General features: G+C 39.0%; 2 protein-coding genes across 2 annotated transcripts; both read right to left on the reverse strand.

The window, feature by feature from the left end:
- Positions 1-19125: 19125 nt before the first annotated feature.
- LOC113352642 lies at positions 19126-19908 on the reverse strand. The gene has a single exon (XM_026596441.1). It carries the CDS (start codon positions 19906-19908, stop codon positions 19126-19128), a length of 783 nt encoding a protein of 260 aa, XP_026452226.1.
- A 15418-nt stretch (positions 19909-35326) lies between these two features.
- On the reverse strand, positions 35327-37644 carry LOC113354430 (F-box/LRR-repeat protein At4g14096-like). The gene is made up of 4 exons (XM_026597765.1): positions 37509-37644; positions 36406-37088; positions 35989-36141; positions 35327-35834 (listed from the first exon to the last, which is right to left on the reverse strand). The coding sequence occupies exons 2-4, from the start codon at positions 36625-36627 to the stop codon at positions 35508-35510; spliced, it is 702 nt and encodes a 233-aa protein (XP_026453550.1). The 5' UTR covers positions 36628-37088; positions 37509-37644; the 3' UTR covers positions 35327-35507.
- Positions 37645-72089: the final 34445 nt, after the last annotated feature.

The following is a 72089-nucleotide window of genomic DNA, read 5'->3' on the forward strand; positions in this document are numbered from 1 at the left end:
GATACAATTGAACTTTGACGTTGTATAATGATACTATGACACTGTATAACAATGATTGAGAACTATTGTTTTCTTGTTGTTATAGTTACGTATTTTCAACAACGATGATGCTAAACTTACAACCTTTGGGATCATTGGAGTACTTGGAAGTGATGAAGATTTCGTGTAATTTTGAAGATTGGGCATGTGGAATAGGAGCTACAAAAGTTAATTTATTTATTTTTTGTATTCCATACGTATTAATAGTTTTGCTACTAAAATTTATAAAGGAGGAGATTGTTAGAGCATTGCTCGGTCGAACTCGCATGCGTTGTTATCTCAAGAATGTTTATCAATATTAGTGATCAAAAATATAAGTCTTGGTTTCTAGCCTACATAGCTAAAGGTCTCGGACTAGGATAGAAATTGTAGTTGAGCTGAAGACTCCATGGCAATCATCATACAAGACGAAGGACTACTCAAGGAACTGGTGGATCTTCATCGACTAAAAGGTATGTGGAGACTTGAACTTATCTGTCACTCAAAAGTATATCTATTTTATCTCCTACTCTTGAGACAAAAGTAGTTTTGATATATAGACTTGCATTATGCACATTTGCTATTTCGAGCCGAGTTTATCTCGCCTATCTATTTCTCGAAATATGTGTTGGTAAGCTTTCACTTTAGCTGAATTCATCTTTACCTAGTGACGAAAGTCATGTTATATTTCAATCACTTTGAAAATTGCTCTGATGAAAAATGGTCTGTGAATAACGGCTATATCCGTCCTCTGAGAATGTTTCAATGATTGAAATGAGAGTTTAGATTACATAACCATTGGTGGATATAAGCATTGTTGTGGAAACACATATATGCATAAGTCCTTATTCCTTGAACCAAAGTTTGCGAACTTTGTTGATCAAGAGAAATGGAAGTGGCGTTAGCCAAGTCCGCGAACTCAGTCCACGAACTTGCGGAACTTCTCGGCCCGAGATTTTCTGCCGGAGTTCGTGTACTCCTTCCATGAGCTTAAGTACGCGAACCCAGTCTGCGAACTTGAGAAGGTTATATCTAAAGTCGGTTGTTCTTGAACTAATGTTTAAATAAACTAAGGAATGCTTTTGCAAACCGTGTCTATAAAGTTCATGTACCGATTTGAGTGAATCAAACTGATTTTGCTTCAATTGTGTCTTGTGTAGTTACATAAGATTTCCTTGCAATTGAACAACTCTCTAACTAGTTCATTTGAGTCATTTGAACTAGTTATGGTGAAGAAAAGTAATCACAAACAAACTGTGTGATCTGATCTTGCATCTTCTATCGTACGAGTGCAATTGAAATAATTGGCTTGATATTTTATATCTCCGATAGGCAAGATAGAAAAGTAATCACAAACAAACTTTGTCTCATCGTTTGTGATTCCACAATATCTTTTTTCGCTACATCGATTAAGATTATTGTGAGGTGATTTATAATACTGTAGTTGCAAGAAATCCTACACTACACTCTTCATATGATTTCATCATTAATCAACTCATTTTAGGTTTATATTCTTAATTTTATTGAGTAATCTTCGTATGTTCTTACAAGAAAAGATAAAGAACTAAAAAATGATCTCTGCTCTAAACTTTCTCTCTCCTATTTACTTGTTTCTTCCTCAAAAAAGATCTCTCCCTCATCTTTACAACTTGAACGACTATTCATAGGGAAATACATAGTGGATGACAGCTAATCTATCCTTTATTTTCGGATAAGGCTTGTGACATTCTCGCAACCTTACAAATGTTAATTTCGCAAGCTCTCTAATTTTCGCAAGACTATCACATCTTTCTCATGATCCTAGCTGACGTCGTTTGTTATATTCTTCCTGAAATTGTTCTGCGACGCTATTGTGCTGTACCATTGATAATTTCGTTGAGAAATTATTTTTGCGATATTCTGATCCTACATATTTCCTCTTCTCATATCTTCTCTGCAAAGTAGAGAATGATGTGAGAAATGCCGCAGCTGTTCTCTTCTTTATATTCTGCATTTATCACACGTATTCTTTCTTCCATTTATTTCTCGACACGTCTTTTGTAACCGTTTCCTTTTAACCTCTTATATCTTTCCGTATTAATCGTGTTGATTTTCTCGAGGAGAAATTCCCTCTATATATATTCCTTCTCACTCTCTTTTTTCTTCTTTTTATTTTCTCTGAAACTTCATCGTTCTTCTTCAACCTTCTTAAGTTCTTCTTCATCTTAATACTATATCTTCATAGTTCGTAATTTTCTTCGAGACAATCTCCCTGCTATTATTTTTCATGGATTCATCAAGGTTAGTCTTCTCTTTTCTTCTTTATGAGTTTTGTTGAATTGATATATTTGAAATTGATCTTGTTTATTGCCTTATTTGATGTTGTTTATGTGATTCCCATACTCTTGTTATTTCAGCAAAAGCGGCTCCAACACTAAATTTACAGTTCAGAACCCTAACATTCCCAAATCACATCATAAGGTTATCGCACATAAAAGAAAGTTTGTGTATGAGAAGGTAGTAAGAAACACTATCTTTTTCTAATAACAATATTGTTGCCTCTGTTTCTTATCTGGATTGTAATTCGCAGGGTGATAAAGATCTTCATAAACCTCTCAAGAAATCTCGCCACCTTAAAACTTTTCCAACTTTTGTTCCTTTTCACCTACTCATTTCTTCCAAATCTCCTGCGACGTCTTCGCAAGACAAACCTTTATCTCCAATTCGCGAAAATGCTACCTCTGACTTCATTTCTTCAGCTGACCTTTCTATGATTGAAATTCCCCTTGTGGATCCTTCTGAGAATGAAACCTCTTCTCTTTCCATTGAGAATGTTTCTCAACCTTTTATCTCTACCAGTTCTCTACCCAAGTCTCTTCCTCTTTCGAAAGAAACCGTGGAAGGGATAGATATTGCTTTCAAAGTTTTATCTGAAATTCTGGATGATGGCAAAAATTCTTCTACTGATCCTATCAAGTCTAATGTTTGCGAAATTTTGAGCAAACATTTGGGTTCTGACAGAGCTGCTTCGCAGACAGCTTTAGAAAAAGAGTGTAATGCTTTTCGTCTTGAAAATCAGAAGCTTCAGAATGTTTTGCTGGATCGTGACAATCTTCGCAAGAAGAATGATGAATTGAGAGGTATGATTTTCTTATCTATGTCTTTAATTTGCATTTTCGATGGTTTTATCCTTCCCATGTTTAATTATCCTTGAAATCCCTCTTTCGCATGTTAAGCATTAAACCAGAAACAAATAATGGAGAGATATCAATCTGAATCTGCTGTTGAAGAAGCCCGTGTTGATAAAGAAATATTGATGGATCAATATAACCAATTAGATAACCTCTATTCATATTCTCTTGATCAGATAAATAATCTTACCAATGAAAATACCCAATTAGTTTAAAGAAAAGATCTATTAAGTAATGAAGTATCTCGTCTTTCTTATTATTTAACTAAAGCTAATTTAGGGATGGAAACTTTATCAGATGAGAATAAAACCTTATTTAAAGAGAAGCGAACTTATTTAAACAAGATGGCGATATCTTCGCAACAACTTAGTATTCTCCAAAAAGTATGTGCTGATCAAGAGCAATCTCTTCGCTCTTTGACAAATGAACTTAAAGAAGTAACATAGTCATCTATCGCTGAAAGAGATACAGTCATTCAAGGTAGAATAGCTTTAAGTGTAAAGGCGAAACAGCTTAAAGAAAAATATTCCAAATTAGAAGAATCTTATTCTTCTCTTGCGAAGAAAAAAGCCTTTCTTATTTCTAAAGAGAAAAATATTCAGTCTCGACTTAAAGGTTTAGTTGGAGATAAATTTGATGACGCAATGGACCGTTGGGAGAATAGTTGTCTCTGAACTCCTTATATTAATGAAATTTTGTATTCTATCTTTCGCAGAGTTTGAGAAGAATCTTCATTCTTCTATTTCTGTTTTGGAGGCTAAATATGCCAAAATTCGCAAAGAAAATGCATTGCTTGTCTCTACTCTTACTGGTTCTCGCAATCGAGCGGAAAGAAGACTTGATTATCTTGCTTATTTTAAGGATATTCAAGATAGGAATCATCAGAGAGCACTTCTTCGCCAAGTTCATCTCCGGGATGAAGTCCTTGTAAATGACATTTTATTATCCAACTTTCTTCCTCCTACATCAATTGATCCTTTAGAAGAAGATGACGATGAAGTTCCTCGTCCTGCTGATAGTGATTATGATTACGAAAGCGGTGCAGAGGATAATTTCTTAGAAGATGAAGAAGAGATTCCTTCTAAAGAAGCGTCTGCTGGTATTAATCAAAATGTGAAAGAAATTTCTCCTGAAGAAGTAATTGCTGGCGATAATCAAGATGCTAATCATGGCGAAGATCAAAACCGAAATGAAGGAGAGGCTTGCGAGAATATTGGCGAAGAAATTTTGTCATCTCCTGCTACTGAAATTAATATTGACTCTTGAGCTCTATATCTAGCTTTGTCTTCTTGAATTGTCTTATTTTTATCAGTTTTGCGAATTACATTTTTCTACCAACTTTGGAATCAACATTTCTTTTAATATTTTGTTGATGAGAAAGATAATACTTCTTGTGTATTGATTCCCATACTTGCCTCTCATTATCTTTCTTACAAAAAATAATCTTTTGCAAATACTTATAATTAATTTTTTTATCATATGGTCTTATTTTGCCTTCCTAATTAAAGGTCTTATTATGCCACCTTTTGTCATTGCGACAAAATCGCAGGACGTCCTTGCACTTTCATGCAAAAACCCATTGATCTTGCCTTAACTTTTTCTTTTGTATTATGGCCTCTTCAGGAATGTTGCGACAATATGACAGGCCTAAATATTCTTGTGAAAATAAATCCCCATGACATTCCGTCTTGCGACGAAATCGCAGGACGTCTTCGCACTTTCATGCGAAAACCCATTGATCTCGTCTTATCTTTTTCTTTTGTATTATTTCCTCTTCAGGATTGTTGCACAAATATGACAAGCCTTAATATCCTTGCGAATAAAAATCCTCATGACATTTGCGTCTTAAGACACTTATCAGCTCCCTAATGGAGGGTGCTGCACTTATCTCCCCCCTGGTTGCCCCTTCAAGGAGGCGTACTTCTACCATACAAGGTTAGCTCCTCCCATCCATCCTTAACAACAACCAGTTATTTTCGCATCCTCTTATCCCTTTTACCTATAGCGCTTATGGTTACGAGACCGTACCCTAAGTGGGGTTTTCTTCGGGCCGAGTGCAGTATAAGCCAAGACTTTTCAAGAATGGCAAGGACGCTTCAAACGCCCCCGGCACTCTTGACTCAACCGTGTACCTCGGCGCCTTGATCAGATATGCAATCCTTGGGAGAGTCCTTATTACCTTAGTCACCCAACCCAAGTCATATGCTTAAGCTGAGAATCCAAGGTTCCTCTCCCGGATGGGCTTTATTGACCCCAGATCTCCATGACTCATGTTCCGGGGGTGGTGTAGCCTTTACCTGAGCCATGCTACAGGTACCCCCTTATATGACGTAATTTAGGTCTTACATTTTCCTCTTGCGAAATTGTATTCGCGAACTAGGCTGTACGCCATAAAGGTTCGCCTCTTTCTCTGTTGTCATTGTTCTGTGATTATCTCTGCGAAAATTTCGCACATTATGATCTTATTTTGATATGAGTAATCTTGCAATTATTCTTTCAGATTCCATAACTTCTCAAAGCTTCTTACGGATAATATCTTTTTAAGTACAACTTGTTCCATGGTCTGTCCAGTCTATGACCAACATTTCTTCCTGCTGGATCCATTAATCTATAAGCTCCTGTTCCAACTATTTCCTTAATGATGTAAGGTCCATCCCATTTTTTCGCTAATTTTCCACCATTTTCTCGCTGATATATTGGTGTTTCTCGCATAACTAAATCTCCTGGTTGAAATTCGCGTACTTTGACACGTTTATTATATTCTCGAGCTAATGTTCGCTGATAATTCTCCATATGTTGTAAAGCTTTTTCTCTTCTTTCTTCTAATTCATCAAGTTTGTTTAAAATTAAGCCCGCACTAAGATTTTTCTCCCAAGCTTCTCTTTTTGTTGTCGGAATAACAACTTCTGTTGGTAATACCGCTTCAACTCTGTTTGTTAAACAAAAAGGTGACATTCCAGTAGCTTCTCTTCTAGTTGTATTATAAGCCCATACTGCATTATGTACTTGTTCGCACCATGCTCTGTGATGTCCTTCCAATTTCTTCTTTAATATATCTGCAATTGTTTTATTTGTTGCTTCTACTTGCCCATTAGCTTGTGGATACAAAGGAGTTGACTTTCCACATTTTATCTTGAATGCATTAAGTAACATTTCTATATTCTGCCCCTCAAACTGTTTCCCATTATCAGATAACAATTGTGCAGGAATTCCAAATTTGCAAATGATATTTTCGAATATGAATGCAAAGATATCTTTGTCGCGAATATGCTGTACTTCCTTCACTTTTGTCCATTTTGTGAAATAATCTGTTGCGACTATTAAGTATCTTCTTTGTCCAGTTCCTGGTAAAAATGGCCCCACAATATCTAAGCCCCATTTTCCAAAGGGCCAGACACTGGTTGAAGATGACAATGGTGCTCCTGGTGCATGTATTTTCTTTTCATGCCGCTGACAATCTTAGCAAAGTCTTGATATTTGTTTTGCATCTTCATGCATGTATGGACAGTAATAACCTTGCATTTTTGCTCTATGTGCCAAAGATCTTCCTCCACTATGATTGCCAGCATCTCCACTATGTAACATTTTCAGCATTTTTTCTCCTTCCTCCCGTGTCAAACATCTGAGTGATGGTCCACTAAAGGATTTTAGGTATAGCAACCCATCTCATAATTCATAATTCGTTGCTCGGCTTTTTAACTTGTGTGTTTCCAATCTATTTCTTGGTGTTTCTCCTTTCGCCAGATATGCATGAAGTTCCATTCTCCAGTCTGTGACATTGTTTATTTGTTCTTCTTTTTTATTATCTATTATCATCACATCCACATCTTCCTCTTCTTTATTGATTGATGGTGACAAAAGTTTTTGTATTTTTATGCATATCGCAGTTGGATCTGTCATCATGCTTGAGATGAAAGCAAAAGCGTCTGCGAGTCTATTACCTTTTCTTGAAATGTGCCTCCATTTATTTTTTGGATTTTCGCTGACAAATCTTCAACTAGCTTCTTGTATTTATTCAAGGATGGTTCATTTGTAGTATACTCTCCTTTTATTTGGCGAATAACTAGCTGTGAATCACTAGTGATCCTGGCATTTTCTAGTTTCATTTCTATTGCGAATTTTAAGGCATGTATCACAGCTTCATATTATGTTTCATTATTAGTGGATGCAAATTCCAATCTGAATGAAAAAGCCATCTTTATTCCTTATGGAGAAATTAAAACAATTCGAACTCCATTTCCTTCTCCATTTGATGATTCATCTACCAATATTTCCCATCTATTTCGTTCTGTTAATAAGTCTTTTGGATCTCCATGCTCTTCTTCTACATCCATAATTTCTTCTACTGCTTCATCTTCTTCTAAAGGAAATTCTGCCAAGAAATCCGCAACAACTTGTGATTTTGGTGAAGACAAAATTTCATATTTAATATCAAAGTGGCCTACTTCTGCATTCCATCTCTCCACCCTTCCTGATCTTTTAGAATTCTTCATCACTGATTCAATTGGTACTTTTGTTAATACCTTTATCTTGTGTGCTTGAAAGTATATGCGGAGCTTAAATGATGCATAAACTAATGCTAAGATTAACTTTTCAATCTTTGAGTAATTCTTCTCGGCAGTATTAAAAGTTTTGCTAATGTAATAAATGGGTTTCTCCACTCCTGCGTCTACTCGCAATAACACAACACTTAATGCATGCGACGTTGTCGCAAGGTAGATCAATAATGCTTCTCCTGGTTCTGCTTTTTGTAAAATAGTTGTATTCATAAGATGTTCTTTGATTCCTTTAAAATACTTTTCACATTCATCACTCCATTTAAATTTTGCACCCTTCTTGAGTATATCGAAAAAATATTTGCATTTTTCTGATGATCGCGAAATGAATCTCCCCAGCGAAGCTAGAAGCCCATTCAACTTCTGTACATCTTTTATTGTTTCTGGTGTTGGCATGTCACGAACTGCTTGCACTTTTTATTGATCAACCTATATTCTTTACTTTGATACACTGTAGCCTAAAAATTTTCCCGATGCAACTCCAATAGTACACTTCTCAGGATTCAATTTAATGTTATACTACCGTATTTGTTCCCTAAAATCTTGTACATGGTCTTTAGCTTATTTACTCTTTACTAACATGTCATCCACGTATACTTCTAACGTCTTGTGTATCCATTTTGCGAACACCTTCTCTACCATTCTTTGGTATGTCGCTCCCGCATTTCGCAAACCAAATGGCATTTTCATGTAACAATATAAACCTCTAGGGACAAAGAAATAAGTATGTTCTTGATCTTCTTCAGCGAGAGGGATTTGGTTATACCCTTTGTATCCATCTAAAGATGATACCCTATCGTTTCCCGCTGCGGATTCTACCATTTGAGGAATATCTGGTAACGGAAAACTGTCTCTGGGGAAAGCTTTGTTTAAATCAGTGAAATATATGCAAATCCTGATTCCTTTATTTTTCTTTGGGACAATGACCATATTCGCTATCCATTCTGGGTATTTAGCTTCTCTTATAATTCCTGCCTCAAGCATTTTCTGTAGTTCTTCTTCTATTTGGGAATGGTAAGTTGTTGCAATTTTTCTTATTCTTTGTTTAAATAGTCTCACATTTTTGTTAATATCCAATTTATGGCATGCAATTGATGGATCTATTTCTGGTATCTCATCCATGCTTCCTGCGAAAATATCTTTATATTCTCGCAACAAGTTAACAGTTCTTTCTTCTTCTTCTTCTTCTTCTTCTTCTTCTATATCCATTTTGGTTCCAATTCTCAACATTAGAGGCTCCTCTATAGTCCCAACGTTTATTTTTTTTGTTGGTTCTGCGGAAATGTAACTGGGTTTAGGTTCTCCTATTGGTGTTTGTTCTTTTATTTCTTTTATGGGTCCTTCTCCTTCTTCCGAAATTTCGCTAGGTATTCCTTTGCCTTCTTTTGCCCTTATCATATATACTCTAAATTCTTCTTCCTTCTTTGCTTCCTTTGCCAATTTTCTGCGAAATTGTTTCTTTTTTGCTTGTCCTTCATAACGTTTTACTTCAATTTGATGACATAATTTCGGATTGTCAACATCTCCTCTGATTTCACCTATTCCATTTGGAGTGGGGAATTTAATACATTGATGCAACGTTGATACCACAACTTTTATCGCATGTATCCATGGTCTTCCTAATAACATATTATATGGCGATTCCATATCCACCATGCACAATGTTACATGTGTTTCGATTTTTCCAAGTGGAATTCGTACCACTATCTCTCCTTTAGGTTTTGTTGTGGATTTTCCAAAGCCGGGAACAAAATATGTTGAACTCGACATTTCTTCATCTTTAAATCCCATTCCCCGGAATGCGTAATAAAATATTATATCAACTGAACTTCTTGTATCAATTAAAGTTCTGTTCAACATCCATTCTCCTATGGATTTTATTGTGGTTCAAATTTTCTTTTTGTATTTCTTCCGCTATGAATGCAATTTTTTGCTTTTCCCAATCTTTCAAGGATGATGTTTTTTCTACCGTCATAACTTTCCTTCCTTCAAAATTTCGTTTATGTATTCTTCCTTTGATGTTTTCATGGAATTCATTAATCATTGTTTTTGTTATCATATTACACTCCAATCTTTTGCCATTTTCATTAATTCTATTCATCTTTCTTCTAACTGATTCACTGATTTATTTAATCACTTTCTTGACTTCAATATTCTCAATCAACAATCTTCAACTTTCGATCTTCAATTCCCTGTTTCTAGCGCCATTATGTAGTTGCAGGAAATCCTACACTACACTCTTCATATGATTTCATCATTAATCAACTCATTTTAGGTTTATATTCTTAATTTTATTGAGTAATCTTCGGATGTTCTTACAAGAAAAGATAAAGAACTAAAAAATGATCTCTGCTCTAAACTTTCTCTCTCCTATTTACTTGTTTCTTCCTCAAAAAATATCTCTCCCTCATCTTTACAACTTGAACGACTATTTATAGGGAAATACATAGTGGATGACAGGTAATCTATCCTTTATTTTCAGATATGGCCTACGACATTCTCGCAACCTGACAAATGTTAATTTCGCAAGATCTCTAATTTTCGCAGGACTATCACATCTTTCTCATGATCCTAGCTGACGTCGTTTGTTATATTCTTCCTGAAATTGTTTTGCGACGCTATTGTGTTGTACCATTGATAATTTCGCTGAGACATTATTGTTGCAAGATTCTGATCCTACAAATACTAAGTTGTTCTTCGGGAATATAAGTCTGGTATTATTGATTGGTTCCTGTTCACCTTGATTTATCAAAAGACAGAACAAAACTCGTAGGTATATTCGTGGGAGACAGATGTATCTATTATCGTAGACTTTTCTGTGTGATACAGGTTTTTTTATTAAAGTCTTCGACTTTGGGTCGTAGCAACTCTTAGTTGTGGGTGAGATCAGTTAAGGGAATCATGTACGTAGCATCCTGCTGGGATCAGATGCGTAAGAGCATAACTGTACCTTGGATCAGTGTGAGATTGATTGGGGTTCAACTAAAGTCCAGGGCGAAGTTAATTTGTAGTAGGCTAGTGTCTGTAGCGGCTTAATACAGTGTGTGTTCAATGTGGACTAGGTCCCGGGGTTTTTCTGCATTGCAGTTTCATCTTTAACAAAATTCTGTGTCTATGTTATATATATTCCGCATTATATTTGTTTATATAATTTAAATAATACAAGTTGTGTGTTGTTAAATCAATTAGAATATCCGACCTTTTGGTTATTGATTTAAATTGATTGACACTTGGATATTGGTCTTTGGTACCATCCAATTTATCTCTCTTTGATAAGACTCGCAGATTTCTATTTGCTTGAGTATATATCAAATCGAGAGATTGAGATATAAAATCTTTGATATACTTTTCATTGATTGAGTCTAACTATCTAGTTGATTCTCATAAAAGTATATTGGGGTTTGTTCATACAGATTGCTAAGCGATATATTGGGTGTGGTTGTTAGACCCCCGCTTTTTCAGGAACCCTTAATGGGTTAAGGGGCCGCTCATTCTAAGATTGGTTATTTTCATGTATCAAAATTAGTCCCCTGACTGTTTGACCGGTCAGGGACCGTGTCAAAAGTCACCTGTTGATGCCACGGTTGCAATAGGCGGTTATAGGAAGATTTGATTCACGACTCTTGGTATGCTGCGGTTATCATTGGGGAGTTATGGGTGGTTTGGTGCTCATGACCATTAGGATACGACGGTTACTAATCTGCTCAGTAACCGCTCCTTATTTTATCCTCATATAAATAGAAGAGACCTCGCCCCAGGAATCCATCTTTTCACTGCCTTCTTTCCCCTCTCTCTGTCTCTTTGTTGCTTACCATGTCTAACGAATCACCTATCCGCGACTCGCCTCCCCGACTCGAATCTTATACACTCGACGAGTTCAGGAACAATCCCCGTCTCAAGGATGACATTCGACCGCCCTCTGCAGATGATGGTACTATTCCTCTCCCAGCTGATGATATTTGGGTTACTCGCATGATTAACCCTCATCCATTTCCTCCGTCCGGGTCAGAAGAATGGCTTATCCGCCCTCGGGCAGAATCGCCCCCTGCGCATTCCTTTGAGGACTCGCCCCGCTTGGCGGCACATAAAGGAGATTATGTATTTTCTACGATCCATTTATGCTCGTCCGCTGAATCTCATGCCGCTCGGGATCCTTGGATCGACTACTTCGCTCCAATCCTGAGAACGCAAGGGTCATCCGCTCTCTAGGTATAAGAGCAGCTTTAAATGCCTCCAAGATTAGATACGTCCGGCGGGACCACGATAGCATAAATCGCTTATGTGCACCCTGGGGGATCGATCCTCATACGTTCATATTTTCCTGGGGAGAAGAGACCCCTATCCTCGAGGACATGGTGGTGCTCACGGGTCTACCCGTCCATGGTGACGTAGTTTACGACAGTTGCTGCCTCCACAAATATTTAAATAAGGATGACAAAGACCTCCGTGACCGTTTGCTTCAAGCCAAGGCGAATTCTATAACCTATCACCTGCCTGAACATCTTAAGGTTGAAGCTGGGGACGAGGATGGAGTCCCAATGGATAAAGGGAAGGGTAAAGCCGACGCGTCAGATTTTATATCCGTCCTGGGTGGTTTGTACCACCATTTAGATTTGTTGGTAAGTGACATCCGTCGCGTGGACGGATCCCATGAGGTTGAAACTTTCGTTCCTGCTAACTTCATCCAGGCATGGGCTTGGGAACGTTTCCCCAAGTATAGGCTTTCTCAGCTGAATTCCCCCGCGCTTTCTCGTCAAGAAGAAGTTGCTCAAGAGGATTGTTCCAAGCGCCTAGTGACAATAGCCGAGACTCATCCTCGGATGGATTTTTACCACAAGAAGGATTATCTTTCGAAGGAAAAGCTCAAGGATTACATGGACAAGGGTGCGGATTTCAACCCTATCACTTATCAGGACGGTAGCACTAGCTCTCTTCACTATACTTTTGCTAGCCAGTCCCAGAGGAGGATATCTTCAACGGAGATACCTTCGGCTGAGGAGTTTGACATGATTGTTTCTATTTTACCGGGGCGTCTTCCCGGATTTTATGGTGGGAAGTTCTCTTTTGAGGATTACAATACCATCCGTGTGGCGCGACAGCTAGGGTTTGACTGAGGAGTTCCTTATGACCCTCCTCCTTCTTCAATAGAGGAGGATAAGGAGGTCTGGAAAAGCTTTGATCACTTTGTCTTCAAAAAGCGGTCTTCGGATGAGCGACCGCACATGCTTCTTTGATTTATGCCAACCTCAACTCCGCCGTCATGTGGGTGTTACCAACGAGTGGCTCAACTATCGTAATAATGTTAACCGGAGTGTGCTGAATCTACTCATCACAGATCCATTTGCCCCTCCGGATTTAACCAAGGAAGACCTCAAAGATATGCATGCATGAGGTCGCGTGAAGCTAAACGCTGAGGTTTCCAAGAAGTATAGGCTATTTTCCAGTAACAAAGGTCGTCCTCTTCGTCCGATAGTTACCATACGGGACCCTCCTTAGGGCCCCCGTCCTCTCAAGAAGATGGGAAGGGTACCGCTCTACCTCCATCCGGTTCTAAGAAAAGAAGGCGCGTTCCATCATTAAATCCTTTGCATATCCCTTCAGCTGCATCTCCTCCTTCTAAGGTATCTTCCTTCTCCTTTGGTTGTCATTTTAATATGGTTCCGCGTTTAGTTTCTTTATGCTAGTTTGCTATATTCTTTTAGAACTCTCCGCCTATCGGCTGCAAACCTAGAGGTCTCTTTTTTGAAGAGTACATCAACCTTCCTTTTAACGAATGGAGGGACGATCAGCTGGCTAAGAATATGAAGCGGGACGCCGGCGTGCTGCCTGTTCCGCGGTTGCCTTTAATCCGCACTGCTAATGTCTCTCCTCCGTTTTCCACGCAGGCTCCCAAAGTGGGGTCGTAATACGAGAGTACTTTCATCGAGAGTTTGGAGAGGAAGCTTGGTCGATCAGTTAGTCAAAGTGGTCCCGAGATACTCTCTACTCGGATGATTCTTCACTCTACTCGTCTCCTAATCATACATACAATTAAAGATCCCAATCATCCTCTTCACACTCCCTCCGATATATTAGATGCAGGGTATGAGTCTGAGTCGGATAATTCTGTGCGTGACTATTCCCAGAAGAGTCGTGGTCTTCAAGGTGGCGCCCAAAATCATAGCTCTTCCCCTTTTAAATCCCGTGAGTGTACTATATTCATAATTGTTAAGTTTCATATACCGACACGTGCCGGTAGTAATATTTATGTTATGATTATTAAATGCATTTGGTGATCTATATAAACATCTTCACTTCCAATACTTCTTGTCAAGATTATTTTATTTTCTTCCTTTCTCTTGCTTTTATCAGGTCACTCGGAGCCGGCTGCGTCGAGTTCTTCTTCTTCTTCTTCTCGCCAATCTGTTCATTCTCCAGCTAATCCTCCTCTTTCCCCCACTCTGGTATATATATTCTACTTGAATTTCATTTCCTTACCATATAAGGATGTTTTTCTTATGATTTCTTCCTCTATCTCTCCTTCCCCCCTTTTTTTTAGAACATGGGAAAACGAGATGGCGCTCATGGTAAAGGAAGCGGCTCGAACCAGCAGGTCAAAGGCAGCGAGTCCGGTAGTGCCAATGACAAGCGGCATAGGTATTCCAACCCAACCCCTATGGTTTCTCAAAGCGTGGATGCTGAGTTTATGGTTGTTCATGAGGATCCTCGGTTTAAATATACCCGTACCATTTCCGCGGCGGAGGCTGGTGTTGACAACCGCTATGCGCTGGTACACGGATTTTGGGTCCCTTCGTCCAAGGTAGCTACCTATCAGCGCATAGTGGAGAAGTTTGGCCACATGTGTGTTCATGAGGAGATTCCCATCAATTCTTTGATCGTAGCCAATGAAGATCTTCTCATCATAGCGGAGGGTCTTTCCCTGGCGGATGAAACTCCAATTGGTACGGATATCTTGAAGAAGTGGGACGCTACCATCCAGACTTATCTAGTTCTTCGATGCCCCATTCAATGGCTCAAGAATCTATTGGACCAGGCGAAGTCTAGCCATAGCGCGCGGACCACATTACCTCGTGAGATCGAGGAGTTGGAGCGGGAGCACAAGCAGCTACTCGATGTTGCAAATGCTAGGAAGGAATCTTATGATCAACTTATGGCGAACGTGGGTCAAGCTGCCAAGGATCTGAAGATCGCTCGGGATGCTGCCGAGGAGGTCAATGGGTGCCTAACTAGGAAGAGGGCCGAGCTGGTTGCTCTGGATATTTTCTGATGATGATTTCTTGGACAATTTATTTGTTTTGTTTTGTTTTGGTGGGACTGAGGATTTTATTGGTTCGTTTTTCTTTTGCAAGACATATTTTACTGTTTGGTTTAACTGCATTTATTATTATGGTTGGATGGTATTTAATGTGGTATAAATATGCATTTCTATAAGTAGGGATGAATGGAGTTGCTTTGACATCTTTCAAGTTTCTTTCTGTATTTCATTCACCATCTGGTTGCTAGCTATATATATATATTTATGTAGCTGATGGCTCATCATCTTCACGGGTATACTTTGCCTTAACCCCAGTGCCAATACTGGTTATCCCTTATGAAAAGGATCATGAGATGACTCGCTTGTTATTAGTAAAAGCTGAAGTGGAGGTACTTAGAGAGGTTAGAATGGTTAACAAAGTGGCTACGCGCGCGCGATTTAACGAGCAGTATGAGACTTATTCGATGGCTCGGGAATCACATGCGCCCTGACGCATAACTCTATCTGTACAACGTGCGTTGGGTGATGCTATAGCTTCCCGAGACAAAGCTGAGCGCCTATTTCAGGAAGCTCTAATTATGACGACTGATATTGAGAAAGCAATAGACGATTTCCGCGCTTTCATCACTCAACAGGCGGGTCGGAATCTCCGTGGGTGTGTTTTGACTTTGTGTGTCGTTTCTGCTCTTATTCTTCCTGCTGACATGAAAGCGGAGTTAGCGCGTCTGTTGATTTTGAAGGATGAAGTCGGGATGCTACAAACTCATCGTCTGATCGCTCTGGATAAGGCCCGCAAAGCTTATGACGAGCATAAAGAGACACTAGATATGGCTCAAAAAGCGAGTGCTTCTAGTGAAGTTATACGTAAGGTTCATCAAGTATTCAAGGAGGTGCGTAGTGCTTATACTGATTCCAATACCCAGTATGGGGAAGCACAATTAATGATGCAAGACTTGGATGAAGACATTTCCTACTATCGCTCGCTTATAGCTGGATCATCCTCATCTTGAAGAGTTACTCTCCCCGTTTTTTTTAATATATATTCGTCTCCTCGGATATTGTGTTATCTTGATTATATATATGAAAGTTTGTTTTGATTAATCACTGTAAATATTCCTTGAGTTTATTTCTCCTTTTCTTTTATTTGTTTTGGGTTTATGGCTAATCGTGTGAGATTAGTTCTTGAAATGGAATGTCTAAACTGTCTTTTCCGGGTGATGTGGCTTTCTCGAGATACTTTAGAGATCGAGAACTCAAGTTGGCATGAACGACTGTCTGTTGCGGATCATCCGGTGAGGAGGATTCATAGTGAAGGTGGTCTTCCTGATTTAACCCTTCTGGAGTATCGTGGTTATTGTCGTGAGCAACGTATGATTACCCACTTTCGATGTGTTGAGGCGGATCGCAGTGTTAGATCCATTGAGATGGACATTTCTGAGGTTCGCTTGGATCTTAATATGTTACCATGATTTATTTTTATTTTTCATTTTTTTTTAGTGGGAGTTATGACGATGGCTGCAGTTCCTATAAATAGACTATTTGTGTTAGTATGAAGTTTTCATTTTATACTATGTTCATTGTCTATGCTATTATTTGCTACATGGCTGAATATTTGCATGGTTATGTGCTATCTTTGGCTTCTGTGCCATCATTAGTATCCCCGTATAGGAGAGGATCCGAACTAGATCGTTTGCGGCTCGTAGGAGCCGAAATAGACTTGATTAGAGAGAGAAGGCTGGCGATTCGTACAAAAGCTCGCTCTCAGTTCGAAAAACAGTACAAGATATTTTTAACATCTCGGAAGACTCAAGTGTCCGGGCCAGTTTCTTTCAGGATTCAGAGTGCATTGGACGATGCTGTCTCCGCTCGCCATGAGGCTGATCGACTGTTGCGAGAGATAAATCTTATGATCATGGATCTTGATCAGGTAATCGCGGACTATGATGTTTCTTCCTCTCATCTACCAAGTCGTCGTATGTATGGTTATGGCTTGTCTTTGTGCATGATACGCGCATTGGTGCATCCTTCAGATAAACAGGTGGAATTGGCACGGTTACTAGTCCTGAAGAGTGAATTGAGAGTTTTGCGAATTCATAGGTTGGATGTGCAAGAAAATGCACGTAAAGCATTCGAGGAGCAGGATGATACCTCCAACATGGATCGCCAGAATAATGCGTCTGAGAGGATTTTGCATGAGGTAAATCAGGTGCTAGGATATTTGCGGGCAACTTTAACTATTACTACTATTCAATGTGAAGAAGCGCTTGTGATGATGCAAGATGTAGAACAAGAAATCACACGTTGTCGCATGCTCATAACTGAATCAACTTAAAAGTTCTCCCCGTTTTTTTCTTTTTTTGGTATATAGCCTAAGTATTCCAAGCAAAAGTTCTCCTCCCTTTTTTATCTTTAATGGAAGAACCAGTCAGTACTTTATGTTTGTCTCTTAGGGAACAAAAAATGGAATTGTTGCAAGCTACTATTGCTGGTAACACCCGACTCGTTCATGAATGTGAGGAATTATTTGGAGTTAGCCAAATGCAGTATTTCCATGCCATGGATCTTTATGTGGATCGCCTGAGTGCAAGTCGGATTGATCCTTCAATAGAAAATGTGATGGCTGCGGATGAGGCTTATGAAGCGTTTGTTAACGCTCGTGACCGGATGGAATGCAAATAAGGCGACTTGGATGTTGCTCGTGGTCGACTGAAGCGCGCGAACTCAGTTCTATCTTCCTTTCTTTGACTTAGTGGATTCTGCCACAGAGTATATTGTTTTATTTGTTCTGTATGTCGTGTCAGATGCTTATGAACATGTTATTTGTGTTATTTTCTGTGTATCGTATGCACGTGTGATTTCCTTTAAGAATATTACTTCTATAAAATATCTTATTAGTTGGATTAGTCAGTACCTACACTTGTGGCGTTTTTTCTTGACCATGCACGAAAACTATCATTCTCCGGAGCTACTGACGTGCTTCGTCTAGCTAAATACAGAATATTAGTCCTTTCTGGGACTATTGGTCCATTTTATTAAGCCATGCACAGAGCCTAGTCCTTTCTTGGACTATTGGTGCACTTCATTTAAGCCATGAACGGAGCCTAGCCCTTTCTTGGACTATTGATGCACTTCATCCAAGCCGTGCACGGAGCCTAGTCCTTTCTTAGACTATTGGTGCACTTCATTTAATCCACGCATGGAGCCTAGCCCTTTCTTGACTATTGGTGCACTTCATCTAAGCCAGGCACGGAGCCTATCCCTTTCTTGGGCTATTGGTGCATTTCATTTAAGCCATGGACGGAGCCTAGCCCTTTCTTGGACTATTGGTGCACTTCATCTAAGCTATGCACGGAGCCTAGTCCTTTCTTAGACTATTGGTGCACTTCATATAAGCCATGCACGAAGCGTAGTCCTTTCTTGGACTATTGGTGCACTTCATCTAAGCCATGCACAGAGCCTAGCCCTTTCTTGGGCTATTGGTGCACTTCATCTAAGCCATGCACGGATCTTAGTACTTTCTTGGACTATTGGCGCGTCCTATCGGGTCGTACGCGAGAATTTAACGTGACTCAAAGTATAATATAAGATAATTGCTTTATTATTTCTCAGCCATCCGACATACATTAGGTTACATAAGCGTAATAAGTTTTAAGCCATTTACCATTGATAGGAGTATTGATGCGTGAGCCATTCATTAGTTTCAGATAGGAATATCCTCTTTTTCCTGCTTTTTCATTACGCTGGACATGCGGTGCGATTTTCATCACTACATCATGTGGTGGCTTTGACATTGCTGGCACTTCTTCACATGCTCGGTTGTATCAAACTCCATCGTGGGCTAGTAATACCCTCCTTCGTGCAACTGTAGGAAGAGTTTTCTCATACCTTGGTGCTCGGCATCGTGATTCGTAGCCATAACTATCTCTGCCTCTTCTTGCGACAGACAAAGTAGTATTTTGTCCCCGAAACTCTTCCTATAGAGGATGCCTTCACTCATGAAGAATCGTCCGGTTGTCCTTTGAATTTTTAACGCTTCTTGTGTATTTGGCGGTAGGCGCTCGTACTGGATGAAGTCTATGTAAGGTTGTCTCCAGTCCTCTATCTCCGAACTACATATTTCCGTCTGTTATTGGGGTGCTTGAGAATCGTCACACTTATCTTTGATTACTGCTGCTTGGACTGCCATATTTGGCCAGTATACACCCATCCTCTGTAGTCGTCGGTACAGTTTTATCCTTCCTGTCTGTCCGGATGATTCTTCATGGACGCAATTCATTATTTCCTGCGCTTCTGACTTTCCCACACATCGTGATAAAGCACCTCCGGATGTTCGAAAGTACAACGCTCCTCGGATTACAACAAAATGTTTCAACAATTTAACGGGCAGTAACTGATCATCCGCCTCTCTAGTCAGATCTTCGATGTATGATGTTCTCCAATCATCCTTTAATTCGAATGCTGCATCTTTTTTCCATGTGCTGGGTAGTGCCCTTCTTTTTACCACTATGGTGCCTTCGTCGGCTTCATTTAACTGTAGCATGGCCGCTAAGGTAGTCAACGCATCTGCATGCTTGTTGGTGGATCTTCCAGTATGCTCGATGACGGTGCATCCTCTTATCGTTATTAGTTCTTGAGCTTCTGCTCCGTATGGTGCCAAATGCGCCACCTTTACCTGGAAATCACCCGATATTTGGTTTGTGACTAGATTCGAGTCTCTCTTGACGTCGATTTCTCCTAGATTGAGTTCCTCGGACATTCGTAACCCAAGAATCAATGCCTCATATTCTGCCACATTATTGCTACATTCAAAGTCTAGCTTAAAAGCGAATGATAACAATTTTTTCTTGGGCGTCTCAAATACTATCCCTGCTCCTCCATAAGAGTCGTATGACGATCCATCAAAAAACATTGTCCAGCGTTCTTCCTCCTGGACCTCCACAACTTCTCCGGGTATTCCATCACTTATTTACGTCATATCCATACCTGGGAACGCGGCTAATAAATCTGTGAATGCTTGCCCGCGTACTCCCTTCGACCACTGGTATTTTAGCTCAAATTCGGATAGCTATAGTAGCCAGCGGGCCATTCTGCCGGATAACACTGGTTTTGTCCCCAGGTAAGTGATCGTATTAGCTGTCGCCACCACTATGGTTTCATGAGGAAGCAGATACGATCGTAATTTTTGTGTGGCATAAATAAGCGCTAGACATGTTTGCTCCTCCTTCGAATATCGAAACTCTACGTCTCTAAACCCTCTATTGATGTAGTGAATTGGGCACAGTTGGTCGTTGCCGAGGTCTTGAGACAACAGTGCTCCGATCGCCACATTGGTAAATTCAGTGTACAAGTAGAGGGGCTCGCCTTTGACGGGAGGTCGCAGGACCCGCGCGCTGATTAAGCATTCTTTAATCTTCCGAAAGGCTTGCTCTTGATCATTTCTCCACCGGAACTTCTTGTTCTTCTTCAATAGCGGTGTGAATGCACATAACAGTTGTGCCATCCCTGGTATGAACCTTCGGACATAAGACACACTGCCAATAAAAGTCTGCAACTCTTTTACATTTGCGGGCGACCTCATAGTAGTTATCGCTTTGACCTTATCCGGATCGATTTGTAATCCTTTGTCGGTAACAACAAACCCTAAAAAATTTCCGGAGGTGACTCCAAAGGCGCGTTTGAGAGGATTCATCTTCAGGTGATACTTTCTACATCTGTTGAAAACATGCCTTAAGTGGCTGAGGTGATCTTTTCGCGCCCGAGATTTTACCACCACATTATCCATGTAAACTTCCATAATTTGATGCATCATGTCGTGGAAGATAGCCACCATTGCCTGTTGATAGGTCGCGCCCGCATTTTTCAACCCGAACGGCATTACAGTATAGTAGAAATTCCCGTATGTGGTCTGGAAAGCTGTTTTTTGCGCATCTTCTGCGGACATCTTAATTTGGTTGTATCCGCTAAATTCATCCATGAAAGAAAACATATCATACACGCATGTTTTATTCAACATTATATCGATGATTGGTACTGGGAAATCATCCTTAGGTCATGCCCGGTTCAGATCTCGGTAATCGACACAACACTGGACCTTTCCATTCTTCTTCTCTATCGGTACGATGTTAGCTAGCCACATAGGATGTTGGATCAGTTTAATGAAATTGGCTTTCAGCGGCTTCTCCACCTCTTCCTTGATCTCCAACTCTATCTTCTCCGGAAAGTTACGCCTCCGCTGCTTAACAGGCTGATACTCGGGCGAGACATTGAGGTTGTGCGCATTTAAATTGCTATCAAGACTCGGCATTTCATCATGTGTAAATGCAAACACATCACGGAGCAGGTTGACCAGTCGTGACCTTTCTTTTCCTTCTAGGTGCTTGCTAATGCATACACAACGAGGTTCATCTTCCGTGCTAAGGTTTACTTCTTCTCACCCGTAGAGGGTCGGATCGAGTATTGTCTTCTCTTCGGGTAAGACTTTTATTATTTCTTCTTCCGAGATCAAAGGCTCTGCCTCTTCCTGCAAATCTTCAATCACTGGGGTTGCTTCCATCATTTCCTCATCCGCTGATGACATAGCACAGTCATGTTGTCGATTGGAAGCTTCCCCGACTAATTGCTATAAGCGGTAAACATGTCTGCCCTCTGGTCGTGAGAAGCGTCTAAATTGACTATTCTTCATTTCGACTACAACCCCCTTATTCCACGCGGAAGGTCCCATCCGAGATGGACTAAAGACCGATTTAGCCTTTCCTTTTGTATGTGCTTCAGGTTGGAACTATTTCTACTTGGGAGGGTGGTGAAACGCTCTGACTGCTCTCCTTGGTCCGTGACCGGTTGTGTGTAGAAAACTACGTCTTCCATGTAAGCTTCCTCTAGACCGAACGGGATTACTTGTAGCTGGGATCCAGAATTGTTTTCCTCCACTATTAATCTTGACACACTGGTGATATGTAGACGATACTACCTTGTGGTTCAAAATCCATCCTCTCCCTAGAAGGACATGAAATGTGGTATCATTCTCAAGCACATAGAAGGGAGTGAGCTCTCTGATAGGTCTTATCTTCATCATCAGATGTACTATTCCCATTGTCGTCTGAGTCTGTCCTCCAAATCCTCTCACAGTCGTTGCGCGCATTTTGATCGAAGTTCTTGATACTCCTAAGGATTCCAATGTGTGTAGGGAGATCATATTGAGGGATGCTCCGGGGTCTATGAAAGCTCGCTTGAGGGGATGCTTGTTAATATGGGCCGTGAGGTATAACGGTCGGAGATGTTCTCCTGGATAGCATATATCTTCGTCAGTGAAGGTAATAGCTTCCCTAGGCATCGGATTGTACACCTTCCCGGATGCGATTGACGTGATAGCTTTGGATGCCTCGCGGACTTGGTCCTCCCTGAAACCAAGAGAGTCTAAGAATTGTTGGGCCAAAATAGTTTGGGAGAATTTTGCTAGCGATTCCATTTGTGTCTGAAAATATGGTTGTCTCTGACGCTTCACACGCTTCCTCCTCTTCCGCGTCTCCCCATGGTCTCCAGGTTTCTCCTTCTGTGGGTTCATGGGAAATCATCATAACTTGGTGCTGAGGGAGCGGATCCTTTTGGATGCTTTGTTCTCCTATCTCTAGCTCGCCTCTAGCTCGTTTTCTCTACACTATGTAGCGCAAAGAGAAACATTCCACAGTCGGATGATGGACCCTCCTATGATAATGACAGTATCGTTCGTGCATCTTATTTGTTGTGGTAGGTTCTGTAGATACGGGTGGCAGAGTTTCTTCTTTGTTGGCCACCCATTGCTCGAAAAGTCCTATTATCTACTCCATGCTGCATGACAGTGGTGGCGGCGGGTTTGATCTTCCTCCATCTGCTCTTCCCCCTCTCCTATCGGACTTTCCTCCTCGGTAAGGGACAAAAGCAGTAGATCCTCCCTTTCCTATGTTGCCTCCTTGGTCATTGGATGCAGAGTTAACAAAATGTAATTGCCAATTGTGTCCGCTTGTCCCCGAGTTCATAACATCCGTGCAGTCTGATATCCGGGCTGCAGCTTCTTCGACCTCCACAAAAGTTTGAAACTTGAAATTCGTCAAGTTTAGCCGAAAGATTGCATCCATGCCTCGAATACATATCTCCAACAAGCGCTCCTCCGGGATGTCCTCATGACATTCCAGTGTGAAATCTCGGAAGCGGGTGATATACTTTCCGATCTCTTCTCCGACCCGCTGGGTGCACCTTCCCAAATCTATTGCTATGACTCTTCTTTGTGCGGAGTTAAACTTCTTCAGGAAAAGTTGTACCATGGCGGACCACGAGCTGATACTTCCAGAGACTCTCATCCTGAGCGTACGCATTCATGGCTGATATGAAGCGGCTTACGTGTTCCCGCGCATTCCCTTTTCCTCCATATGTCTTGAATTTTGGTGATGTGTAATCCTCGGGATATAGGTAATCAGCGACCTCTGCGGAGTACGGGGGTTCCAGTGAATCGTAAATGTTGTGCTTCGTTACTCGGTAATTGTCCTCTAGATACTTGGCGATCGCGTCTTCTGTTATACCCGGAGTTGTGTTTTTTGTGCCGACTGTTTTAGTGGCCACCACGCTCTGTTCCCTCGCTGCTTCAAACGTCCGCGCAGCTCCTGTTGCCTTTTAATAGACGCGTCTAACTCCTCTTCTATTTCAGACATTTCTTGCTCGCTGGTCCCAGCTACAGCTTTCTCTTTAAGCATTTCTCCTTTCTTCTGGAGCGCTACTGCACCCTGGGATGCTCCTGCCCCTTGTACGATAGGTGTTGTGACTACCGCTCGGAAGTGTATCTCATCATCACTTTCCCCATGTACGTCTTCTACGGAAACGCCATCCTGGTTAGGTACTGCTCCGCCTGCTAGTACTTCCTGACTCGCACCTGGGAGTATCATGCTGGAAAAGAGGCTAAGAACCTCCCACTGTGGTCACAATGTTGATGGGTAGAATGTGGGAAGGAGGAACTAGCCCTAATCACAGAAAGTACTCCAAAGGAGTGGATATGTTTAGGGAAGTAGTGGGGAATTAATGATTCCTTAAGAAGTGTACATTATTTCCCTTTTATAATATCCCTCTTATGGATTAGTGCTCATAAGATTATCATATTACTAAACTACCATTTCCCTTTCCTTAAGTTAATATCAAACCCTAAAGGGCTTTCCCCTTTAGGCTAAAGCCCAACTTCCCATGTGTACTCTTGGATAGACTAGGACTTCCCTATCTTAATGGGTTTGTCCTAGTCCCCAAGCCTCTTTAATTATCCTAAAAGGGAACCCTTAATGGGTTAAGGGGTCGCTCATTCTAAGATTAGTTATTTTCATGTATCAACAGAAACCCACATGTCTTATCATGGAAGCCCAATACGGTTTATTGGGGAAACCAGTGGGTTTATTGAGGAATCCCACATGGCTTATCATGGAAGCCCAATACGGTTTATTGTGGAAACCGGTGGGTTTATTGAGGAAACCCACATGGCTTATCACGGAATCCCAATACGGTTTATTGTGGAAACCGTTGGGTTTATTGAGGAAACCCACATGGCTAATTACGGTTTATTGTGGAAACCGGTGGGTTTATTGAGGAAACCCACATGGATTATTATGGAAGCCTAATACGGTTTATTGTGGAAACCGGTGGGTTTATTGAGGAAACCCACATGGCTTTTTATGAAAGCCCAATACGGTTTATTGTGGAACCGATGGGATTGTTGAGGAAACCCACATGGCTTAACATTGAAGCCCAGTCTATCTTATTATAGAAGTCCAAATGATTATTGTAGAAGTCATTTTGAGATAGACATGAATCTTGGAAGATAGACAAGGATCTTCCAAGATTTGTGTAGGGATATACACAAATATTGAGAAGATAATATGGATCTTCCAAGATATACTCAAATCTTGTGAAGATAGGCAAGGATCTTCACAGATAGACTCAAATCTTGTCAAGATATACAAAGATCTTTCAAGATAAAGATGGATTTTCATGGAAAGATACAGATATTAAAGGATAAGGACAAATCCAGGTGGTTATTTTGGATAACTACGAACCTAGGTTATCATGGAACCAGATTAGGGTTTTTCCTATAAATAGAGGCCAAAATCCAACTCAAAAGGTACACCATTTATATTCCTTTTCTCCACAACTCACCTGCTTAATAACTCCCTCTGACTTTAGCATCAGAGTGTCTTTGCAGGTACCCCCACCTTTTCAGTGTCAATTACAGTTTTCATCAACAATTTTTGGAGGAAGTGGATCTACGGTGGAGATTCAATCCATCTACACACATCTCGAAGAGTGTTGGGGTAAATATTTTTGCACCAACACTTGGGATCAAGTATACTCGCCTATACATATATTGGTCCTGTACCTTATAAGCTCATTAAAGTAAGACATGAAAGGAACACCTAATTTAGCAAAAAATTAAATGTACTAACTTCATATTTGTACCAAAGAAATTTGATAAAAGAAATTACTTACGGGTATGGATGTCTGACGGATTTTCAAAGTTACATCCGGGGGCCCAATAATCCATTGGATTTCAAAAATCTCATCCGCGTCCAACCCATTAGAGAACGGTTCGAGTGCCCACCCACAAAAATACGAATGGTTCCGACTAAATCCGCGGATTGCGGGCCAAATGCTCACCCCAATCAATAACCCACTATTTTTTTTGAAAGCCTAATTTATTTTGAACGATTTTTTAGGGACCATGGTTTCTTTGGGGGGACCATGGTCCTATTAGGCCACCTACCCTACAATTTTAAGGGATGTCCTAAAATCATGGGATTACTAATTTGCCCTTACCCTAATTAAAATTAACCCTAATCTAATAACCACCCCTAATCTAATAACTACCCATGATTAAAATTAATCCTAACTTAATGTAAAACAAAAAAAAAAATACTCTAAACCTAAACCTAGCCGCTCAAAAAGAAAAACAGTTCTCCTCTTATTCTCTTCTTCCCCATTTCAACATCATCATCATCGATTAATCGTCGATTCATAAAATTTTCATCGTCGATTAATCAATCGACTATAAGAATGGTTCTTCGAAAGAAAACCAAAAGACTCGCAGGAACAGGTCCCCCATTAGGACATCTAGCAAATCAGCCAAGTGATTTTGAGATTCATAAAGAAGTGGAACAGCAAAGAGAAGTGGAAGAGCCAAGTGAATTCATAATCCAGTATAATAGACGCAGTTCGAAGCCTGATTCTTCCATGGGACCGATTCGCAGGTATTTCCCGATAAACCCATTTCTTTTAATTTGATTTTCATCGATTCAATTGATTAGAAATCATCAAAATAGGGTTCAAATTGAAGTTACAGTGTTTAGTTCGGCTAAAGCGTCTTTTATTGTTTCCCTAGTTTCTTAACCGAACTCCATGAAACGAAGAACACGAAGAACAGTTCGGTTCTATAGGATTGAAAACTAGGTTACCGAACTCGTGAGTTCGGTTGTTTCGCAAAAAAATTGTTGAACTGCCATGTAACCGAACTATAGCCATATTACCAAAAATAGGAAAAAATTCCATGTAACCGAACTGTTTGATTTTTCCCAAAATTTCTAGTACCCACACTACCGAACTCTAGCACCTTTGTTCGATTGTTTCGCATAAATGTTTAAAACTGCCATGTAACCGAATTGTACCCTTATTACAAAAAAATAAATAATTGGCCATGTACCTGAACTGTTCTTTTTTTCCCTATATGTTTAGTACCCATATAACCGAACTTGTTCCAATATGTTAGGTTTGTTCGCAAAAAACTTTGACAGACCGAACTCTTGGCTATTTACATATATATGTGGAGTTCGGTTTTCTCGAAAAAATAATTGAGTAACCGAACTCTACCCTGGAACACGAATTTTTTTTCTTGAGTTGGTTTTTTTTCGTGAATTATTCCTTATTTCGTTTGTTTTTTTGTTTAGTGGCAAAGGTAAGAAATCCAACCAACCATTACCGGAAGATTTGAGAACTCCCACGCCTAGAGGCCCAAAACACTTAGGTGTCGATAAGCATGGAACCAAAAATGCTAAGTATGGAGGTGGGTCATTACCGGGTGTTGTCATCCAAGATGGTGTCAATAGAAATAATGTTGACAACGTAATCCAACAAGTTAATGAGGAGATCGTGGAAGAGATGAGCAGTCAAGAACATAATCAAGGTGGAGAAGATGAACTAGCTCAAGGAGGAGGAAATGAGGGTGGCGATGACGATGGTGAAAAATATGAGGAAGACGGAGACAAGGATGGAGATAAGGATGATGATGAATCAGAGGAGGACTCGAATGAACAGGAAGAAGAAGAGGAACAAGAAGACATAGTGGTAAAGAGACCTAGAAAGACGCCTAAAAATCCTTGTGCTAGATATTCATACATTCCTCATAATGATTTGTGTTTGCCGCCAAAGAATCCAACATATGGTACTCCAAGAGATGGCGGGGAGGTATTGATGGGCTAAAAAACTCATGGGCTGCCAAGATCTTTGCGACAAAGGTATGGTTCAATCTTAACCATCAAGATTTAGATTTCTCAGTCATTTTATTATATTTTGACATATATTGTTCCTTTCTATATATATTAGTATATAAGATATGTTGTTGGTTTTTTAGGATCATAAAAATGATGTTCGTGTTTTGAAACGTCAAAAGAACAAGGTATGGAATATAGAAAATGAGTGTGATGTGGTCCGCTTGGCCGTATTTGATTGTGTACTATGGAACGGGATACAACATGCACACCAAAAATTTGATGTTGTCACTGTTACTGCATTTGCCGAGAGGGCTTATCCAGAGACGGATACCTTTCATCTACCTTTTGGTGAGATGGCAATAACTCCGGATGATTGTTTTAGAATCACAGCCCTACCAATTACATGAACAAGTGTTCAAGATGGCTACGATCCCTCTATAAGTTATGAAGTTCTTGAAAAACTAGTCGAAAGGTGTCTAGGATAGAGCGATAAAAAGGCACAATGTGAGTTTAGGCGAGCTAACAAAGATCCCAAGGAAGGTGATGAGTATAATGAGTTTGAGGAAGACCGCACGTACAAGAAGAAGTTGAAAAAGATCAAGCTCAAAACCTTGTTTGATGAGTTTTCAGGGACGAAAGATTTTGTTGCTCAAGTAAAGTTGGTGATGACAAAGGAGAAGACTAAGCACCATGTGACTGCTTATTTGTTATATCAACTTGGAACCATCTTCTTCCCTGACACTTCAGTCCACGTGGTAAATGCTCTTGGGGCATTGCGGTTCTTTCATTCGTTCAAGCGGAACTCAGAAAAGCTTCGAGGCTTAGGAGTCTATATTTTGGAGGCTTATACACCCTTGTTCAGGTACCCCGTTAAATTATCGTTTGTGTGTTTGAATATATAAGTGAATGAATGTGTATTTTTACTAATCATATTGCGAATGTATTATTTTTTTCCTCTTCTCATAGGTTTGGGTGTACGATCACTTCCCTAAACTGCAATTGTCTCATGCTCGCACTCCTTGGCCTTATGGGAAGCCTACAGCTGGTAAATATGAATTTTTGAACTCACAGGAAAAGAATAAGGAAAAAAATGTGTTGGAGTTGAGGGAGACATTGGATAAGTTAACAGTGAAATATGTGGTTTTCCATCCTTACAGCATTGCATCAGATGAAGATGAGGAGGATGTTGATGTTATTAATTTCTCACCTGTTGCGGGTTATAATGGACCGTTGTTTCATCCTGGGGGTTGTACAATGTATAATCCTCGAAGAGTACTTAGACAACTTTCTTGTGTCCAAAGTGTCCCACAAGTGGAAAACTTCAACTTCAAGGTAAAGAAGGTCGGAACTAAGAACAGCGAGAAGAATTTCATCCCCAAATACGATCCTGCTCCATCAGTGGACCACTGGAAGAACTTTGGGAATTATCTTGTTCCAGTCGAAGAGTTACAAGATTCGTTTGATGATCCAAATGTCGCTGACGATGGATATATGGAATGGTATGAGAATTTTTGTCATCCTCGTGTAATAAACAGTGTCCAACAAGCCCGTGCTGATAAAGCAAAATCAACGACAATGGAGAAAGAGGCTCAGAAGATTATGAAGCCTACCCCTATGTGTGGTGATGAGGCCTTGATCTTGTGGAATTCGGCAGTAAGATATTTACTCTTATTTTTGTTTTTCAAAATGTTATAAAGTATTGAAAAATAATAGTGACTTATGTTTTTGATGAGAAAAGGTGAAGGCAAGTGCTAAATTGTTGAAGAAATAGATGGAAAAAATCCGGAGTGGAGAGCCTATGGACACTCGAGAACAAACATACGTCTACAACCAAATAACTAATGTTTTTAATCCCGACCTTGTCGATACAAGCCAGGTTGATCCAAGCCGGACCATACCGTTGAAAAGGAGTCTCCAACAAGGGGAAGGTTCAAGTCGGATGGTTCAACAACAAAGCAGTGGAGATGACACTCCTAGTGACGAAGGACGGCCTAAATCTCCTAATGGTCGTGGTAAATGAGTGATTGAAACAATTAGTACTATGTTTTCTTGCGGATTTGGTAGTTCGTTTCCTTATGTTTGGAAGACATTTGTTTTGCGGATATGGTAGTTTGTTTTCTTATGTTTGCTTCCAACATTTAGTTATGTGGATTAGTAAATGAATTTCATAATTAGGTAGTTTCATAATTAGGTAGTTATGTGGTAGTTTGTTTCATTAAATTCAAAATTTTAAGAAATAATTAGGCAGTTCGGTTAGACTGTAAAATCTGCGAAACAACCGAACTTGATGGTCCACATGTTCGGTTGATTCGAAGATTTTGCAATCTAACCGAACTCAGCAACAAAAAAATTTCAAAACATACAGAGTAATGTTCGGTTATCTGGTATTATTTTGTAGGTAATCGAACTGTGGAGTTCAAAAGTCAGTGAAAATAGTTTCCTATGTTCGGTTACCTGCTACGATTTACCAGGTAACCGAACATTACTCTGTAACTTATGAATTTGGTGTTTTGGACTATTCGGTTACCTTGAATTTACAGAACCAACCGAACCCTTCAATTCGGTTATACGTGTAAAGTTTCCAGGTAACCGAACCCTTGAGTTCGGTTTTGTCTATTTGTTTCTTATGCAACCGAACTATATATTTTGAAATTTGAATGACACATATTTCAAGTAACGGCTTTTTTTATAGCCGTTATACACCTTAGTAGTATAAATATGTGTCTCATAGTTAACATTTTGTCTCAAAATATTCACAAATGGCAGCTACTACTCCTAAATTTACTCTAGATGAAGATCTTTCTCTTTGCGGAAACTACATACTATACCATCCAAAGAGGGGTGAAGAACGATGAATGAATGGTATTATGAGTCAAAGTTATTGGGGGGAAATTCATGAGAAATTCTGCTCCGACACAACAAACCCTCATAAACGTGATCATATATCTTTGTTCATTCGATTTGGAAAGATTAAAGATAGAGTTGTGGAATTTATGGCTTTATTTCGTATTGTAAGGATGTATCGACTTAGGGGTGAAACATACGAGGAAATCGTTTTAACATCAAAAAATGAATGGAGACGATGGAAAAGAAAGGATTTCAAATATGAGGATCATTTCCGCATCCTCAAAAACTTTTTCATAACGTGTTTTGGATATTAAGTGTTATGTTCGGTCATGTAACTTTCTCTCGTCTTTTATTTCTAGTCATTTATTTATGCTTTTGATTTAAAATAGAAATAATAGTCGTTTATTTATGCTCTTGTTCTCTAAATAGAAAAAGGATAGTGCTAAAATGTTGAAGAAACTGATGGAAAAGATCAAGAGTGGAGAACTTCTATAAAATGCATTGCGAAAAACAACAAAATATGAGCAAATAACACAAAAATAAGACCAAATACCAAAAAACAGAATCTTTCATTCATATGATGATGTTCAAAAGCATACATATATTCTAGCCAAGGGTACATCTAATCATCCCCAAGGGAAACTGCATGTCCATGTATAATTTTTTTCGATTCCTCCAAAGCTTTCCACATCTCCATGTTATGTTCATACATAATGCACCAACCCAACATCGTGTCGGGGTTAAATCCATTCCAATAAGAGTACGTGCATATCGGAGGCAATGGACAATTTTCTTCTAACCGGAGGCCTACAAAATGGTTGTTGTTAACCAACGCAATCACCACTCTCCTACGTCTAAGTTTCTCGACACATATGGTTGTTTTGGGAGTGTATGTGAAACTAGCACCTTTTGAGAAATAGTGAACCACACAATTGAATGCATCGGCGATTAAGTGCCCACATATCGGCATTCCCATCCAATGGTCCCTTGTGATTGGATTGCCCCCGTGGAGACGGATTTGATACCTAAGGAATTGCATGTTGAGGCTATCATCCTCATCGGACAACATTCTCTTGTAAAATTCCGGTTTTTACTTTAGCTTCATCTTCATCCTTTGACGAATATAAGTGATTTCATTATCACCATATAGTTTGGCACCTTGAGTGAAAGTCCCTAGTTGTTCCTTGACAACGTGTAAACCGCAATTACCATCCGGAGGTACATCATTGATGGATATGACGTAATCTCTAATGTAAGGAGGTAGCTCTTCCAAGTACCTTTTATCAATAGGAGGTGGTGTATTGAAGCCTTTAGCTTCACTTGACTTGGTTCCGACGGAGTAGGTTGAGAGCGTAACATCGGTCCTTTTTTCTTCATATTCCTTTCACTTGACTCGCCCTTTTGAATAATATTCCTTCCCCTTTTCTTCGAATCTTCTTGGTACTTCTCCGCGGTATGCTCATGCCCACAAGGATCTCTAGTAAAAGGGGTCATTTAACTTTCCTTCTTAGCCAACACCTTTGCATATTCTCTAACTTGTTTTTTTGTTTCTTTGGTTTTTGGCCTACCTCTTCCCTTTCCTTTACTCGGTTCTTGCACATTCTCCGAAGTGTGCGAAAAAACGATAGGTCGCATGTCATCCCAAAAGATTTGCCTTTCGAGTTTGTTCATGTTCCGGTACATTTCGATAACCGCTCATCCCATTTCATTGTCACCAAACTCTTCACCGACATCGCCCTTTCATTGTCAATGTGGATCAATATCGCTTAAAGGGACTATGCCATGTTCATACTTAGCTATCATGTGGCGACAAGGGAGTCCCATAGACTTCATCATGTTGCAAACACACACCTCGTCCGGCTTGGTTCCCCATATGTCAATAAAATTCACCTCAACCATTAACCTCTTGATGCAAGCATGTGAAACATTATAGTGGAGTCCCTTAAACAACCGAAGGTCCAACATTTTCTTGATGTTACCACCTTTGTCTACAATCTTTGTGTACTTCATGATGCGGCTTTTTTGGAACTTCTCTTTAATTATCTCAATATCGCGTTTGAAGTAACTCTCCATTGAGTTAAACACAACCACAAAATTATCGACACATCCAAAAAGATTTTTCTTCAACCGGTGGTGAGTCGATTCTACCAAACTTGTCGCTTGATTCCCAAAGTGTTTATAGTTGTTGGTAAAAGCATAAACGAAGCGCTCTTTTTGCGGTTCCAACCATTGCTCCACCACATACGTTATTATATCCTCCGGATATTCGGAGCTAGACCAATGTTCTCTAAATTCGGCAAGATTTAGATAATACTCTTCTTCGGTGAGAGACCAAGTTAATGCCTCCCATTCCCCGGAGAAGGCAACCCATTTAGCGTGATCTATGGCGTATTGTTTATTGAATTCCTTTTTTGCTTCCGCTTGTTCATCTTTCGATAGCTTACTAATCTCTTCCAATCCTTTCCTCTTAGGTGGACAAAGTTGAGGCTTTCACCTATTCATCACATTGCACCATATATGAAATGTACAAAACATATTATGTGCTAATGGGAAGACTTTCTCTATTGCGTTCATCAATGCTACGTCATTGTCCGTCACGATAACCCCGGGGATCTCATCATCTCGGTAGATCCCCTTCACTTGTTGTAGCGCCCAAGTGTAACTTGGTTCTTTCTCGTCCTTTAGAAAACAAAAAGCAACGGTAAACGGTGACTTCGTCGACGTACGACCAACAATGTTCAACAATGGCATCTCGTATTTGTTTGTCTTGTAAGTGCGATCCATTATAAGAACTTCATGAAAGGATTGAGCCAATTGAACACTCTTGGGATGGGAAATGAAGAGATGCGTTATTTCTTCTTCCGGACCTACCTTCTTTTGAACCGCGTAGCCTTTTTATTGAGCCAAAAAAAATAATTGTTGCATTACTTTTCTATCCTTCCATTCATTCCTTTTAATCGTCTCAATTGCATTGTAAATGGTGTACAAAGATGATACGTTACCCGGGTTATCTTGCTTTAATAAGCGAAGCATTGTGGAAGGTGGAATACACAATTTCCTATACTCGGCTATTTTCTCCAATTCTCGAGGAGTGAGGCTTGCGTCCATTGCATGCCCTTCAAGATCATCCGGACGAGGGTGTTTATGAAGACCTACCACCTTATCCATAGCTAGAAACCATTTCATCGTTAATTTGCTCTTGCTAAATACTAGCTTGAACGGACATTTGATTTTCTTTGATCACGTTGTGTTCTTCCTCGTCGTCTTTCCTTTATACTCATAACTTCCTCTTGTGACTAACATCGGGATCTCCACTTCTCTCACAAACCATTTCAAAACGAGTGTTGATTTCTTTTCCATTCAAAACCAAGACGCAATTGACTCTCTTGGCATGTTCTCTAGCCCAATTCTTCGCATCAATAGGTAAATCAAATACCAACTCATTAGCATAGTGATGAGATGTATCTTCGAACAACATACCAATCGGAGAAGGTTGATCATGCATTGGTATAGGTTGGGATTCCGTCTACAAGAAATGTAACAACATCAATGCAATCACAAATAAGTTCGGTCACATAATAATTTTATCGGGAAAACCAAACTCATTGTTCGGTTGGTTAAGAAAGTTGCAAAGCATCCGAAAAAATAAAAGGAACAGAGTTCGGTAACATGTGAATTTTATCGCAACAATCGAACTAATAAAAGGAACAGAGTTCGGTTACTTTGTATTTTATGTAGATAACCGAACTAGACACTGGAACTTCAGATTTTTTTTGTTTGTTAAGTTCGGTTGGTTATGCTGTTAGGTTCAAGTTTGCGAAACAACCGAACTTATTAAACATAGTTCGGTTAGATAGTTGGTACATGCAGTTTGCGAACCAACCGAACTGTATACACTTAGTTAAACTTTATTTTTTACGTAAAGTTCGGTTAGTTGCGAACCAACCGAACATAACACTGCATCTCAGAACTTCCATTAATATGGAGTTCGGTAACCTGCGTGTTTGGATAAAGTAACCGAACTACATCTTCAAATGAGTTCGGTTACTTATTCATCTCACAAGGCAAGCGAACTACACCTTCAGAACAGTTCGGTTACATGTTCTTCATATAATGTAACCGAACTGTGCAAAATCCAGTTCAAAAATTTACATTTTTGGGGAAGTTTTTACCAATTCAACATACATTATCTAAGTTTGGAGCATACCTGTTCACCCAAATACTCTTCCTCCGGTCGTGGTTGATAAAATCCATCATTTTCATCTTGAGTTTCATTTTGGGGAAGAATACAATCACCATCTTAGAAATAAGCCAAATCCGGATCATTTTGAAGATTAAAAAATATTCTAGGAGAGGATGGAGATGAAGAATCAGATGAGTTTTCATCACTTGAATACTCAAAGGGGGTGAATTGGAATTTTTTTTTATTTTCCATGTTTTTCTCCTTCATCTTCTCTAACTCTACTCTCACAATAATTCTACTCAACTAATAATAAACCCATCTTTTAATTTAATCTCATTAATTGTTTTTAACTAAATCATTTCACTAATCATAACCTAAAATTAATTAAGAGGGTAGATTAGGTATTAAATAAATAACTAGATATGGGGTGACCTAGAATTACTTCTAATGTCTTTACCAAAAATAAAACCATGGTCCCCAAAAAATCGTTCTTTATTTTTTCAAAATTTCAACCAAAGCTTAAGCCCAGGTAGAATTTCATCAAGCCCTCCCCTTGGTGGACTCCTCCTGCCACTGCTCGTAATAGTCCTATTATTTTGAAAAAATAAAAATGTAGACTTTCCAATTCCAATAAGTTCTACTACATCAGTGTCTCTGCAAATCCACAAAAGTCATTATAAATGTGTGCATCCAATAATCACTTCATCTTGATTAGACCAACCAAGCAGAAATTGAATCTGAAACTGAAATCTAATTTTGAGCCAGCAGACACAAGTTTTAACAACATATTGAATTCAGAAACTATCCGCTAATACACTGAAATCCCTACTTACATAAAGTCAAGACCTGTTAACAGCTCTGCAGTTATCTACCCTAAAGAAGCTGAAATACAAAAGTTACGTTAATACAATTACAGCTTTTTGCCTACAAAACCGAAAACTCAACCTCGCACCTTATTCTTTGGTTTGACAAGAATAAGTAAAACAAGATCTAGGAGCTTGAAAACTGAATGACACAACCTGTTGAAGCCCATGGAGACATTCCTAACTGCCTCCTAATTTTCTCATTCAAAGCTTCCTCCTTAGCTTTAAGATTCTTCTTCTTATTGTGCACACCCATGTAATTTTCCACGGTATATGAAGTTTCCATAATGACCATTTCAAGAACTCTTGCATGCTTCAGAACGAATTTAACCATCTCCAGCTCCTTTGGGTATCCATTGAACTTCCGAATTTTGAATGACTTGAGGCATACCAAACAGTGAGGCACTTTATCAAATGTCAAAGTGTTCTCTTTGGCTTTGCCACTAAATTCGACCTGCAGCCCATGTTTCAAGTTCAGACAAATGCGACGAAATCATCAAGGACACTATGTAGGTAATGACGAAAATCGTGCAACTTCTTTTTCTTGTTTTAACGAAATACAGTAATAGCAATTGCAATGACAAACAGATTTGAGAAGTGTAATGTACCTGATTAATGACGAGTGATTCCAAATTTGGCGAGAAATCTAGAAAGTTCAGTAATGTTTTCCTTTGCAAGTATCGAATATCATACACTTCCAAACGGATCAAATTATGAAAGGTAGGGAAACTTGTAGACATGACCTTTGGGAGCTTCAGAATCTAATAACAAGGCATAAAAAAATAAGATACTAAAGTGAAAACAATTACACAGCCTATTGGTTGTAAGGTGAATTTGCATTTGGTCCTTGTAACGAGGACTAATTCTTCAGTCGTCAGTTTGGTTCAAGGTAAAACCGAGGAGTATGAACAGGACTTCAGGTACATGATACATCACATTTTCAAAAGAAAAAACAAGAGACAGAGAAACGAGGAGCCAAGGTTTAGGATTTTATGAAAGAAACACTGAAAAGTGAGTGAGCATACCTTAAAGTAAGCACCTGATATTTTCAAGAGCTTTACATTGCAGAGCTTCGTTATAAACTTCGATAATGGACCAAATGTGCTCTCTATGTCACCATAGTTATAGTATAAATCTGCATCATGTAGCAATGGAAAACTATCCACAACAAAATCTTCCGGTAGCTTATCACAGAAAGTGAAGGATATAAGATTTGGTGCATCAATCTTGACCTTGATATCTTCCATATTACTACAGTAACAACCAACTAGAGTGAAGGACTTGAGTCTAGGAGCTGAAACACAAATGAAATAAAAATGAACTCTTCAACTTGACATTTCATCACTGTAGTGATCCACGCATTCACCCGCTTATGGTCGAAAAACCCATTTTCACAATCGAGACAAAACTTGTGTATATTTAACATATTGCGAAGAACCAATGCCCTTTCCACAAAATCCATGAAGTTATTCGTCTCCAAGGTAATGGCGTATTCATCATAATGTCCAGACCTTATTCTAGGAGGTTCCCAGTTATGAAAATCAAGGACTGGAACAGATACCCAGATATTCTTCCATCTTTTCGACAAAATGCTAGTGGAAACAACAGTTTTGGTTGGAAGAAATGAGAGTATATGATGAACTAAAGGATCAGGCAGTTTACTAATCCTATCCTCTCCTACATCCATATTGATTCGCCGTTGTGATTTCTAAAAAAGTAAACCAAGATTCAAATTTAGTGTGTATATATATAGCGAATCATGTTCAAACATGCAAATACAAAATTTGTAATTTCTAGATATTCACTATCAAATACTCAAATGTCATTACCTAAAATCAAGTCGCATTTTGGTTATCCCATTTTGAAGAAAAAAAAACAAAATAATTAGAAGCTTGAGAAATCCATTGTGACAGTTAATCCAGAATATATAGATCTATAAATGTTGTAAACTCATCAGTTGTAACAATCTCAATACATTACTCACATTCCAAGAATCCAGATAAAATCCATACAAACAAGTTTCATTTTACAGAGAAAATCCAGACAATATGAAATCCAAGACATACAGATTTAAGAATAAGAACTGATTGTAAAAAAAAAACAAAAAAAAAAAAGGAAAAAATTATACCTCTACCGTTCTGATTGTATAAGGTTTTTCCCAAACCCTTGTGAGACATTGAGAAACAGATGAATGATTGTCACTTCGAATTAGGGTTTTAGGTTTAAGAATGGGTAACCGGGCGATTAGAGAGAATGAGTATTTGGATAGCAACTTTCAAGAAATGGGTACTGTTGGAGTGTGGGTGTGGGGACGTGTCCTTTTGTTCATAGAGTCAAAGCTAGGGCTGTCAACGGGTCGGTTCCAGTTCGGATACTAAACTACCCATAACCGGAACAAATAGTAAGATCCGGTTCTTGGTAAATCTCCAAGTTTGCCTCTCATTTCGAATGTGAGATATTGGAGGAATATATGAGGGGTTTGGTTTCATATCGGAAGACTGCAGAGCGGCCTGTTTTTCTAATCCTTACTCCAGTCCAATCTTCTTACATCGCTTGTAAAAATGTGTAAATGATAAGGATTTAAGTTAAATTTTGACTGAGCCACAATTGTAATGGATGAATTTGATTTTGCTATGTTGTGTGATGACAATTCGGGTTTTGCAACAGGTTTCAACTAAAACTGATTGAATTGCATTAATATCTAATGGCAGTTACTTCTACCTGGCAAAGTCTTATTATGGCACTGCTGGAAAGGGAGCAGAAGCATACTTAATCTACTGTCGTACCCTCCGAAAACTTCCTGTTAAGAGTAACAATGACTAGGTTCCATTTCCACTCGAGCAGAATTGCATTCTGTATTGAGATTTTCTGATAGACGTATTTATGTGTCTAATATATCTCAGTTGTATATAGTGTTAGTGCTCGATTCTATACTTATTTGGTTATTTTATGTCTTTATAGGTATTTTGGAGAAATAAGCTTTTGCGGCGAAATTGGCTCGAAAAAGCGGTTTTCGTGCTCGTGGGAGAAAAATTACTATACGGACTCTCACTTTGGATAAGGGGTAACCCATTCCGGGCATGTGCTAAAGGGACACCAGAACTGGATAGGGGGAGGTCATCTTCTTCAAAATTCAAATGCAAAAAATGGCGGGAAAAAGTTACAACAGTTCTGGCAGATTTAGGGTTGGATTATTGGACGTGTTTTAATGAGATTCAATGGCCTATTTTCATGGGATGGACGTGATATGGATATACAATGCTAATATGGGTGATTTCATGGGCTGAATTTGGCTAGAGTAGTCGGAAAAAGGAAATCAAGGTTAAGTTACACACGGGTCCCTGTTTGGAGCTATTTTTGGAATTCTAGGGAGATTAAAGTGCTACAAAACTTCCCAAAGATTGGTATCTATCTAAGGAAGAGTTTGAGATAAGTTTGGAATCCCAGAAACGCGTGAAACAATTTTTAGAAGAGATTATTGTCGTGACTGCCAAGAAACAAAAAGAGGAATTTAATTCAATTCGGGAGGTTTCTGAGTGATATAAAAGGATGGGTCGAGTCCCATAAATCAGAATAGAGGTCTGTCGAGAGTTTGGGGTCGAGAGGAGAGCTCAGGAGGAGAGAATCGGAGATTACAGGAAGCCTGTCTCTGCTGCTGCTGCTGCTGCTGCTGAAGAACAAGCGTTGCAACGAAGAACAACGTCTCAAATTCGCAACAGTGCTACAATATTCTCTCTGTAACAGCTGAACAACCATATTTATCTTCAGTTAGCCACACCTCCTGTAACAGTGAACCCTGTAACGCTAGTACCTCGTTGCATATTCACTGAATCATATCATCTCTTCAATAAAAACAACTTTTGAGCCATGATTTATTCTTTTGAGCCTGTTTTTGATATGAGAAGCTAAACCCAAACACTTGGATGACGGAGGAAGCCCTATTTCACGCATGTGGTAATTCTATTAATTCTTTTATGACTATTTGCATTGATTTTTAATCGATTTATGATTTTTATTGAATGGGTGTGATTTCGTTTGATGGTGTATGCTTGGTCTATGTATTTTTGATACATCATGCTTTTGATTTACAGTCATTGCTTTTCAAAAATCTATTTTTGGCAAAGAACAAGAGTCTATATTTTTATTATTTGAACTATAATTGATTGGAATTATTATTTGAGTCGCATGAATGGAATTTGGTGGAATCCTGAGTCTCAGTCTCTCTCGACATTGTGACAAACCTTTTGTATATATATTTTCTATTTTTATTTTAAGTATAGAACCCAATCTTATCGAGTCCGAGTTGAACGAATCTTATTACCACTTTTTCTACAACAATTAAAATCACATCAATTTTTGGCGCCGCCGACGCGGATTTGTATTAGGTTTTAGGTTTTAGATTTATTTTATTTCTTTTAGAATTTTTGTTCTCTTTTACGCCTTTGGTACTTTTTGATTCTTTTCAGATTTCGAGCGAAGCTACAAGGAAAGAAAAAGTGCTATAAAAGGAAAGCATCGCCAAAGAAGGAAAGAAAAGAGGAAACCGAAAGGAGTGAAGAAGAATATTTTGTATATAGTTATTTTGTTTTATTTTTAGAAACTGTAAATAGGGTTTTAGTTTTTGTAATTTTTCTTTTTATTTTTGGACACTTTTTGGACTGGACATTATTTTTTAAAACCCTACGGAAAGGTTAAGATTAAATACAAACTGTTTGCAGGGAAGGACGACAGTTACGATACTGTCTCGGCCCCTCGGGTTCGTACACTGACATCGGAGTCGGTGGCCTGAGTCGACTTCAACGGTTCATCGCCCGTCTGGTACGGGAGGTAAGACTCTATCCACCCACGAATCCCCTGTCAGTGGGTTTTATTTTGTGTGACAACTCACACCCCTGCAATAGAATGTCGAACTGGTATTACGATAGCCAATACAACGAATATCCGACTGAGTTTCAAAATGGACGTTACTACTTTGACCATAATGTGAATAGTGGTTGGGAACATCAGCCTTTTCAAGGTTATGGTTCATACCTTGATGAGCCCAATTACTATCCACACACGCACCGGTCATACGAGCAAAATTCTTATATTTCTCCTTTAGAAGAGTCCCTCAGGAAATTTGAGGAGTCGACACGTAAGTTCGCTGAGATGAATAACTTAGTTTATGACGAAAGAGAACTTTTTATAGAGGAATCCTTCAAGCTGATAGATGAGACGAACGAAAGAATTGCTCCAAATAATCTTAATTTCCAATACAATGTTTCCAATGATACCCTTGAAACTGAGGATAGTAATTTTCATAATCAAGATGACGAGGATAAAATTGGTAACACTACTTGTTTAGATGAGGTTCAACCATTTTCATGTTATTATAATGATGATTATGATGAGGATAGAGTTGATGAAGAATTTGAAATAAGTAGGCATAGCGATCAGGAATTTGTTAATCCAGTTGAGGTTAATAATAATATTATTTCTAGTTCAAATCCAAATAATTTTAATAATTATTCACCTATTCAAAAGGACGAGGATTTGATTAGAGATACTCCTGTTTTAGACGATGTAGTATTTCCTTATGATTACGAAGCCAATGATGGTTTAGAGGAACGAGTTTTTTCTGAGAATATTGTTTTAGAGTCTAGCGATTTAGAAACATTAGTCTTAGTCAAAGAAAGTGAACTCGTAGAGATGAGTGAGGATGAACCATACTTAGAAGAATCAATTGACCATTTTCAGGAATCTAATGACCTTGAAATTAGGGAAGTTATGACTAGTCTTTCTAGAGACACTGAAAACTCTAAGTTTGGGGGTGATTATCATTCTCCATGTGCTTTAACTATTAGAAAGGTCCCTCACTTGGGACTTGACATATGTGCCTCAACCATTTTACAGGATTATCTTCACACACGTTTTCCTGAACCTAGTGATGTCCATAAGGAAGTTCAGTTGTTAGAAACCCATCCTCTGGTTGATGTGGTTAACCCAGGCTATGATACCAAGATTGACTTTGTTTTCCCACCAAAAACGTTTCTTCCAATTGTGGGAACATATGATTTTCAGATGTGTCGGATATTAAGTTTTGAGACTAAACCTAATTACTTTAGGATATTAAGGTCGACACATTTTCTTAAGAATGACCATTATTATGGTCAACTTTGTGAGTCAAATCTAATTGACTTAGAGGATCCCAATTATTCAGGTTGTTGTTATGTGCTTCTAAGTTCTTAGTTGAGTTTTTCCAGACTCTAATACCTGAACCGTATCTTAGCTTTGAGGAAATCCAACCGATGAAAACCTTTTATTTAGACCCTTTTATAAGCATGAACCTGAACTACAACTAGATGTAGTTGTCTTAAGCAAGGGTATGTTCGGTATCTTCTTGGTCTGTTGCAGATTCCACTTCTTGTGGGTAACACTTTTTGATCCAGATGACCCACAGTTATTCCGGCTACTACTATATGATTCTACGTGGTGACTAATCCTTGCTTAGTCTGGCTGAAGACTTTAAACTTAGCACTTCTTGGGAGGTAACCCGATATTCATGCGACACGGTAATATCTTTCCTTATCTCTTTTGCTTCAAATGGTAACAGTTTTTCCTTGTTCATGCTTTTAATTTCATCTTTAGAACATTAAGGACAATGCTAGATTTAAGTTTGGGGGTATGGGAGAAACTTTTTAGTTGCAGTATGAATAAATAAACTCCAGAGCTTAGAAATTTATGCCTATTTAGGATTGCACTAACCAATCTAAGTGGATGGAAGCATTTTGGTTGTAGGAGTTGAGGAACCAATCTGATTAGATGGCAACATCTAGAAGAGTCTATTCATAAAAGCACAGAGCTCAGGTGTTAGAAATAACATGATAGTTTCACCATATCTCGTTGAGTCCTTTTCACTTCTATTTTTGTTTTATTTTGTTTTTAAACTATGTTTCTCTAAGTGATAGGTGGGGCCCACGATTCAAGTTGTTACCCATGCTAGGGTGAATTAGAGTGATTGAGATACCATGAAAATTTTTTTTGAGATCAGACCATTTGACCAAAAGGAATAAATTCAATAAAGTCGTCCACTGGTACCCTTGTATATGCCAGTTGTGTTGACCCAGAGTTAGGTTATCGACCACTGGTTCCCTTGTATATGCCAGTGTGTTGATATTAGTCAGACTAGTATCTCAATCCATTAGGATGGGTTCATTTTGGAGGAGGCCTTCAGACAGATATGGGAAACGCCGTTCACTTAGTAAACATCAAAACCATCTATGTTTTTCTATATCCATCTTCTTGATCTATCCATGTGATTAGTTTTGACTCCGGATATTGATGTCCACAGTGCGACTATCTGAGTAGAGCTCTGTCACTTTATATGAATTTTAGTATGCTTGAGTGCAAACTCGTGTACAACAATTGGAATTTCGCATCAGGGTACTTCTTCTTGTAGTCAATAAGTATGCCAACCAAGGAGATTCTTTAGTGCCTTCCAAGGTTCTGCGTAGATAGCTAAGGTCTGGAGTAAAGGTTTTGTGGGTATACCTCTTGTAAGCCCTTCGGAGACAACACTCCGCCACTAGGGACACTTAGGGGTTTAAAGGCTTATTGCATACGCTAAATGCAATCGACGATGCCTGCGACAGTGAGTTAGGATTTTATTTTGTAGTTTTGATTTGCTCGGGACTAGCAAATAATAAGTTTGGGGGTATTTGATAGACGCATTTATGTTTCTAATATATCTCAATTGTATATAGTGTTAGTGTTCGATTCTATACTTATTTGGTTATTTTATGTCTTTATAGGTATTTTGGAGAAATAAGCTTTTGCGGCGAAATTGGCTCGAAAAGCGGTTTTTGTGCTCGTGGGAGAAAATTACTATACAGACTCTCACTTTGGATAAGGGGTAACCCATTTCGGGCATGTGTTAAAGGGACACCAGAACTGGATAGGGGGAGGTCATCTTCTTCAAAATTCAAATGCAAAAAATGGAGGGAAAAAGTTACAACAGTTCTGGCAGATTTAGGGTTCGATTATTGGACGTGTTTTAATGAGATTCAATGGCCTATTTTTATGGGATGGACGTGATATGGATATACAATGCTAATATGGGTGATTTCATGAGCTGAATTTGGCTAGAATAGCCGGAAAAAGGAAATCAACGTTAAGTTACACACGGGTCCCTGTTTGGAGCTATTTTTGGAATTCTAGGGAGATTAAAGTGCTACAAAACTTCCCAAAGATTGGTATCTATCTAAGGAAGAGTTTGAGATAAGTTTGGAATCCCAGAAACGCGTGAAACAATTTTTAGAAGAGATTATTGCCGTGACTGCCAAGAAACAAAAAAAGGAATTTAATTCAATTCGGGAGGTTTCTGAGTGATACAAAAGGATGGTTCGAGTCCCATAAATCAGAATAGAGGTCTGTCGAGAGTTTGGGGTCGAGAGGAGAGCTCAGGAGGAGAGAATCGAAGATTACAGGAAGCCTGTCTCTGCTGCTGCTGCTGAAGAACAAGCGTTGCAACGAAGAACAACGTCTCAAATTCGCAACAGCGCTACAGTATTCTCTCTGTAACAGCTGAACAGCCACATTTATCTTCAGTTAGCCACACCTCCTGTAACAGTGAACTCTGTAACGCCGGTACGTCGTTGCATATTCACTGAATCATATCATCTCTTCAATAAAAACAACTTTTGAGCCATGATTTATTCTTTTGAGCCTGTTTTTGATATGAGAAGCTAAACCCAAACACTGGGATGACGGAGGAAGCCCTATTTCACGCATGTGGTAATTCTAATAATTCTTTTATGACTATTTGCATTGATTTTTAATTGATTTATGATTTTTATTGAATGGGTGTGATTTCGTTTGATGGTGTATGCTTGGTCTATGTATTTTTGATACATCATTCTTTTGATTTACAGTCATTTCTTTTTAAAAATCTATTTTTGGCAAAGAACAAGAGTTTACATTTTTATTATTTGAACTATAATTGATTGGAATTATTATATGAGTCGCATGAATGGAATTTGGTGGAATCCTGAGTCTCAGTCTCTCTCGACATTGTGACAAACCTTTTGTATATATATTTTCTATTTTTATTTTAAGTCTAGAACCCAATCTTATCGAGTCCGAGTTGAACGAATCTTATTACCACTTTTTCTACAACAATTAAAATCACATCATTTTCCGAAGTCCCTCTTTCAGTGTGTTGCTAACTTTTCATCTCATTAAACAGGATAAAATCAAATGCAAAGAAATGTTGCACGATAGCAGCAGCCAGCAGAGCAGATCGAACATTTGCATACAACATACTTCGGGGATAATGGAGGAACATAATGCTCCAGATATACACTAGAGTCTCTAGCATATCATTGACCAAGGAAGGAACAAAAGTAAAATTGTTCTGATAGTTCAACAATTCAATTCTTGAGTTACTAAAATGTAAAACAATTTGATCTTACATGTTCTTTCTTTATTTCGCCAGGCAACGAAATTCCTTCCGGAGATTCTTAACAGTTACAAGTCAGTAGCTGCTGATCAGAACAACAAAGGAACTCTGCGCCGTTCCTCGAGCTTTCCAGGCAGCTTCACACAATCGCATTGTTATATATATTTCATTTAGTACAATCAAATTCCCTTCTCTTGGGATCACAATGAAGTAATCTTGATGGTGGTGGTGATCAAAAGACATATAGAAGTTTCTCGTTGTACTGTGTCTAGTTTCTTTATCCTTCTTCCACTTAAATATCTGCACATTTTCGTGGTGAATCTGTTTTGCTGATAAGGTTTTCAAGGTCATGGTTTTTCTGTGCTGGAGGAGTGCTTGGATGAGCATATCGGAAAAGTTGAATGATCAAACGTTTTTCATGTTGCTTTTCCAATTGCTCTCTAAGTTTCTAAAATCAGTACTCAGCTAGCTAATCAACCGTATCTCTGCAGATCCACAAAGTCATGATCATATTATTACATAGACCTGATTACGACCAACCAAGCAGAAATTGAATTTAAAACTGAATCTAATTTTGGACTGAAAAAATCAATTAAGGGTTTCAGATTCAAAAAAAAAAAACTCAACCAAATCACAATTTTAGAAATAATCAATCAATCAACTAAGACAAAGATATGAAAATAAAATGAAACTTACTTATGAGAGGAGATATCATGATGCTCTGAGAAAAATCATATGCGAGTATATGTTAGGCTCCCACGCAAAATCAAGATTCCATTCATACACCATTTCATGACTTGCTTCTTTGCAATAAGTAACTTGGGAGAATGTAAAAGGGTTACAAAATCAGAGAAGTTTAATGGGTGGAGAAGTTGGATCTTGGAGAAGTTGAAAACTGCAAGGTTTACATAGTGAAGGAGACAGTCCCTTGTTTTATTTATAGTCAGGTGAGGTCAATCATCCTAAACCCTAATGGATCTCCTGTTCAAGTCCTATGATTATTTATATTTTGAAGGGAAAAGGGCTCTGCAGAGCCCAATTTACTGAACGACCTCAAATATTGAGGTTTGAAAGCATACAAGAGTGTGGAGAAACAATACTCCACCACATATTTACATTTTCATGCATAACATGTTGACACAGTAAGTGTGCCAGATTGTTACCACTTTTAGGAACAGAAATAAATCTTACATCATCAAAAGTAGACATATTATCCCTAATTTCTAAAATCACATAATTTATACTCCATGGGATGGCTGTTACATCATCGCCTAGGATAGTTTAAGTAACATTTGTTGCATCTCCTTCAATGATGATTTTATTGAACATAAACCTTTTACCCAATTCTATTCCAAGCTCGCATGCTACAAACTCTGCTAGCATATGAGAAGTAGCATCAATCGTGCATGTTCCACAACCCATAGACTTTCCAATATGATCATGCACAATCGCTCCTGCAGCAGCGTTATTTGGTACAAAAGCCGCATCCACATATATGAAGTATATGCGAAATCGATTCAACTTCTTGCTGACAGAATGTGCAGGCCATTTTAATACTCGAAACAAATTTGTGGATGATACTCTTCACGGCAATTCCATTATGGATATCTTCGGAAAATAAGGATGCTATGTGGGTTCAACAGTAAGAATTTTCCTGCAAATATTTAGCACTTAACGGTTGAACCCACATAGCATCCTTATTTTCCAGAACCCTCCATGCTAGTTTACAAATAAGAGCGACATTCATCAACTCAATGTTTTTAATACTAAGGCCTCCATTCCTTTCTTAAATCACCGTTTATTTGCAGACTTCACCGTTTCCAGGAATTTATAATCCCATGGGTTTACAAATTTTGGGATTCATATAAATTTCTTGTGTGTTTGGTAACTCAATTAAAATAACTAGGATTTATATAGTTTTCTTGTATTAAAGTCTTTGTACTGTTTGACATTATCCTCAAATCTTAAAATTGCATATATTTGGGATTTAGAATTTTAAAAAAAATGGGTTCATAAATCCCTTGATAAGTTTCCCAGCAAAACTTAGGGGGAGGGGTCGGACTCCATATGGAGGATTTGCTGGAAAACTGAATCACGTACGCAACGTGATTCCAAGGATTCGGGGAACCAAACATACATAGAGAAACATAACCCTACCAAATCCCCTGGACTCACACATTCCACCTTTAAAATTCTACATCCAAACCCACGAGTTTAAACAACGGAGAGGAAAAATTGTGTTGTCATTGTGCATTATTGAGATTTGGAGGCCGACCCTGCAATATAAGCGACACAAGCCGCGCTTGAGGCCACCCAAAAACAGGGCCACAAAACTGAAAAAATTTCCTCTTGATATCAGTCTTTCGAATGTTAGAATTATGGATGCACAAAGTACGGTATACTTAGCTTAATGCAGTACATGTACCTCCCTATGGTCGGTTCTCTATTTGTGTACTTGTACATGTACATGTACAATTCGGTTCGGTTCTTTACCTGTACCGGTTTACCTTGGTACAGTGTCGATGCAGTCCCGGTTCTTTACCTCTTTAAATAGATTCTTTACCTCTGGTAATGAGTTAGCCTTCGAATTTAATAGCTTGGTCATCCTCCTGAGTTTGTGAATTGTACATCTTAGCAACACTAAAATCACCCACAAGAACATCTCGTTGCTAAACACGAATATCTCTGAGCTTGTGTCTGAGTTATTCAATGCTTTCTGCTGGGTTCAGGGGCCTTTTAAGCATCACTAGCAAACCTGGAACATGGAACAGATCAGAAATTCTAGCACTTTTGTCATTGCATACCCTGTACAGTTTAGGGTATTTATCTTTGATTCATATCTACAAAAATATTGGAATTGCATACACTTCCTTTCGCGCGGCATTTGTCCCAGACAAGTAAGAAAGACAAGCAGAAAATATAACCAACTACATGTAAGTAGACTAGCAAAAGTCAGGAATTAGAAATATTTGAAATTTTGAAAAAGAAAAAAAAAACATTCTCAGTGGATTTACCTCTTCCTCCCAATTAGTACGTAAAGTTATGATTAGTAGTAGAGCTGGCAAACGGGCGGGTCGGGGCTGGCTTGTTACGTGTTATACGGGTTCGGATTAGCACGGGCCAAAACCTGCGGGTTGATATTCTTCACTGGCGGTCATTTCTTCAACCCGCGCCCGTAACGGGTAAAACTTGCGGGTTCACGGGTTATCCGGCTTGTTTAATTAAAAACAAAATTAAAGCTTAATTGTAATTAAAAATAAACTGAGTACAGATTATATCTTTTTGCAACCTCTAAAACAGTAAACCTAGTTTATCCCAGAAGCGAAATGTAGATACAACAACAAGAATGAAGCGAACACAGATTATACAGAACACAATAAAAGACTAAAGGGGACAATGTTGTATAACGAAAGACAACAATGGGAGACAAACTGCTTTCTAATCATTCATCTAATCCCCAGCTTCAACAGCATTCATCACTTTCATTTCATTCAACAGATCCAAGACTAACTCTTTCTTTCGTATTTCTTCTTTCTACAATACAATCACAACCCATCTTGTTCTGTTCAGCACCAAACCCTTTCAGCCTTCTTTAATCTCCCCCACAACAGACAACTCTTGAATCTCGATATCAATCATCAATAACAGTTCAGATCCCCCATTTTCTCCTCTCGGTTGCAGCAGCTTCAAGTGAGTATCAATTCGAACAAACACATCGATCGATCTCATCTTAAATTCATCTTCTTTTGATTACAGCCAATAATTGAATAACACCACCACTAAATCGAACCAAATACCACCAGCAACAAACTCAAACCTATCTTATCAGAAAACTACCCGAAATTGTGGAGCTTCAGAGGCAGTTCCAGGCAAAATTTCCAAACGACAAAGTTCAAGTTCTTCAAAAATAGTGCAATATCCAGCTAATGTTACCTTATCAGAAGAAAAAGTAGTAGACTGCAGACCCAAATTCAAAAAAGAAGCAAAAATAATTAATCATTCAATCTCATCACTAACATATTAAAAAAATCGTAACAAGGACAACATTAATCAGAAGCAGAAAAAAGACCGATCAGATCTTACCGAGTATAATAGGTAAGGAAAAGGCTTGGAAATTTTTATTTGGATTCGTCCGCTGCTGAGAAACCTAGAGAAAGTAAGAATCGTAGCCAGTGAAGGAGAAGGAGAAGAAATAGGAAGTGAGGGCGACAGCTAGGGTTTTACCCTTTTCTTTTTCGATTTTATACGATGGAGTTGGAAACGTGGCCTGAGTGAGGGGCACGCGACAAATGGAGAAGTGTGAGTGAGGGAGGGTTCTACGGGTATACGAGTTGCACCCGCGGGTTTACGGGCCGGACCGGATTTACCCGTTTTCTCACAAGCCGGCATTTCTCCAACCCTAACCCGGCTTGTTTAGACAATCAGCCAAGCCGGATGCGGATTTTCACGATCCGGTCCGGGTTAACCCGCGAGTTTTGGCTTGTTTGCCAGCTCTAATTAGTAGACACGATCCTTGAGGAAGTTTTAAGAATATAAGCGGAAGAAGGAAAAATAGAAAACAGTGAAAGGCAAAATTACATTTCGGTATAGGACGTGAGGAAAATAGCCTGTGACCGACACTTATACCTACACTAAGCTCGGTTCTGATTTTTGGTTCCAGGATGGTTTCATGGGTGCGGTTCGGTTCCTATACAACCCTAGATAGAATAAGGATAATAGTATGTGAAAAATACTATAACCCCCTGCTATATGGGTTCAAACATATAGAAGCCCCACCAAATGGATCATCCACTGTCAACTCCATACTTTCATGAAATGATACTACTAGGCCCAGAATATCAATATTTCTTCAGATCTGGCCCATAATTAATTATTACGAATTTTAATAATGACAAAACTACCCTTTACTATTTATACAGGAGGAATCCCAGAAGATATTTTCATTTCTCTTTTCTTTTTCTCTCTCTTCTGCATTATTTTTCTCTCTCCGCTCATGCGATTTTAGATCTGTGAAGAAGAAGACGAGACGATTTTGCAGGTAATCATCAGTTAATCACCAATACGAATCAATCTTTGAATGGATTTCATTTGAATATAGGTTTGTGTTGGTTTCAAGATGCATCAGATTAGGTTTTCTTTTGTTCGATTGGGTTTTTTGAAGATTTTGAATCGAATCTAAGTTTCAGTTGATTCGAAGCAGCAGAAATCATTTCGGATTAGGTTTTTGATTAGGTTAATCATTCTTACTGTTATTAGTTCAATGTTTGATTAGATTTTTGATTTTTATTTTAATTGATTCTGTTCAGATCTGAGAAGAAGAAGAACCTGATTTTTTTTTGAATCAATCGAATTTCTTCAATGTCGTTTTAACCCTAATTACTTACTTTTTGTGCAAATTCAACAATTGAATCAAGAAGATCTTCAACAGCAGCAGAAATGAAATCGCCGTATGGGAAAAGATCTGAAAATCAATAAGATTTCTCTCGTTTTTAATTGAATCAACAAGTTTTAAATCTATGTATGCGTTTAGAATATTGTTGTTTTTGTTGTTGATGGTGATTACTTGTCGTCATCGTAACTGTAGAGGGTACTAATGTTCATCAATAGTGTTGGTGGTGGATATGCAGGTTCTGGTGGAAGATGAGGAGGTTGTAGTGGTAGAGGTGGTGGTATTTGAGAAGTTTTGGAGGAGGATCTAAAGTCAGTGGTAAGTAAGATGATTCCTTCTTTCTAATTTTAGATAACTTGCTTTATTTTCAACATTTTTATGAATAGATGTACTTTGTGTACAAATTTATAGCAATATGACATGTTATGTGTTGTTTCATTAATGTGTATGAATATCTTGATACTTAGAAGTTATTGTGCAAGTGTATGAGTCTTAGAATTTTGATGCACAACATGTGTAACTTGCGTCTACACATCCAAATTGCATGTGTAACTTTCGTATACACATGTGTAATTAGGAGTTACACATGTTAATTGAATGTTTAAGTTATAGTTACATATGTGTTTTCATTGACTGCTGGATACACATGTCATATATGGATGTGTAATTCTCAATTACACTAGTCAGGTGCATGTATAACTCATAATTACGCATGCTAAGTTAAGTTATCAACTGCCTTTCTTTGATCTTTTATACTATGACTGTTGTGGCTAAACAAACAAAATCAATTGCATACACTTTCCTACCCCTATTGTTGAGACATTACTTCCAAAACACCTAAGGTCTTATCTTCGTGTAACCGCTAGTTAATGGTGGTGTTTTGATACAAAATCAATTGCATGCACTTTCCTACCCCTATTGTTGAGACATTACTTTCCTACCCTAGACTCCAAATATCAACATTTTCGTTAATGTTGGGAAACAACATTCATATGAGGTTTGTGCTGCTCAACATTCAGTCAGTACCTAAATCTTCGTCAGCAAAAGGTGTTCATTCTGCTATTAATCGCCTCTTGGGAAGGAAGAAACCTGTTAATCATGTCTTTGGTGGTGAAAAGCGTAAGAATCTCACTACTGATTTTTTGTGATATTTTGTAGATTTGTTTGGTAGTTTGGTGGTTGATCTAGGTTTTTTGAGGTTGAATTTTGAGCTTGAAGTTCTAGATTTGGTTTGATTTTGTTTGGATTTGAAATAATTTCTGATCTGGTTTTAGTGGACTTAGTTGCATGTTATTGGAGGTGGATAATGATTCGTTTTACTGTTAATTTCATGATCGATGCACTTGATTGGGGTTTGTATGTAAAGTTGATGTCAATTCCTAGATGTTTAGTTTGTTTTGCTTGTCTGTGATCTTATCGAGGTTTGAGTGGATGTGATTTCTGTGTTTTTGTATACTTAGATTAGGATGTATGAATCAATTAAATATTAAACATGTGAAAATTGAAGCTATATTGATCGGTATCTCACTTTGTAGCTGAACTGATTGATTTCGTGGATCTGATTAGATTTACGAAGGTGGAATTTGGGTATTACCAAGCTTGTTATAGTTGTATTTATAATAACTTGCAATATATATAACATAAACTTTATATCCCAGGATGTGTAACTAGCAGTTACACATCCTGGTAGTTACTGCTAGATCCTCATCCAAACTGAATGATGGTCCTTTACTGAGAACAAGCTGGCCATAAAGCAACTGCCGAACAATGTTATCTAGTCATTCTAATATGCATGATATACCTTTTCATAAGAACTTGCAATATACATAACATAAACTTTATATCCCAGAATGTGTAACTGCTAGTTACACATCCTGCTAGTTACAGGTTTCGGATAACTAGCAGTTAGACATCCATATGCCAACATATATAGATACCTAGAAATGTGGCAATCACAATCAAATTTTATGGAGTCATGTTTACCTGAAGCTCACTAGACAACACCATCCTCATCTGCTTAACCACTTTTTTGGTATCATTATCAACACCACCACTCCCTGCAATCCACACATACACGTAAACAATGTATATAGTTATTAAGAGCCTTATTTTTCTGAAAATTCATTTGGTCAATGTTGTCCTAGTAATTGAAAACAGAAACACTAAAGATATACTTTGCTTCATGTCTTAGCAATTGAAAATCAGAAACTTGCATTCATGGACAAGCATTATAAGATTATATTGAATTAAACTATCTTTTGCGAAGGTACAGAAGTATACTTGCTCTAGTTTATTCAGTTATGAGATAGATTTGACTATTCTGTGTCCATTGGTTTTTGATTTTTGGATGTCATGTTTTGTTCATTTGTATGAGAAGTGTTCTAGCTGCTATGGTACTGATATCATTTGCTTGTCATGTAGTTACTAAGAAGGCTGACCCCAAGGTGCTGGCTAACAAAGCTTCCAAGGCTGTCAAAGCTGGAGCATCAACCATAATAAGAAGGCTAAGAATATTTGCACATCAGTCATATTTCACAGGCCAAAGACATTGCAGAAGGCAAGGAATCCCAAGTACCAATATATTAGTGCACTACCAAGGAACAAGCTGGACCATTACCAGATCCTGAAATACCCACTCACCACCGAGTCTGCAATGAAGAAGATTGAAGACAACAAGAAGAAGAAAACAAGGATGCTTTCAAGAAGATGTAAAACATCCAGACAGATAAAGTGAACACCGTTATCAAGTAAGCCTTCTTGATTACTTACGACTAGCTACTTCTTTTTCTTGAAAGGTAGTATATGGATATAGGTCTGGAATGGTTTCACTTAACTCATACATCTGTTTAACTGCACATCACACAAGCCATATGCATGACAATTTGCACGTTTAACTAGCATTGGCAGACTATGGATGTGTAACTAGTAGTTACACATGCTAATTAAATATGTAACTTCTAGGTACACAAGCCAAATAAATGTGTATCTACTAGTTACACATGCAAATTAGATGTGTAACTTATAGTTACACATGCTAATTTGATGGGATATGCATATGTATCTTATAGTTACACATGCTAATTTGATGGGATATGTTATAGTGGTTATATTTATGAAATTGAGAAAAGAACATCAAGTCCTAGTAGTAGGGAGTAGTAGTGGATGCAGATTAGACTAATTAGATGCAGGTTATACTTATAGTTACACATAATAATTAGATGTGTAATTTCTAGTTACACATGATGATTGTATGTGTAACTTATGCTAATATGCATGTGTAACTATTGTTTACATGTGTAACTACTGATTACACATGCATTTTGTTTTCCTGGGTTCATATCTATACCCTGCTGAATCAGTTGTGTGATCATTTTTTGCGATATTAATGTGCTAGCACAAGGTTCCCAGGTGTTTGTATTATTCTGCCAGTATAATTACTGTCTGAAGCTTTACTTTCTGTTGCTTAAAATGTCCTTCGTCATCGATAATATGAAAATGGCTTAGGTACATCTAGACTAGCGCTGTAAAACGTCTTTCTGTTAATACAGTGCTAACAACGTCTTTCTGCTGAAGCAGTGATATCTTAATTAAGAGCTTCTCATTCACTTGCAAGGTTAACTGTATTATTTTATGACTGGTAATTGCTTGATAGTCACCTCTCGTTTTTGCTAGTGTTATTCATTTAGAGATGGATTTGCTGATTTTATGTTGACATATCTAAGTCAGATGCATGTGTAACTCCTAGTTACATAATTCAGATGCATGTGTATCTGCAAGTTACACATGTTAATTAGATGTGTAACTTTTACTTACACATACTGATTTTGGGTACACATATCAATATGTATGTGTAACTCCTAGTTACACTAGTCATATGCATGTGTAACTGCTAGCTACACTAGCCAGATGAATGTGTATCTCCTAGTTACACATGTTATATGCATGTGTAACTCTCAGTTACACAATTCAGATGCATGTGTAACCGCTAGCTACACTAGTCAGATGCTTGTGAAACTGAAATATACATTATTTTATGTAATGTTCATTTTAATCGTATAAATACTGATTGCTTGTTGTTATATTTCAGGTTTTAGATAACTTCATAAAAGCTAATTGCTTAAACGTGGTAATGGTCTCGCTGGAACTGGAGTTGACGCTGAATACACAAGTCAGATGCATGTGTAACTCTCAGTTACACTAGATAGACACATATGTAACTCTCAATTACACTAAACAGATGCGTGTGTAACTTCTAGTTACACATGCTAAGAAATTATTGTAAATGAATATTAAAGTAATAACTTTTTTTTTGTGTTTTTTTTTTATGTCTATTTATTTGCATATATATACAAGTGTAACTTTGCATTACACATATTATAAGGATGTGTAACTTCTGGTTACACATGCCATATGCATGTGTAACTTCTGTTTACACCTTCGCACTGTATTTTAATAATTTCGGGCCTAGATTTAATAATTTTGGGCCTAGATTTAAATTTTATTTAATTATGGGCTTGACAATATGCATAAGGGTATCAAGGTCTTTTAAAAACTCGGGGCCTAGATTTAAACTTTTTTTAATTAAGGGCCTCATATTATGGGTTATCCATGGGTTGGGCCTGAGCCTAATTTACCCTAATAGTATTTGTGGGGCTAAACTTAAAAAGTAGAGTTATAAGGAACCAAAAGTGAAACTAATAAAAAAACTGATTTACGGAGGACCAAAAGAGAAATGATTTATAATGTTTTTTTGCTTGATAGGGGGCCACAAATTCTTGTTGGGCTTTAGGCCACTGGAAAAGCGGGACCCGGATAGTTTGGATTGCCATTTTTTGCATTAATCTACAGTGACAACATACGTTGGGTGATTTTTGTCCTGGTCTAAATTATATTTGGTCGCAATGGTTCAGACAATAATTTAGTTGATGTGGTAAGCAGAAAAAAGGAAATGGCAACTACGGTAATTAATTAGACTAAAAAATTGAATTTCGTTTAGAAACGTGTTGTGAAGTAATTTTTAAAATAGAACCATAATTTTACTAGGAAACAATGTTTTTTTCCCCTCTATATATATGTACACACTCGTCACTCCAATTCAAGGACAACAGAATCAATAACAACGCGACATTCAGTTTGTGCCATAGCTAGTGAAGACGGATTTACATTAAATATTGGTTAAACTGCAACATAGAAGTCACTAACAAGCTGGTTAGGACAAAATTAGAAAATTGATGTAATTCTAAGGGAATTAGAAATCATCTAGTTCTAAGAAAAGAAAAGACATGTAATAAGGTAATAGGACTAGGAAAAGGAATTCATAGTTCTATATATATATGATCATCAAAGTTGTGGTTGATCATATGAGCAAGATTAGAGCTTGTGTTTAGTTTTGAGAGATTTTCTAAACATCAATAAAGAGAGTTGTCTTTATATAAGCTAAGTTTCATCTTGCAGTTGCCATTAATTGGTATCAGAGCTTGTTTCTGAGCCATGGAAAACGAAACCATCATTGTGGGTGCAAAACAGTTCACGCCACCATCAATACAAGTTCCAATCCTCAACGCCATAAGCTACACAGTATGGGCCATGAGAATGAAGGTACTGATGAAAATCTACAAAGTTTGGGAAACAATTGATCCTGGTACATTGGACCCAGACAAAAACAATGTTGCCATTGGATTACTCTTTCAAGCAATACCAGAATGTCTTGTTCTACAAGTTGGTGAACATGAAACTTCAAAGAAAATTTGGGATGCAATAAAGGCACGTAATCTCGGAGCTGATCGAGTTAAAGAAGCCCGTCTGCAAACCTTAATGTCTGAATTTGAAAGAGTGAAGATGAAAGACACTGATACTATTGATAGCTTAGCAGGAAAGATATCAGAGATAGCCTCAAAAGCTGCGTCACTTGGACAATCCATTGATGAAGATAAACTGGTAAAGAAGTTTCTCAATAGTTTACCAAGATCCAAGTATATTCATATCATAGCCTCTCTCGAACAAGTCTTAGATTTAAATAAGACTAGCTATGAAGATATAATTGGAATATTGAAAGCATATGAAGAAAGAATCCTTGATGAAGAAAACAATGAAGAAACTCAAAGAAAACTCTTATACACAAACTCTTACCAACAAAACTCTGCTACAAGAGGAAGAGGTCGTGGAAGAGGTGGTAGAGTAAACAGAGGCCGAGGAAGGGGAGGAAGGTTTAACTCACAAGATAGAGCAACAAGTCATAATGATCAAAACCAAGGGAAAAAAAAAGGATAGATCAAACATTATTTGTTACAGATGTGATAAACCAGGACACTTCTCCTCTGTATGCCCTGAAAGAATACAAAAGATGGAAGAAGCAAACAAGAATGAAACAAGGGAAGCAGATACAACTCTTTTCATGCACGAAGTTGTATTCTTAAATGAAGGGAAACTAATACCAAAGAACTACGAATCAAATGATGGAGAAGAAGGAATATGGTATTTAGATAATGGAGCCAGCAATCACATGACTGGTAAGAGACACTACTTTTCTGAACTCAATGAGAAAATCAAAGGACAAGTGAAGTTTGTGGATGGATCTTCTGTAGAAATTGAAGGGAAAGGATCAATTCTATTTCACAGCAAGACCGGAGAACAAAAGTTTGTCACAAACATCTACTTCATCCCAAACTTACAAAGGAACATTCTAAGTTTAGGACAAGCTACATAAGTTGGATGTGATGTTAGAATGCGACAAGATTATCTAACAGTTCATGACCCAAGTGGAAGACTTTTAGTTAGAGTCTCACGCTCACAGAATAGACTCTACAAGATAAGTCTCATGATTGGAAGTCCATTGTGTCTGAATATGAGACTGGAAGATCAGACATGGAACTGGCACGCAAGGTTAGGATACATAAGTTTCAGAACCTTAAAAACTATGTCTCAGAACAAGATGGTTCGAGGGCTACCACAAATAAACGATGAATCAAGGATCTGTGAATCATGTTTAGTTGGGAAACAAATGCGTCAAGGTTTTCCAAAAGAAACAACATTGATAGCCTCAAAGCCATTAGAGCTTTTTCATGTTGATTTATGTGGTCCTATTACACCACAAACCCTTGCAAATAACAAATACATATTTATAGATGACTTCTCAAGATATATGTGGTATATTCTTATGAAAGAAAAGAGTGAAGCATTTGACAGATTCAAAGCTTTCAGAAATATGATAGAAAAAGAGTTAAAAGAGGAGGTCAAAATGCTTAGAACTGATAGAGGAGGAGAGTTCACTTCCTTAGAGTTCAACAAGTTTTGTGAGTCAAATGGAATCAAAAGGCAACTCACGGCACCATATACACCACAACAAAACGGAGTGGTGGAGAGGAGAAACAGGACTCTAATGGAGATGACAAGAAGTTCTTTAAAGGCTATGCATGTACCTAATTATCTATGGGGAGAAGCTGTACGACACTCCACATACCTAATAAACAGGATACCTACGAAAGCTCTGAAAGACATGACTCCATATGAAAGTTTGTGAAAGAGAAAAGCAAACATAGATCATTTAAGAGTGTTTGGTTGCAAAGCATACGCAAAAGTTGATTCTGCAACTCTTAAGAAACTGGATGATAGATCTCAGACTCTTGTGAATCTAGGAATTGAGCCTGGATCCAAAGCTTACAGATTATTCAATCCAACAACGAAAAGAGTAATAGTGAGTCGAGATGTGGTATTCGATGAAAAAGCAAACTGGAACTGGAAAGAAACTAATGATGGACCAAGTAGGGATCCAGGAATGTTTCACATGAGAAGGGGTCAAGTAATTGATGAAGGCAAAGGACCCATAATCATCAATACCAATGGAAACAATGATGTTAATCAAGAAAAAGAAGAGAATAATGAAAACACTGAGAATAGCGAAGAAGTAGAAGAAGAAGAAGAAGACGAGGAGATCGATGAAATAATTCAACCCATTCCACTGCGAAAATCAACAAGATAGATACAAAAGCCACAGTACCTGGAGGATTATGTTCTTCAAGCTACAGAAGAATGTGAGATTATACTACTTTCTGTTAATGATGAACCAAGGAATTTTCAGGAAGCAAAGGTCTCGACTAAATGGACACAAGCATGTAGAGAAGAAATTATTTCAATCAACAGAAACAAGACTTGGTTTCTAGTTGATAAGCTAGATGGGATTCAGATTAAACAAGAAGCTTATGCAAGGAGAATTCTGAAAGAAGCAGGACTTGAAACTTGTAATCCAACTAAGATACCAATGGAGTTTGGACTTGAAGTTTCAAATGCACAAGAAGAAGCAGAGATTGATTCAACAAGTTATAGAAGAAATGTTGGATGCCTAAGATACTTATTACACACAAGACCAGATTTGGCTTTCTCTGTGGGAGTAGAAAGCCGTTATATGCAGAGTCCACGCAAGTCTCATGGTGATGTAATAAAGAAGATATTGAGATATCTAAGAGGAACAATCAGTTGTGGATTGAAGTATGGTCGAGGAGGATCAAAAGGAATTGTTGGGTATAGTGACAGCTGTCATAATATTGACCAAGATGATGGAAAAGATACAACTGGTCATATATTTTATCTAGGAGAAGCACCTATTACATGGTGTTCACAGAAGCAAGACACTGTAGCCCTCTCATCCTGTGAAGCTGAGTTTATGGCCGCAACATAAGCAGCTAAACAGTCAATATGGCTTCAAGAACTGTTGGGTGAAATCAAAGGAAGAGAACCTGAAAATGTTCTCATCAAGATTGATAATAAGTCTGCAATTTCACTCACTAAAAATCCAGTGTTTCATGGGAAGACGAAACACATTCACAAAAGGTATCATTTCATACGAGAATGCATCGAGAAGGAGGTCATTAACGTAGAACACATACTTGGAACTGAGCAGAAAGCAGATATATTGACAAAGGCATTAGCTCGGATCAAGTTTGAAGAAATGAGACAATTGATTGGAGTACAAGATATGTCACGGGTAAGGTTGAAGCTTAACGGGGAGAATGTTGGTTAAACTTCAACATAGAAGTCACTAACAAGCTGGTTAGGACAAGATTAGGAAATTGATGTAATCCTAAGGGAATTAGAAGTCATCTAGTTCTAAGCAAAGGAAAGACATGTAATAAGGTAATAGGACTAGGAAAAGGAATTCATAGTTCTATATGTATATGATCATCAAAGTTGTGGTTGATCATATGAGCAAGATTAGAGCTTGTGTTTAGTTTTGAGAGATTTTCTAAACATCAATAAAGAAAGTTGTCTTTATATAAGCTAAGTTTCATTTTGCAGTTGCCATTATTAAAAAGAGGAAAGAAAGATGGATTCTTCTTCATCATCGTTGTTGTCAAATATTCCAAGATGGATATTCTTTTATAATTTCGAGCTTCCACTTAACCTAAAAAACCCAACTACATATCCCAATATTTATTCATCGGAAAAATTCAAAGCTGATAATGCAGGGTTTTTATTTATGTTTCTTATATCAAAACTATCAGTACTCCAACAAGGTCTTCCAGAATGTCACTCCGTTAAACAACAGGATGATTATAACAAATCTGAGTTATTCCTTCTAGGTTCAAGTAATGGCTTGGTTCTTTGTGAAAATTCTGACATGTTTCCCCAGAAGGTGTATTTAGTTGGTAATCCGGTCACAGGAGATTGGGCTCATATCCCTCCACCGCCGTTGGGTAGAAGACACTGGAGTCACAAACCTGGAATTTCCTCTTTCTCATTGAATTCCAAACAAACCAATTACTATAAGGTGGTGCATATACCTTTTCTTGGTTACTCGAATCCAGTAACCGAATTTGACATTGAATTATTTTCTTCTGATACGGGTTCATGGGATGTTTGTAAGGTTTTATGCCCACGACAAGTCACTACGAACAACATGAGAGAAACAAGAACCGCTGCTATTGCTAGCTGTAACGAAGTTTTGTATTGTATTGTTACCGACAATCAACCGAATGCTCAGATCTTATTAGCATATGATCTTAAACAAAATACCTGTGTTCGGAGTCATCCATGTAGATTGATCGAGTTGCCTGAGCGAGCAAATTATAGAGATCAGCGATGTCTTGGGAAAACAGGAGGGTTTATCAGTTACAGCCACTGTTCAGAAGGAACATTGAAAGTTCGGTCGCTTGAAGACGACACTACAACTGGACTGTGCAAGTGGCACTTGACTCAAAATACGGAGCTAAAGGATATGATAATTGAAGAAGATACGCTTGGTTACAAGGGTTTGGATGCAAGCGATACGTGTCGAACAGCATCACTAGCTTTCCACCCAATGGATGAGAATGTTATGTTTATTGTTGTTCGCTCCTCGGTGTTTATGTATAATTTTGAAACGAAATTACTCAAACAGCTCAGACGTGATTTGATCGGTACTAAGCACTTACCCTTCGTGCTGATTCCATCTTTACAAACACTTTAGTTACCTCTTAGCTCTTGGTCAGTATAAGTATTTCATTGTTGTCAAGATTTTGATAATATCGAAGAATTGCTTTATTTATTTTGCCAATTATCAATTATACTGTGTTACTTTACCTTTTCACCTCTTCAATGCTCAATATGCACCAAAAATTTATGCGAAAATATGGGATATGCCACACAATTGACCGTCATCTTGGAAATATGCCTTAGGATTCCAGTTTCTGGGAATATGCTCCAAAGTAATGGTTTCTGTTAACGAACCGTTAAATAGTCAATTTATTCAAGGTTTTTTCTCTAATAAATGTGTTTGAATTTTTTCTCTAATTTCTTCGAGGTTTTTTTTCTGTCTGAATATGTTCCTGAACCTTGTAACGATGTTAGTATATAATTTATATGTCTTTTAATTCGCATATGTAATCCTAAGTGTGTGCGAATGTTGACTACTTAACGATTTTGGATGGGATTTTGGACGGCTGGGGCATATTCCCGAAAACTGGAATAATGGGACATATCCCAAGATAACAGTCGATTTTGGAGCATATCTCTAAAAATTACATGGCAAAACACACACAAAAAAAAAAAAAAAAATCTCTGCATAATGGTTTGTGCATACATAACAGCGCCCACCTAGCTCAATGGTAACTCAAATCCCGTGGTCAAGGGTTTGGTCCCTTAGTCGGGTCGGCGTAGCGTATTGGTTTTATGACTTCAAGAATATAGTGACATCTTTGTGTTCATGAGTTGATTATGAGTCGGTTTAAAAGTTCGATAGTCATGGTTAACAGCTGCTTTGTGGATGTTGTCCGAATTGTGGTTCTTAAGAAATAGAATTCTATTTGAGAGCCATACTCCTGATGTTGAAAGAACGCTAAGGAGAGTATTGTTGAGAACAATAAGTGTCCTTTGTATTCAGCACAAAGAGCATGGAGCTGGGATAATGGAGGAACATAATTAGGCTCCAAGGAGCTGGGATAATGGAGCAATATTCCTACATTTTGGGAAGATCTTTGGATTGGAGATGGTATCTTATCTAATAAATTTCCATTAGCTTTTGAAGCTTCAAGAACCAAGGGGTGTGTGGTTGCTCATTTGTATGAGATCTCGAGTGACGGAATCAAATGGAAGTTTATGTCCCCAAGGAGGTATCCTCAAAATACAATGAGAGAGGTTGCCTCCGTAAACACGTTACTAGATTCGATAAATATCCAAGAAGGAGTTTTATATTCTAGATCGTAGATAGTTGATGAAAATACTATGTTGGATACTTATAAGGTCAAGAATAGAGTTAATTTCCTTGTGGAAATCGGTGACACCGATCAAAAAAAAAGGAAATCGGTGACATGAATTTTCCAAGCGAGATTATTTGGAGTCGGTCTTACCCATGCAAGCTAAACTTCTTCCTTTGGCTTCTATATCATGAAAGATTGATGACGGACGATGAGTTAAGTAGAAGGGGAATGAATGTGGATAGGTTGTGTTGTTTTCGTGAGGAGCAAGATGAAACAAGTGCTCACTTATTTTACGGTTGTTGGAGGATGTTGATACATGAAAAAATACCTCCTTAACGAGTTGGGGGTGCCCCTAAGAATACAGGTGAGCTTGGGTTGCGGTACGGGGACTTGGGGATTAAACCCAAGTCCAAGTAGGAAATAACCATGAAGATGGGAGGACAAGGGAGGAATTAATGAAGAAGGGAAAGGTTATGTTAAAGAATGACATTAAGAGTAATTAAGAGGTGTTAGGACATGTGTCATGATGTAGTAAAAAGGGGGGGAGCTTTTAGAAAAGCCTATAAAAGAAAGGACAAGGTACAATGGAAGGGAGACTCTCTCTCGGACCACATTTGGAAGTGTGAGGTCATTTGGTGTTGCTAGGACGGGTAGGACCAAAATCAAATTCACCTTTCAACATTTGGCGACCACATCCGGAGGCTCGTTCCTAGCCCATCATGACGCACCCAGGAGACACTAATGCAGGCGCAGTAAGAAACCAAGCGGCTGATCGACCCCTTGATCTGGATGAGGTGATAATAGAAGATGATGACAGCGAGGAAGAAACACCAATTTTAGGTGTTATCAAGCAATCGACAAGTCACGAACCCCAAAGGAAAGGAGTAGCAACAAAGGAAAAGAACAAGCAGGCGGTTCGGCTAGCGGGATCCGCGTCATCGACCTTACAAAATATCTAAGAAGAATTGATTGAGCGCTCACGAAGAAGACAAGAGATTGAAGACTGGATAGCACAGGCGGTAATAGCAGGCCAAAGCACCCCCGAGGAGGCAACAAAAGGAGAACACAAAGGCGACAAAACAACAATGACATCACAAAAAGAGATCGCCGAATACCTTGAGCAGAACTATCACGTGATAAAATAAGACAGCCTTTTTTCGCGTACACAGCCCATACCCAGCACACATTCGGGAATATGCGTACCCCGAAGACTATGTCTCCCCGAAGTTCAAGGCATATGAGGGTCAAGGAAACGCGCGAGAACATCTCAGCCGATTTCTATCAGCAATGAACGACAGAGCGACAGATGGAAAGCTATGTTTAAAAGAATTTCTTAAGTAACTCACCGGCACGGCGTTCACTTGGTATGAAAACCTAAAAGAATAAAGCGTGGATTCCTGGCGGACCTTGTCCACGCTCTTTCTTGGAAAGTTTTACTCAGCCAAAAGGAAGATAACAACAATAGACCTGAGCAGGAGTGGACAACGAACATGCGAAGAAGTAGGAAAATACATCTTGCGTTTCTGGCGCCTAACGCTGGACTGCAATGAAGATATCAGTGAAGAAGCGCTTGTCGAAATCTGCGTACGCGGGATGGTCCCATCCTTCAGAAGGGGTCTAATTAATTTCAAATTCCATACTTTCTTTGAACTAGAAGAGGCAGCTGAGAGGATCACCGACTGCGTAGAAGAGATACCTACAAATTCTGCTTGGCGCACCACAGTTGGCATGGTGTCGGGAACGCCGCGCAACGTGAAGCCCAATACTAGCAAGGGAAGGAACCAATCTTACGCCAACGGCAAAAATCAAGGGAGGAGCGGAGGAAGCAGGCGTGATTATAAAACTCCACCCTCTCTCCCCTATGATAGGGAACGCGCGATCAGGTTGCTAAATCGCTGGGTCTCTGAAGGAGAAGTTCAGCTACCCCCAACCACAGTAGATGTCAACAAAATGGATAAAAGCTCAGCCAAATACTGCTATTACCACCGAAGAATGGGACACCCGATAGAGGAATGCTTTGTCATTCGAAGCATATTCGAACGCAAACGAGCGGCCGGAGAACTTGAGACAGCAAAACAAACGATTGAGCACGACCCATTCCCTCGCCACTAACCTGAAAAAGAAAGAGAGGAAGAACGCGGAGCATGACAACGCAAACTGTAAAACACTATCCTTTTTGGTAAGAACAAAACTTTCTTATGATTTGAAAAACAGATACCTCAAAAGGTCTCAGGCAGCCAAAGGCGTCTGATTGACTGACAAATTCACAAAAAGTCTCAGGGAAGCCAAAGGCGCCTGATCGACTGACAAATTCACAAATGGTCTCAGGGCATCCAAAGGCGCCTGATTGACTGAGAAATTCACAAAAGGTCTCAGGGAAGCCAAAGGCGCCTGATTGATTGACAAGTTCACAAAAAGTCTCAGGGCAGCCAAAGGCGCCTGATTGACTGACAAATTCACAAAAGGTCTCGGGGCAGCCAAAGGCGCGCGAGTTACTGACAAATTCACAAAAGGTCTTAAGGAAGCCAAAGGCGCCTGATTGACTGACAAATTCACAAAAGGTCTCGGGGCAGCCAAAGGCGTCTGATTGACTGAAAAATTCGCAAAAGGTCTCGGGGCAGCCAAAGGCGCCCGATTGACTGACAAGATCACAAAAGGTCTCAGGGCAGGCAAAGGCGCCTGATCGACTGACAAATTCATAAAAGGTCTCAGGGAAGCCAAAGGCGCCTGATCGACTGACAAATTCTCAAAAGGTCTCGAGGCAGCCAAAGGCGCCTTATTGACTGACAAATTCGCAAAAGGTCTCGGGGCAGCAAAAGGCGCCCGATTGACTGACAAATTCACAAAAGATTACATGGCATCTGATGAGTGCCAAATATTGTATATATTTATCCCTTTTTGTTGGCATTTAACTCATCTTTTGATCATTAATTCTACATTTTATCCCATATTCTGTATTTTCATTGTTTTCAAGAATAAATATTTTTCTTACTTAATTTTTCATTTTTAGGTAATAAATAAAGTTTGGATGAATAGCAGAGCGGAAAAGAGCAGAAAAGTAGTGAAAAGCCGGGAGGAATTATACAAGGAAGCCGCGAAGAATGGTGTGCACAAGACCAAAAGGCTAGAAGTGGGCTTGAAGAAGAAGAATTGTCCTTAAAGAAGATATGGGCTTGGCGTACCCAAGGCCCAAAACCCTTACTCAAACACATTTCCACATATCCAAGCCCCTCTCGGATTTCAGCCGTCAGATCGAAGCATCTCAGCATCACACGGTCGCTCCATCATCGCACATCAAACGCCGAAGCCCCCGCTTTACATCGCAACACCCATCTCCATCTTGGGTCGTCCGTTTTGCTACACCCCTTCATCCGACGGTCGCTCCACGCTTACCTCCGTATCGCCGTTGGATCCACCTACCATCTTCCCATCCATCGCTCCTTGTCGCAGATCATAAACCGCGCTATCCCCACTTCACACCGTAGAACCCGATACCCTATACCCAAACAAACACTCCCTTTCTCCCAAAACAGTCGAGCACCCTCCCCTTCTCCCAAAATCAGTTGCAGAACCACCATACCGCCTGCAACTTCACTGCCACCACCATCTCTTCCATCACCACCTCGAGCTTCACCATCTCCATTCTCTCGACCAAATCAGAGCCTTCACCATCATCCAGCTCCCTAGTATGTCCCTTTCTTGTTCTTAGCATTAACCCTAGGTGCTACAAATAAGAAAGAGAAAATCTAGGGCATCAGTAGACGCAATTGGGAGCTGTAGAGCTGAGGAGGAGCAGAGGGAACATCAACAGGGCATGGGTCGAGCGTTGGGGAGACCAATTCAGAAATCAGTGAGTTAATTTGTAATTTAAAATTAGGGTTTTCAAATTGGGAATTTTCAATTTAGGGTTTGTAGAAATTTAGGGTGTTGAAAAAGACTATAAATTGATGATATGGGTGTGGTAGAAAAGCTCTCTGGGCTAGCCAGTGTACATTATCTTGAATCAATTCTCATTTTTCCAATTTCTGTTTTAGCAACAGTTGAATGTGTGTATCTTGTATGTATGTTGCATTTGAATTTAGTCTGTTGGATGAATGCTTTGGTTATACTCATGTCTAGCATGAGCTAATTCACTGCAACTAGGGCTCTGATGAAGCCTAGTGCACTGTTGGATGATGCATGGTTAGGGTAGTTTTCTTATTGCCTGTTTGCTTGAGCAATGAGAAGTACTCAGTGCTCTGGCATGCCTGTGATTGATTGTGCTGTCAAAAGACAATCAATGCTAGGGGCATATCAGTGAGCAAGCTGATTTTAATCTCATTCTAGATGTATGCATAGGAACTCCAACTAAACCTAGATTGCATTGCTTGATTAGGGCACAAGGTGGATTCAATTGCCTTAGTAACTTCACACAATTCTGCATCCTTCTCTTTGTCAGTCACTTTTGCTCAATACCCTTGCCTTAGGCTGCTGCCTTTGTTTCACTTCTACTCTAGAAACTTGTCACTGTCACTATAGTCACTGCCATTAGCTCACTGTAAACTTAGCTAGGAAGACTTCTTGTATGCTCCCTCTCCCTGTGGACAAACCCCTACTCATCCCTTTATTATAAATCTTGGCCTTGTATACTTGCAAGTGTTTTGTGTGCTCCCCATTTTCACACCAAGTTTTTGGCGCCGCTGCCGGGGAGCTGGCTGCCATATTTTTGAAGTTTTCATAGCTGTTGTGGCCTTGCTGTGCTTGCATAGTTGTGTGTGCTCATTGCTATCTTGTTCACTTGCCAACTGCTGCTGGAGCTGTGCATTATTTTTGGCTGCTGCCAAAGCTGCTGTTGCTGTTGGAACTGCAGTGAAGCTGAAGTTCCTGAACTGGTGCCACTGAGTTGCTGCTGTTGTTGCTTCTGCTGTTGCTGCTGCTGGTGAACCAAAGCAACTGCTGCTGCCAAGTGAAGCTGCTGGGCTTCCAACTGAAGTGAAGCTGCTGGGCTCTGCCTTCTTTTGTTGCTGGGCTCGTGGTCTTCTGTGAGCTGGCTTCGTTGCTGCTGCTGCTGGGCTTGAGCGAGAGCTGTGTAGGACGATCCTAAAGCCCAACTGGGCTGTGCAACTAAAAGGGAACAAAAGCCTAACTGGGCTTCCCTCCTTGACCAAGTAAGCCTAAAACCATGAGTAACCCACTTGGGCCTCATTAAATATTCAATTTGGGTATGTAATAATTAATTTATTTTTAAATTGGGGTTGTAATAATTATTTTTATTTTTATTTTTATTTTCTTTTTCTTTTATTTTCTTTTATTTTTCTTTTATGGGCTTGTAATTATTATTATTGTTTTTATTTTCTTTTATGGGTTGTGCTAATTTATGCTAGGTTTAGTTCAAAAACTCTTCCAAAGCCCAATTTTAGACCAAAAACAAAATCCCTTATTAAAACCAAAATTCCACTCCTTAAAACCAAATTCCACTTAACCCTTTCAAAACCAAATCCTTATGGGCCCTGTTTTCTTCCTTATCTGTGGACTTGTTATTTCATGAGTGGGATATGATTGTAACCTTTAGAGACCAATCAAATAGACTAGTTAGAGTAAATCAAATAGACCCAATTGACATACCCACAACTTCTGAGGAAAACACACCGGACCAATCTGAAACAATGGGAGAACCCCGTACCCTCAAGGATTATATGTACCCAACTAGAGCCAGTCAACCTTCTTGTATTGTGCTACCCGAGGCTAATGGCCATTATGAGCTGAAATCAAGCACAATACAAATGCTTCCTATTTTTAGAGGTGTTGAGAATGAAAACCCTTACCACCACGTGAGAGAATTCGAGGAAATTTGTGGAACTCTGCGTTTCACTCAAATGTCCGACGAAACCCTAAAGTTAAGGCTCTTTCCTTTCTCCCTGAAAGATAAGGCAAAGGCCTGGCTTTATGCTTTACAGCCTCAATCCATCATGACATGGGATGACCTCATAAAGGAGTTTTTCAAAAAGTTTTTCCCGAATCACAAGACTGCGACAATTCGTCAAAGTCTGAATAGCTTTGTGCAATTAGAGGGTGAGACCTTAGCTAGATACCTGGAGAGATTCAATGAATTATTGCTCCAATGTCCCCATCATGGTTTTGAAAAATGGAGACTTGTGCAAATTTTGTATGAAGGTTTAGATGTGTCCACCCGAACAACGGTTGAGTCGATGTGTAATGGTCTATTCATAGACAAAACTGCTGATGCGTCTTGGGACTTCTTGATTGAAGTAGCTGAAAAGACGCAACAGTGGGAATCCATCCGTGAACCCAGAAAGACTACATCCGAAGCTAAGGCTTTTAGGATTGAAGCAGATTTCGAGGGAAGAGCAAACATGGCATCGATAGTTAGGAGATTAGAAGAGTTATAACTACATAAAAATTCAAAACCTTCCACCACTACTCTCCGAGAACATGTCGCTTCGTCTGTATGTGCCGCTTGTAACGATCCCAACCATCAATTCCAAAATTGCCCCGATTTGCTTGCAGTCCAGGAATCTAGGCTTGAACAGGCACATGCCATGTTTCAAAAACAAGAGCATAACCCCTATTCACAGACCTACAATCCAGGATGGAGAAACCACCCTAACTTTTCATGGTCCAAAGGACCCACTCAGGGAGGACCATCTCAAATCAATCAGAGCTATCAAAACAATCAGGGATCTCAGAACAATCAAGGTTATCAATATCCTAGGAACCCTCAACAACAATCGAACTCTCAACAATCATATCCTCAACACAATACCGACAAGAGAGTATCCGCCCTAGAGGAGATGTTCCAGAGTCTAGTGCAAAGTCAGAAAAGTCTTGATCAAAAGATGGGTCAAATCTGTGATTCCATAAGTGAGAGAGAAAAGGGTACACTTCCTAGCCAACCCCAACAAAATCCAAAGAGGATATTTCAAACAGGCACAACATCCTGCACTGAAACCTCACCCGATCAAGTCCATGCCATTACCACCCTCCGAAGTGGTAAAATCATCGAGAACAACGTGGGCGAACCTAATGAATCTGATACAAATTCCACGCTGTCTCCACAACCCCAGAAAACCAAAGAATCTGAGCAAGTTGGAAAGCCTGACAATTATACTGCTGTGAATGTCCCTTTGCCAACTCATTCTCCTGTTGCCCCATTTCCTCAAAGATTGATCTATCAACAGAAAAGTACCCATTATAATGAGATGTTAGATCTGTTCAAGAGAGTCAACATCAACATTCCTTTTCTTGAAGCAATTAGGCAAATCCCTGCTTATGCTAAATTCCTCAAAGACTTGTGTACTCAAAAGCGCAAGCTCAATGTGCACAAACGTGCTTTCTTAGCTGAACAGGTGAGTTCCATCATTTTGAACAGAACTCCACCCAAGTTTAGGGATCCAGGATGTCCAACAATTTCTTGCACTATAGGAGAACACACGGTCAATAAAGCGTTATTAGACCTAGGTACAAGTGTTAACCTACTGCCATATTCTGTTTATGAGCAGTTAGGTCTTGGGGAGTTGAAGCCAACATCTATCACTCTACAACTGGCAGACCGATCTGTCAAGATTCCTCGTGGAGTGGTCGAAGACGTTTTGATCAAGGTTGACAAATTCTATTTTCCCGTAGACTTCATTGTCTTAGACACTCAACCTGTACAAAACCCAGACTGTCACATTCCTGTCATCTTAGGACGTCCTTTCTTGGCTACGTCCAACGCAATCATTAATTGTCGTAATGGAGTGTTGAAACTGTCTTTTGGAAACATGACGGTAGAATTGAATGTGTTCGATATTAGTCAACAACCTGTGAATCTTGATGATGATGATGTGCATGAAGTTAATATGATTGAAGGATTAATGCAAGATTCGTTGACTAACATTCTATCCGTCGACCCCTTTCAAGCATGTATGGAGAACTTTAACTCAGATTCCTATGATGATGCATACTGTAGTGACGTCCTATCTCTGCTCGAATCTGTACCTCAAATGGACGTCACTGAAAGAGATGAAGTGGAACCACCCTTACTCTCTGATTCCAAGCTCATTCCATCCATTGTTGAGCCACCCAAGCTTGAATTGAAAACATTGCCTAGTACGTTGAAGTACGCATTCCTAGGTTCTTCTGATACTTACCTGTCATTATTTCATCATGTTTAGACACGGAACAGGAAAGTAAGCTTTAGAAGTACTTAAGGAACACAAAGAGGCCTTAGGATGGACCATCTCAGACTCAAAGGAATTAGTCCCACCATTTGCATGCACCACATTAACCGAAGAGAATGCCAAACCATCTAGGGAAATGCAAAGGAGACTTAATCCTAACATGAGAGATGTAGTCAAAGGAGAAATCCTGAAACTACTTGATGCGGGTATCATATACCCAATTCCCGATAGTAAATGGGTTAGTCCCATTCAAGTTGTGCCTAAGAAGTCAGGCATTACTGTAGTTCAGAACGACAAGAATGAGTTAGTCCCCTCACGTACAACCACAGGATGGCGAGTATGTATCGACTACAGAAAGTTGAACACAGTAACCAGGAAGGATCACTTCCCGCTCCCTTTCATAGACCAAATGCTAGAACGTGTGTCTGGACACAGTCACTACTGTTTTCTAGATGGCTTTTCCGGTTATAACCAAATTCACATTGCACCAGAAGATCAGGAAAAAACTACGTTCACGTGTCCTTTGGGACATTTGCTTATAGACGCATGCCCTTGGGTTGTGTAATGCACCTGCTACTTTTCAGCGATGCATGATGAGCATTTTTTCTGACATGATAGATAGTTTTCTCGAGATCTTATGGATGATTTCCGTGTTCGGTTCTCGTTTGAAATGTTTAAGACATCTTACCCTGTGCTGTCCAGATGTAAGAAAAGGAACCTTGTTCTAAATTGGGAAAAGTGCCATTTTATGGTGAATTCAGGAATAGTTCTAGGACACATCATCTGGAAAAAGGCATTGAAGTAGATAAAGCTAAAGTGACCTCATCCGACATTTACCAAAACCCCGCTCTGTGAGGAATTCGATCATTTTAGGTCATGCTGGTTTTTACCGGCGATTCATCAAAGACTTTAGCAAAATCTCAAGACCTCTGTGTAGTCTACTCGCCAAAGATGTTACCTTCAATTTCGATGATGCTTGTGTGAAGCTTGGGAGGAATTAAAAACTTCTCACCGCCGCTCCTATAGTCCGACCACCCAACTGGGAACTACCGTTGAACTCATGTGTGATGCCTCTGATTATGCTGTTGGTGCTGTTTTAGGACAGCGTTGATAGACTACCATACGTGATATACTACGCTAGCAAAACCCTTAATGACTCAACTCAATTACACAACTACCGAGAAGGAATTGCTTGCTGTCGTTTTCGCATTAGACAAGTTTAGATCTTATATCATAGGATCTAAGATCATCATATACACTGACCATGCGGCTTTGAAGTATCTTCTTTCCAAGAAGGATGCTAAAGCTCGCCTTATTCGATGGATACTCTTATTACAGGAATTCGATCTCGAAATCCGTGATAAGAAAGGTTGTGAGAATGTGGTTGCTGATCATTTGTCTAGATTAACCATTGAGTCTATTGATGAGTCCAGCTAATCAGAGAATCATTCCTGATGAGCAATTGATGTCTGTGTCAACCTTCCTTGGTTTGCGACATCGTTAACTACCTTGCTGCAGGTAGGATGCCCTCACATTGGTCGAGACAAGACCGCTATAAGTTTTGGCTGAAGTTAAACATTTCCTTTGGGATGACCCATATTTGTTTAAGTACTGCCGGACCAAATCATTAGGAGATGTGTCCCCAACACGAACAGAAAGATGTGATATCTTTTGTCATGACCAAGCATGTGGAGGCCATTTCAGTGCCAAGAAAACCGCTGCAAAGATCTTGCAGTGTGGATTCTATTGGCCATCATTGTTCAAGGATTGCCATGATTATTGTGTTGCTTGTGAACGCTGTCAAAAGCTAGGAAGCATTTCGAGGAGAAACATGATGCCATTGAACCCCATTTTGATTGTGGAGATTTTTGATGTTTGGGGGATCGACTTCATGGGTCCATTCCCTATTTCTGACGGTAGATTGTACATCCTAGTCGCAGTTGATTACGTTTCTAAGTGGGTAGAAGCCATAGCAACCAGAACAAATGACCACAAGGTGGTACTTTCATTTCTAAAGGAAAACATATTTGCACGTTTTGGTACCCCTAGAGCTATC

Source organism: Papaver somniferum, chromosome 2 (genome assembly GCF_003573695.1).
Source record: "Papaver somniferum cultivar HN1 chromosome 2, ASM357369v1, whole genome shotgun sequence".
Lineage (NCBI taxonomy): Eukaryota > Viridiplantae > Streptophyta > Magnoliopsida > Ranunculales > Papaveraceae > Papaver > Papaver somniferum.

Excerpts from the sequence above, each read along its gene's own strand:
- LOC113352642 (XM_026596441.1), bottom strand. The coding sequence starts at position 19,908 with ATGTTTTTTGATGGATCGTCATACGACTCTTATGGAGGAGCAGGGATA.
- LOC113354430 (XM_026597765.1), bottom strand. The coding sequence starts at position 36,627 with ATGGAAGATATCAAGGTCAAGATTGATGCACCAAATCTTATATCCTTC. Across the intron at positions 36,142-36,405 it reads TATCAGGTGCTTACTTTAAG|ATTCTGAAGCTCCCAAAGGT; the intron begins GTATGCTCACTC and ends CCTTGTTATTAG. Across the intron at positions 35,835-35,988 it reads AATCACTCGTCATTAATCAG|GTCGAATTTAGTGGCAAAGC; the intron begins GTACATTACACT and ends CATGGGCTGCAG.